This window comes from Aedes albopictus, chromosome 3 (genome assembly GCF_035046485.1).
Source record: "Aedes albopictus strain Foshan chromosome 3, AalbF5, whole genome shotgun sequence".
NCBI lineage: Eukaryota > Metazoa > Arthropoda > Insecta > Diptera > Culicidae > Aedes > Aedes albopictus.
Genome location: NC_085138.1, coordinates 292913609 through 292966240, shown reverse-complemented (window position 1 = coordinate 292966240; position 52632 = coordinate 292913609). Strand labels below are relative to the sequence as shown.

At 42.2% G+C, this 52632-nt stretch overlaps 1 protein-coding gene across 5 annotated transcripts; it reads right to left on the bottom strand.

Moving 5' to 3' along the window:
- Nucleotides 1-5976: 5976 nt before the first annotated feature.
- On the bottom strand, nucleotides 5977-45839 carry LOC109415945 (uncharacterized). Of its 5 annotated transcripts, none has more exons than XM_029856834.2 (10): nucleotides 45700-45839; nucleotides 19127-19308; nucleotides 18659-19029; nucleotides 9238-9643; nucleotides 8922-9098; nucleotides 8396-8572; nucleotides 8062-8232; nucleotides 7506-8000; nucleotides 7317-7450; nucleotides 5977-7255 (listed from the first exon to the last, which is right to left on the bottom strand). In XM_029856834.2, the coding sequence occupies exons 2-10, from the start codon at nucleotides 19200-19202 to the stop codon at nucleotides 6221-6223; spliced, it is 3042 nt and encodes a 1013-aa protein (XP_029712694.2). In that variant the 5' UTR covers nucleotides 19203-19308; nucleotides 45700-45839; the 3' UTR covers nucleotides 5977-6220. The 5 variants fall into 5 exon arrangements, with proteins under 5 accessions (XP_029712694.2, XP_019545449.3, XP_029712697.2 ...); XM_019689904.3 differs by having other exon boundaries at nucleotides 8062-8184; XM_029856837.2 differs by lacking the exon at nucleotides 8396-8572.
- Between the last annotated feature and the right edge of the window lie 6793 nt (nucleotides 45840-52632).

Here is a 52632-nt window from a genome sequence, read left to right as displayed (position 1 = left end):
TCTCACGTCGCCTTCGTTTGACAAAGATGAATGCTACGGTGCCCGTGAAAGACAGATCTGGTCAGCTATTGACGACCCGGCTGAACAGCTGAAACGCTGGTTCGGGCACTTTGGAAACAATTTTCAAGTCTCGCCGCGCCACCAACACCTCAGCATGATCTGCCAAGGTTTTTGACGCATTACCCGTGTCAACACCGAAGCTCCATCATTGCAGGAGATAGAAACAGCCATCCGTAGCATGAAATCGAACAGGGCCCTGGGGGTCGATCGCATATCAGCTGAGATGATCAAAGCTGACAACGTAGTATCCGCACAACTGCTGCAACATATGGGAAACCGCGGCATTTCTGTTCGACAAGGCGTCTTAATGGTACCCAAAAAAGGCGACTTGGCTGTTTGCGATAATTGGCGGGTCAACATGTTATTATGTTTCGTTCTCAAAGTTATCTGCAAAGTGTTCCTTAACCGGATACAAGAGATGCTTGACGCAACTCTCCGATGGCAGCAAGCAGGATTCCGTGCTGGACGATCCTGTGCGAACCATATAGGGTACTGCATTGTTTTGATGGAGGTGCGGCTCAAACAGCGTCTGTTCTGGCATCCAGCGGCTGAGTAAGAAACGCTGCACCACGCCCAGCTAGATCCAAGGTGGTAGCCCCATCAGCGTGGTCGTGGTTGGGACGTTAAACAGAACTGGCACGATGGCCCTCCAGCGAGACAGGAGTGTTGGCGTAGGCCCAATAAGCCACCCGTAAAAATCCCCATTGCGAATAACATAGGAGAAAATACGACTCGATACAATCGGCAAAGACCCACGCGACGAAATAAGGATTACGATTGGAAACTTGGAACATGGAATTGCAAGTCACTAGGTTTCGCAGGATGTGACAGGATAATCTACGACGAACTACATCCGCGCAACTTCGACATCGTGGCGTTGCAGGAACTTTGTTGGACTGGACAGAAAGTGTGGAAAAGCGGGCATCGAGCGGCTACCTTCTACCAAAGCTGTGGCACCACCAATGAACTGGGAACAAGATTTGTAGTGTTGAGCAAGATGCGACAACGTGTGATCGGGTGGTAGCCGATCAACGCAAGGATGTGCATGTTGAGAGTTAAGGGCCGTTTCTTCAACTACAGCATCATCAAGGTCCACTGCCCACACGAAGGGAGACCCGATGACGAGAAAGAAGCGTTCTACGCGCAGTTAGAGCAAACATACGATGGTTGCTCGCCGCGTGACGTGAAAATCGTTGTCGGTGACATGAACGCGCAGGTAGGAAGGGAGGAAAAGTACAGACCGGTAATCGGGCGAAACAGCCTGCACGCCGTATCGAATGATAACGGCCAGCGATGCGTAAACTTTGCAGCTTCCCGTGGTATGGTAGTCCGAAGCACCTTCTTCCTTTGCAAAGATATCCACAAAGCCACCTGGAGATCACCCGACCATCAAACAGAAAACCAAATCGACCACGTTCTAATCGACGGTAAATTCTTCTCAGATATAACCAATGTCCGCACATACCGCAGTGCGAATATTGATTCGGATCACTACTTAGTCGCTGTATGCATGCGCTCAAAACTTTTGACAGTTATCACCACGCGTCGAAGTCGAACGCCGCGACTCAACATCGAGCAACTTCGTAACGTAGTAGTGGCCCTACCACGTAGTTAGCAGTGGCCCTACCAACGGAAGAGTTGCTTGGCGCAGCTACACTTGAAGATAGCTGGAGGGACATCCGATCCGCCATAGGTAGTACCTCGGCTACAGCACTAGGCTTCGCGACTCCGAATCACAGAAACGACTGGTACGACGGCGAATGTGAACAGTTGAAAAACGAGAAGAATGCAACATGGGCGAGAATGCTGCAACACCGTACGAGAGCGAATGAGGCACGTTACAAACAGGCGCGGAACAGGCAGAACTCAGTCTTCCGGATGAAGAAGCGCCAGCAGGAAGAACGAGATCGCGAAGCGATGGAAGAGCTGTACCGCGCTACCCAACTAACAATCGCCAGCCGCAAACAAGCATGCATGCTGAATTGTTGCTTTATAATAGTAATTATAGCTGAACTAAAAATATGCTGTACATATTACTGTACAAATGCTTTTTCAATTGAAAAAGTAGCCAATGTTCAACTTTTCGTATTGGTATTAATAATGATAATTTAAAACACTTTTCAAGCGATTAATAAGATTTTTATTCGACTCGCAGTAATTCCTTTACAACATAGTTTAACAAGACTTTTTTCTGCTTCTTGTTAAGTTCGTGTAAAAATTAGGACATGTATCTGAATAATGTGTTTTTCACAAGTCAAATAAGCGCTTTCGTTTCATCATACTTCGACTCAGAGTACATGATGAAAAACACGTGTTTTTTTACCGAACAACAGCTGAATAATTCTGTTGTTCAGTCGTTAACCATAATGTTGTGCTAATTCACCACTGCTGTATAGAAGTCAGAGTCTGATCATTATAAAACCACGGGAAGTTTATGTTTTGATTTGAGCGCTGCAATTCATTATCTCTAGGATGGCGCAGATAGGAAGGCATGCGGCTGGCAATCGACGGGTCTCGAGTTCGATCCTGGATTTAGGTAAATTTATGTGTAGTTATTATTTCACAATATTTGTTCACAGCATTAAGCTCCAATCATAAACTCTCGTGGAAATTGAAAAATTTTGCATTTTTTTATTTTTAATCATTTTTGCTGAAGCTGAATAACAGCTTTACTATATATTTGTAAAACGATTTAACAACAAACATTTCAGTTGGTACACAACACTATGCTTTACAGTTTCTCCAAATTTGTGTGAACAAAACCCGAACAAAGGTTGTGCCTGAAAATTGTCCAAATGTTATTCAGCATCATGCTGAATCAATTCGTCGTAAAGGTGCTTGTAAAATGAGTGATTGTTAGTTGGGTAAGGACACACGAAAGTTCTACGAGAAGCTGAACCGCTCGCGCAGAGGCTTTGTGCCACATGCCGACATGTGCCGAGATAATCACGGGAATATTCTCACGAGCGAGCGTGAGGTGGTCGAGAGATGGCGGCAGCATTACGATGAGCACCTCAATGGCGACGTTGCAAGTACCGAAGGTGGCGTGGTAACAGATCTAGGAGTATGTGCACAGGACGAAAGACTTCCGGCCCCTGACCTTCAAGAGATTGAGGAGGAGGTTGGCCGGTTAAAAAACAACAAAGCCGCTGGCGCTGGAGCAGATCAACTACCAAGCGAGCTTCTAAAATACGGTGGAGAAGCACTGGTGAGAGCACTACACTGGGTCATTACCAAGATTTGGGAGGAGGAAGTATTACCGGAGGAATGGATGGAAGGTATCGTGTGTCCCATCTACAAAAAGGGCGACAAGTTGGATTGCGGGAACTACCGCGCGATCACACTACTGAGCGCTGCCTACAATATACTCTCTCAAATTTTATGCCGCCGTCTATCACCGATTGCAAGAGAGTTCGTGGGGCAATATCAGGCTGGATTTATGGGTGAACGCGCTACAACGGACCAGATGTTCGCCATCCGCCAGCGCCAGGTGTTGCAGAAATGCCGCGAATACAACGTGCCCACACATCACTTGTTCATCGATTTCAAATCAGCGTATGATACAATCGATCGAGAACAGCTATGGCAGATTATGCACGAATACGGATTCCCGGATAAACTGATACGGTTGATCAAGACGACGATGGATCGAGTGATGTGCGTAGTTCGAGTATCAGGGACACTCTCGAGTCCCTTCGAATCTCGCAGAGGGTTACGGCAAGGTGATGGTCTTTCGTGCTTGCTGTTCAACATTGCTTTGGAGGGTGTAATAAGGAGAGCAGAAATAAACACGAGTGGAACGATTTTCACGAAGTCAGCTCAGCTGCTTGGTTTCGCTGATGATATGGATATTATTGCTCGTAAATTTGAGACGATGGCGGAAACGTACATCCGACTAAAGAGTGAAGCCAGGCGAATCGGATTAGTCATTAATGTGTCGAAGACAAAGTACATGATGGCAAAGGGCTCCAGGGAGGAATCACCGCGCCCGCCACCCCGAATTCATATCGACGGTGATGAAATCAAGGCGGTTGAAGAATTCGTGTACTTGGGCTCACTGATGACCGACGACAACGACACCAGCAGAGAAATTCAGAGGCGCATTGTGGCAGGAAATCGTGCCTACTTTGGACTCCGCAGAACTCTACGATCGAATAAAGTTCGCCGTAACACGAAGTTAACCATCTACAAAATGTTGATTAGACCGGTCGTCCTCTATGGGCACGAAACATGGACCCTACGTGCAGAGGACCAACGCGCCCTTGGAGTTTTCGAACGGAAGGTGTTGCGTACCATCTACGGCGAAGTGCAGATGGAAGACGGGACTTGGAGAAGGCGAATGAACCACGAGCTGCATCAGCTGCTGGGAGAACCAACCATCGTCCATACCGCGAAAATCGGGAGGCTACGGTGGGCGGATCACGTCATCAGGATGGTTCTCGAGAGTCATCCGACCGGTACAAGAAGACGTGGAGCGCAGCGAGCTAGGTGGGTCGACCAAGTGGAGGACGATCTGCGGACCCTACGCAGAGTGCGGAACTGGAGACAAACAGCCATGGACCGAGTGGAATGGAGGCGGCTACTATGCACAGCAGAGGCCACCCCGGCCTTAGCCTGACCGGAAAGAAACAAAGATTGTTTTGATTTTGTATGGGATTTTGACGTTTCTTGACCTTGTTGTTTACAAAATTACTGTAAAAGTGAAAGAGAAGGAGAGAATTTCATGCAGTGCCCTATTGTCACACTCAATATCATTCTGGAGGTAATCAATGAATACCAAGAGTCTCTTTACCTGGTGTTCATTGATTACGAAAAAGCTTCGACCGTGAACCAAATCGTGGATTGCTGTGGCAGCCCATTACCATGGAGCACCTAAATGACTTCGATCTGGCTGACAACGTCGCTCTCCTAGCTCAATGGCACTTTGATATGCAGAGCTTGCTCGATGATCTTGCCAATCGCTCCTCAGCGGCAGGTCTTACAATCAACGTCAACAAGACCAAATCGTTGGATGTGAATACGGTCAACCCTTCCAGCTGGGCAATCAATGGAGAATGTTGAAAGCCTCCAATATCTTGGTAGCCAAATGCCGGCCGATGGCGGCACCAAGATCGACATAGGTGCATAGCTGCTTTTGCGGCTTTAAGAAATGTATGGAAAAACAATCAGATCAGTCGACGCACCAAAATCCGAATTTTCAACTCGAACGTGAAATCTGTGCTGCTATACGCCAGTGAAACCCGGTGTGTATCAGTGGAGAACACTAAACGGCTGCAAGACTTCATCAATAGATCCCTCCGATATATAATTCGTGCATGGTGGCCTCACAATTGGATCTCCAACTCGGAGCTCCATTGTCGATGTAATCAAAAACCGATAGTGACAGAAATTCGAGAGTGAAAGTGAGCCGACCCACACTCTACGCAGGGGCGAGAACGAAATCTGCAAACAAGAGTTCGATTTGAACCCAGCAGGACATCGCAGCAGAAGCAGACCCAGATGCTCATGATGGCGCAGCCTCAACAAGGAAATAAATGAAGTCGACAGAAATTTGACCTGGCCACTGGTCAAGGCGATATGGCTGTAAATCGCTCAGGATGGAGATCTTCCAATTCGGCCCTCTGCACCACCGTGGGTGCTCATGACTGAATGTAAGTACCCACTCCCACACGATCGCATATGATATTGAATGGGATGCAAAAGTGGAGGCGATATGCGTACACTTTACACGCGATTAAATTGAATCGCATATGGCCTCCACTTTAGCATCCTACTCAACATCAAATAAGACTTAAAGTTAGCTGGGTAGTAAGTAACTAGGGACCTCGTGAACTCTGATGAAGTGCTTCGCCTCTTGGCCATGGCAACTGGAATAGATGACATTTCTTCAATGATTAAAACTAGAAACAAAGATGCTAGAGTTCTACTCTTTTATTAACGCCAATCAACAAAGTCTTTATTCACATCTAAACATGTCTTGTGTATAAGTTAACAAAATGTTACAAATAAAACTTAAATCTCAAACACAACCGCTTTGCTTAAACTAGCGTCCCAACCTCCCGATTCGTTACCATCTCTCCCTTTCCGCTTTTCCGAAAGTTCGCAGAGATCCCCTATACAACATTTCATCTATCCGATAGTTATCCTACAGTCAGCCACATCAAACATCGGTTTCTCCTTTTCCAACCTTTACAACCTTCTCCTTTTCGCATGGCTTCAACGCCGGTATGTACTGCCCGACGTAGCTCAGGACCATCTCCCGATAGCGATACAGCACGATGCTAATGATTGTAATGGCAAACAGGCATCCAGCCAAAATCTCATAGTCATTTTCCAGATCATCGTAATGGTATTCAATACCGATCAAAGCCCCGAAGAACCGACCAAATCCAAAGTGTGCAATCACCGGCAAAGACTGGGCGATGGCGGTTACCTTTCGCGGGAGTACATCGCGGAAGTGCAGCACGAGGGTTACCCAGGTCAAACCGAGAGTGGCCGGAAGTAAGGCATCCTCGATGATATCCCAGTATTCCCAGTCAAAGATTGCCAGCAAAATGAAACGTAGCACCAACGCGAGGAAAGCCGCTACGAGGATCTTACAGGTGCCGAAGACTTCGATGATTCGCTGAGAGAAAATCAATGCCGGAATGGCGAGAAGATCACCGGCCAACAAAATGGTTCTGAAAACGGTTCTGAAGACGGGTTCCTCGGCTGAGGCGTCCTTAGGGATGTCCACCATGTGCGATTTGTCGATCGAGTCGATGATGCTCCACAGCGATCCCAGGCCAACGGTAATAAGGAAAGGTAGCCAACACTGTTTGGCATACTTGATGAATGCCGGAGCGGAAAAGAACTTCTGCGGAACAGTCTTGAACTTCCACCATTCCTCGGGAGGTGAAAGATCCATCTGAAGGGGACTGAGCAAAATAACGGCAGCAATCGTGTTCAGGATGATGAACCAGAAGTACGGTTGCTCATAATCGTCGTTGAAGAAGATGATCCAACCAATCGCTCCCCAAACCAACTGGCGTCCGAAATCGGCGATTCCCGTGGATGCGTCTCGGGTGGTAACGATGATAATGGTGTTGAACAAAGTGAGAGCTGACAATAAGAAAAAGTCCAGCAGGGAGCGGACCGACAAGTAGTAATAGTACGTCGAATCGCCACGATCATCGTCACCGTCATTGTCTTCATCCTAGAAATAAAAATGTCGAAAATTATGAGAATGTTTTAAACTGTAAAAGAGATCAACATACGCCGTCACATTCAGTTCCGTAGAGAAGACTTGTGTTGTGTGAATATGGGTCACCCAGAGCACATTCAATGACAGGCTTACAGCCCTGTTCTTGCTCTTTAACCCAGGCTTTATCAATGTGGCACTTAAATCCATCTAAAAACAATCTCATTAGAAGAAAGTTTCGATTTTAACTAAATTAAAGAACTACCTAAGGGATACAGGCACTCCTCAACATCATCCCGCTCGCTGTGTTCGTCAACGGATGCCTTAACTTGGATTTTCTTTCCACTATACGTATAACATTGCTCATCATCATCGTCATCGTCATCTTCGTCCGAGCTATCAACCGCAGGGTCATGGCAAATCTGCGGTGCGGCATATTTGGACGAATCTTCATCATTATCCAGAATTCCATCATTATCGTCATCATTGTCCACGGCATCCGGAATTCCATCGTTATCATCATCATGGTCGTCCGCATCTTTAACACCATCATTGTCATCATCATCATCTTGATCATTCGGAATACCATCACCGTCCAGATCATTAGCATTACGAGAGTTAGCATCCAAAATATCCGGAATGCCATCGTTATCATCGTCAACATCTTCAGCATCAGGAATACCATCATTATCATCATCCTGATCTTCCGTATCTGGGATGCCGTCATTGTCGTCATCATCGTCCTCGTCATTGGGGATACCTGAAAACGAGATGATGCTGGGCAACCAAACTATTTCCCTCAACCTTGTCAACTCCCATACCATCTCCATCAAGATCGTTGCTTATGGGCTGACCTTCCTTATCATCCGGAATACCATCGTTGTCATCATCGATATCCTCGTCATCCTTGATTCCATCATTATCATCATCGTCATCTTCTGCATCTGGAATTCCATCTCCGTCATCATCGTCGTCTTCTTCATTAGGAATACCTACACGTGCGGGAAGGGGTCGTGCACTGCGCATTACTTGCCAATTCTCATTTTGCCAATTGAGCCGTTTTGGGAAAGATTTGAATATTCTCCAAATTTGAACAACGATTGTTAGTAACAAGCTTCAACGGAAGTTAGTACGGATCGAATACCACTGACATACCATCTCCATCCAAATCATTAATCTTCGATTTCGAATCCTTATCTTTGAAGTCCGGAATACCGTCATTGTCATCGTCAGTATCTTGGACATCAGGAACACCATCGTTATCATCATCTAGATCTTCACTGTCCGGGATACCATCGTTATCATCGTCGTCATCCTTATCATTGGGGATTCCTGAAGGTTTAGTTACAACATATTCATTACCACAAACACATAGACTGAAATGAGGTTTAAAGACTCAAACAGAAATTAATGATCTATAAACAGATATTTACATTCACTAGGGATACGTATGCGTTAGTTTTAAAGTTCTAAAAATTTATGAGCATGATAACGGGTAGTCTGTAGTATCGCAATCAATCTAAGACCGAGCATTTTCACATTGCAATATGTGATCGTTTGTCTCAAGTGTCGTTGCAAATCGCTCGCAATCGTATGGAGGTGATCTTTTAAAGATGGCATTCCATGGCGCAAACACACGGCGAAACAGGGCTCAAGTCGCAGAAGCATCAACCTTACGTACCGTCGCCATCAAGATCATTGCCACGAGATTTTGAATCAGAATCCTCGCTATCCGCAACGCCATCATTATCATCATCTTCATCCTCAGCATCGACGATTCCATCGTTGTCATCGTCATCGTCTTGAGCATCCGGAATGCCGTCATTATCATCGTCGTCGTCCTGATCATTTGGAATTCCTAAAAATAAGCTTAACCAATTGCTGCCTAGTTCTACACAGTGTCATTAGCCACCCCGAACATGCACTATAGCCAATTCAAAGTCCACAAAGCACCTACTACAATATTCACAAAAATCCACTCTCACTAATAGACCTACCATCGCCATCCAAATCGTTCGCCAGCATCTTCGAGTCCGGATCTTTACTGTCCGGAACTCCATCGTTGTCATCGTCCATATCTTCCGCGTCCGGAATTCCATCATTGTCGTCGTCGTTATCCTGCGAGTCCGGGATTCCGTCATTATCGTCATCCGGATCCTGATCGTTAGGAATACCATCCCCGTCCAGATCATTGCTGTTCGGTGTACCACCATCGCCGCTTCCCTCGTCCGCACGAATTGTTTCCGATTCTTCCACCACATCGCCGGAATCGTCACCATCGTTGTCCTGATCCTGAACGGAAGCCAAGCGTCTGTCCAGCTCCAAGCGTTGATAGCAAGTGCTGTCGAATTGAACATCCTGCTGGCACTTGTAGGCACAGTTTTCCAAGCTCAGCAATCCAGCCTGCCGCAATAGACATTGGTAAATGTGTTACTTCAATCGGTAAGATGAAATCATTTAAAAGAAGTTTTGAGTGCTAAACCGAATAAGGGCGAAGACTCATAGATATGTACATCATACTTTATTTTAGATATTTGCGGCTCTTAGATTATAACTGTTTTCAGAAGTTCAATGCTAGCAACTCACAAATAATTTGAAAGCATTTGTAAAGAACTACACGATGACAGTGTGAGTATGACAGATATAGCCAAATCCAGAACCATAGAAATAGAACTTAAAATTAAAACTGAACAAAACTTTGCATTAAAGCTAAAATGCTGAAAGACAGCATTCATTTATTACGTAACGCCAAAATCGTCATGTTTTTGTAATTTTAAAATTTGTAAAAATTTTATATGGACTGTTACGGGAATCTCATATAACATGTGACAATTATGCGTAGAACGGCAGCTCAACACTCGGTCCCCTCCTTGAGCAAAACGGTGAGTCAATAAGGAGAACATCCAACATATCTCTGGTCCTCGCAAGTTCCAACCTCATGCTTCCACGGGATAACCTATGGCCAGGCCCGGATTAAGGATTGTGGGGGCCCGGGGCCCGAGCGAATGTGGAGGCCCCTCGGAGAGATGATCAATAATGTTTTTCTTTATTTTCGAACAGTATTTGAGCAATTATGAAAAATAAAGTTAATGTTAACAATCAAAAAAGGTTTTGTGGGGGCCCCTAAAATGTGGGAGCCCGGGTCTATAAAATCGAATTTTACATAAAATCGAAGTAAATTTTTTTAATTAATTTTTATTTTAATTTCAAACCAAAATGTTCCAAAACATAGAAAAATTGCATGAAAATTGAGTTTTCGATAAAAGGCTCGGAGTTTTGGCATATATTAGTAATTCTCGCTATATAACGAATAAACTACTATCTCGCTATTTTATTACCATCGAAATCTTTCGTCTTCAAAACTATGTATGGTTGATTCAAAAGCCAATATTTCGAGCAATGGACATACACAATTGCATAAATACGTTGTTTGCATAAATGTCACAAAAAATTTAAAAAGTTCAGAAATTCATTTCAATCCATTTGAAAATGTTTTCGAGGATTTATTTACCCTGGAATTTCTTTATGAATTGCTTCATAAATTCCTCCAGGGATCTCATCTGAAATTCCTCAAGCAGCTCTTTTGGAAATTTAGAGATTCGTGACAAACACCTGATAGAGCGTAGTTACTGGTTGTACTGTATTTGTTGAACGATCTTTCTGTATAAGTAGTGTTTGTTTGTGCTCGGTCGCCTTTTGTAGCAATTCTGAGGTGTTAAGTAAAGTTGAGTGAAGGCAAAATGTTCAACTTTATTACGACGATTTCTGAATAAAACTTCCCACATCAAATCATCATGTTACAGAATACTTCAGAAAATCTTCCATGTGTTCCTACAGAAGAGTCACAAAGAATTATTTAACGAAATTTTGCAAGAATTGCTCAACCGATTACATCAGGTTTTATCACAACTCATTTCAGAGATTGTTTGAGAATTTCGCTCAGGAATTACTTCATAAATTCCTCTAGTTATTTTTTCATAAGCTCATCTAGACATTTGTTTGGAGAATCTTTTAAAGGTTTCTTTAATTAATCTATAAAATATTTTTTAAAGAAGTTCTTCTAAAATATCTATTTTTGTTTGCGGAAACTTGTCCGAGTATTTGGCCAAAAAAATTCTTCACGGATTCTTTCAAAAAATCTTACATAGTTTCAATCGGAAATTTTCTTCAGAGATTTGTTAATTGCTATTGTTCTATAAATTTCACAAAGAATTCTTTCAAAGCATCTTTCATGATTTACTTCTGACATTCCTCCACTTTTTTCCCATAAAATTATCCATGAATTTGAGCAAAACTTACTGAAGAAATTCTTACAAAAATGCGTTCAGAGATTCCTTAAGGAATTTCTTTAGACATTTATTCAGAAACTTCTCCAGAGATTCCTTTAATGAAACTTTAACCGATGCCTTCAGAAACAATTTTTCAGAGAATGTTTCGAAACTTCCTCCAAAAATTTGAACTGTGTTTACTTTGCAAATTCTTCCAAAGATTTCACAAAAAGCAATTTCCAATTTCGCCATAAATTCCATTAGGGATTTCTCCAGAAGTTTCAGAAAGAGTTGTGTATGATTTTTTTTTTTTTGTAGAAATTCTTACAGGGATTTATTCGGAAACTCCTTGAAGCATTCCACAGTGGGGAAAAATTAGGCGTAAAACTCGAATAAATTTAATATCTCAGCTCGGAGTGGATGAATTGGAATAAATTTTTGACACATACTATAAAAATCTCTATTGTTTTAGATAAGGAAGGTGCCATTCGCCGCACGATGCTGTAAATCAGTGTATTGAGCTCGTTTTACCCCGCTCTCTTTCTTACACCTTTTTGAGCAAATCCTCATCTATTTCCGCCTGGCGTACAAAATGAATGCCTTATTTAACTCGTATTTGTGTAAAAACTTCCACAGTATCGGCAAATTGACATAGAATTGGTCCTGCTCATATAGTTTGCGTTCCACTGCGGGCGGAGATTCATGTGGAAATTTAAAGAAATAGGCGATGTTGGGGTTATTTGAAGATATTTCTATTTTATTTAAGCCAAACCAGCTCCATTCGATATTACGGAAGTTTTTACACAAACACAAGTCAAATAAATCATTTATTTTGCACTCCAGGATTTTGCCAAAATGGTGAAAAAGAGAGAACATGGGGTAAAACGGGCCCGATAAACAGATTTCTAGCATCGTGCGGCGAATGACACCCTCCTTATCTGAAACTGTAGAGATTTTTACAGTTTGTGTCAAAAAATCATTCGAATTCATCCACTCCGAGTAGAGATATTGAATTTATTCCCCTTTTATACCTATTTTTTCCCATTGTGCGTTGTCGCTCCCTGCTGTACTGACGTAGTCATTTCTCCCGCTGCCTTAATCCTCCATGTCTGTCGTTCCCGCACCATTTAGATGTTCGTGGTAGTGCTGCTTTCATCTTTCGATCATCTAACGTGCGTCCGTCAAGATGCTCCCGCCTTTATTCCTGCATATTTTCGTTGCCTTTGCGGGATGCGTTGAGCTTGTGGTAGAACTTCCGTGTTTCTTGTGAATTTCACAACAGTTCCATTTGTTCATGCTGTTTCCGCGTTATTTCATATCGTTCCATGTTCTGCCGAGTGCCGTACTGCAGCATGACTGCCCTCGCTGCGGTATGCTCTTCCAATATATGAGACTTTTTGTCTCACGTCGACGCTGAACCAGGTAACAAGTACACGAAAAAATTAAGTAGTTGAGATAAAAAAAATCTCACAATCACTACACCATGACTGTAATAATTGATTTCTTATAATCCATTTTGTCATAATTTGTTAATGATCATAAAATATAATCATTAACGAAAGAGAAAATCGATGATTCGTATTTGGTTAGTTTTGCAGTTCTAGACGCTAGTGATCTAGCGGATCACCATTAGATTTTCCAAAAACGATAATTAGTTCAGAGTGTCCATTCAAATACTAAACTCTTGGAACTATTTTTTTATTTCATTTGCCATTAGATTTGATTCATTATTCACATCTCTCCATAAGTTTCATCAAAGATTCTTCCAGAAGGATTCCACCAAGGATGCATAAAGGATTTTCCAGACAATTCTGTAGGGATTACTGCAGTAGTTTCCTCAGAGATTAGCCCAAGAGTTTCTTCGGAGATTCCTACAAGATTCCTCTTAACCCTTCAGCGCGCGCGCTGTTGTAAAAAGTACAACACTACCAAAAAACCTCGCTTTTCGTATACAGAGCGAGCGCGGTGCAGTTTCGGTTGCTTGATGGCGCGCGTCCTGGAAGGTTAAAATGCCTTAAAAGATTCCTTAAACTCCAATCAAGGATTTCTCCAGAAGTTCCTCTGGAAATCTTTTCAGAAGTTGCTTCAGTGATTCATCCAGAAGGATTCAGGGATGCCTCTAGAAGCTTCATATTGGATTTTTGTTTCAGAAGACCTCTTAGGAATTCTGACAGATGTTCCTTCAAGAATTCCTTCAGAGATTCCTTCAGAGATAATGTAAATTGGGGAAATGTTATATAATCTCTTCTGGGATCCCTTCTGAAATTCCTTCGGGGATTCCTCTTAGATTTTTCGGGATGCCACATGGAAAATTTAAAGAGAGATTCTTTCAGGAATTCTTTTAGACAGCGGTGCTTAGCGTTTTGCACATTTTTGCACAACATTTGATTAGAAATCATTTAAAACTGAAGAGATTGTTATAAATTTATGCCTAATCAAAAGCTTGGTGTTGTAGCTAACTAGTTCTGGAGAGAAACCTTAGTCATATTTACAAATATTCGAGATTTGCTCATTTGATTGAAAAATCTGGTGCGGCCCGCGGGTGGCACTCATTTTTACCGAAATTCTTCCAATTACGAAAAGTTACAAAACAAATTTCAGTTTAGTAATCTTTTACTATTAGCCTCGATACTGAGCTTCAGTGAATACAAATTTGCTTGTAATTAAAGTGGTTTTCGATAAGTTCTAAGCAATTTTATTGATGAAATGCGCAAAGTGCTGAGCACCAGTGTTCTAGAGATATCAGCAGGAGTTCCTTCAGGTATTCCTACAAAAGTTCTTCCAGGGATTAATCCTGGAGTTCCTTCGATGATGTTTGCAGTATAGTAGTTCTTTCAGAGATTGATTCAGAAGTTTCTTCAATTATCTCTCCAGGAGCTCCTTTAGGGACCAATATTTCCAGGTGGATTCACGGATGTTCCTTTCCAAGTGCTTCATAAGGGATTCTATAGAAGTTCTAAGAAGTTCCCTCAGTATCAGTTCAGTTGTTGCAAAAGGAGTTCCTTCGAGGATTTCCTTCAGTGATTTTTTTTCAGGAGGATTTAGATATGCCTCCTGGAGATCCACCAGGAATTCCGCCAGAATATCCTTTAGGAATTCCTACAGAAGTTCCTTTACAAATTAATCTAGTAGTTTCTCCATGGATTCCTACGGAAGTTCCTTCAGTAATTCCTGCTGGAGTTCCTATAGGCATACGCCGAGGAGTTACATTAAAGATTCCTTCGCGAGTTTCAAGGATTTGTGCAGATGTTTTTTTTTTCAGAGATTCCTCCGGAATTCCTTCAGGGATTCGCCTGCATTTCATTCAAGAGATCTCCCCAGGAGATCCTTACGAGATTCTTTCAGGAGGATCCAGAGATACTGTGTGGTATGTATCTGACAATGAGCATCTCTCAGTGTGTTAAGAGTCTTATCCCTCAATATGTCAACAGACAATTGATAACGCACGCACATTGCCCACCCGGGGTAACGCCTACGCTATCGAGTGACAGCTGCTGACGAGATCATAGCAAGCCGCGACTCTTCCTCTTTCTTTGGTCAGCGTCCGACCACGTCGGACGCACAGTGTAACAGGTCGCTGCGCTGAGCGATTCTCATAGAGAACCATCAGCTGAATTCCCACAATAGCTAGGGTAATTGTTCCCATCGTTGCGGTAGTACCTATTGTTGCGGTAATGGCAATTGAGCACTTTTTCGACTGAAATGTTACCAAAAGGTATTTTTAATAGATGTATGGTGCTTAAATTATGAGATTGCACCATTTGTTTGCTTAAGATTTGCCCAAAAACCTATTTTAAAAAAATATTTTCATAAATGTGTTTGCTGCTGTGTTCCTATTGTTGCGGTAGTGTTCCTAATGTTGCGGTATCCCATATGATTTCAATGGGATACCGCAACAATAGGAACAAAATACCGCAATATTAGGAACACATACCGCAACATTAGGAACACAATGATCTTTCAGATAAAAACGAATAAAATGCTCATAACAACATCAAAGTGGCAATATTTCGTTATTTTCCCGTAGATTAAGGATGGATTTTATTATTTTCAATTCAGTCCATGTAAAAAGTTTGCTTGGGGCGATACAATTGTGGTTTAAACATGAACCCAGCGCTTAACTCCTCCATGATCGGATCAATTACCCTATCCTGCCAGACTTTATTGCGTTTTTTTTTTTTTTGCAATAAATCTCAAATAAAGGTGAGAATCGCTCAGCCAGGGAAGTTTAACCAAAAGTGAATATATTTGGAAAGTGCAGTGTTGTGATGAAGCGGCAGGTATGAGTTTTCTTTTTTTGTTCAGTGATGTGCGAAGGAGTGACGTGTCATTTGCCGAATGGAGGTTTTGGATAGAAAAATATAAAAGACGCGTTCCGAGGACCGTCTGATTTTCTTTGTATGGCAGAAGACGTGTTTTGAAGACCGTCGGATTTGTGGTGTTTGATTTTCGGAATCGAAAGACGAGCCTCGAAGGCCGTCAAGAAATGGAAAATACGTGCCTCGAAGGCCGTCGAGAAATGCGAAAGAGGGACGCGCCTGGAAGGCCGTCGAGAAATGCAAAAAAAGGGACGCGCCTCGAAGGCCGTTTAGATATGGACGAGACGCGCCTCGAAGGCCGTAGAGGAAAGAAAAAGAAAGACGCGCCTCGAAGGCCGCCGAAAAAAAGGGACGCGCCTCGAAGGCCGTCTAGGAAGGGAAATGAGTGACGCGCCTCGAAGGCCGTCGAGGAATGCAAAAAGGGACGCGCCTGGAAGGCCGTCGAGAATTGAAAAGAAAAACGAGCCTCGAAGGCCGTCGACGAAAGGAAAAGAGTGATGCGCCTCGAAGGCCGCCGAGAAATGAAAAAAAGGATGCGCCTCGAAGGCCGTCTAGAAAAGAAAAAAATACGAATGGAATGGAGGAATGAAAATAAGATAATTGAAAACAAAGACGAGCCTCGGAGGTGCCGCAAAAAAAGGGGAAAAAGGAACGCGCCACGAAATCCAAAAAAAAGGTTCGAGGAAAGGGAGAGGAGAGGGGGACGTGCCTGGAAAGCTGTCGATTTGATAAATCAAAATAGAGAATGAGGGACACGTTTCGAAAAACGTCGTATTTTAATATGATAATTCTTGAAGAAACAACGAAGATCGTTATAATCAAATAAGAAATTGTTGGTTTGTGAATTAAAGAGGCAAAAGGACAAACATAATTGATTGGTAGATATATTCTTTAAATTGTAGACCATGGATCGTGCTCGATTCCCTAAACCGTGCGAGAGTACACTCTGACCATGTTCGAACTAAAAGTTTATTTTTATTTTTTGGGAATTAAATTCCTAAAGTACTTGTGTACGAAAGAAAATGAGCCAATAAGTCGTTTTTTGAAACCAAATTTGGACTGAACGGAACGGCGGTGACACCATTTTCCATCGCTCTGTTAGTAAGATGCGAGTAATTGAGTCCATACTATATTATGAGCTCGTAACTTAGTCATATGTTTGAATACTTAAAGTTTAGTAATGATTTAGTAATGTGTTGTATCGGGTAAGTCTTCGCTTGAATTAAACATCATGAAATTCAGCGACGCAATGCAAATTTCCAGTGAAAAAGGCAGTTAGGCCCTACATTTCTGGCGTTCGATTCCAATAGGTCGAATCTACATAGGAATTTCAGCAAACCTAGGAGCTATTCAAATCTAGCGCATGATTTATTAAATCCCTAGGTAAGAGATTTTTTTTTTCTTTTTTGTTGAGGGAAGAAGAGGAATGTGTGGTATGTATCTGACAATGAGCATCTCTCAGTGTGTTAAGAGTCTTATCCCTCAATATGTCAACAGACAATTGATAACGCACGCACATTGCCCACCCGGTGTAACGCCTACGCTATCGAGTGACAGCTGCTGACGAGATCATAGCAAACCGCGACTCTTCCTCTTTCTTTGGTCAGCGTCCGACCACGTCGGACGCACAGTGTAACAGGTCGCTGCGCTGAGCGATTCTCATAGAGAACCATCAGCTAAATTCCCACAGCTACCACTAGGATAATTGGGTTCAAAAATTAATCGAAATCCAAAATTTCATCATTTCAGGTGCCCGGGAACTATTTTTAAAAATCATTTAAAGTTTTTATGGGGTAATTTTTTTGTTCGGGGCGAACTGTCACTTTATCGATTGAACTGTCATTCAAGCCACGAAAATTAAAACTGTTTTGTTTATTTAGGCCGTTCGCAATGCTGTTTTATTTTGTATGGCGAGTTTTAAAAATTTAAAAACTCGCCATACAAAATAAAACAGCATTGCGAACGGCCTTCCATCAAAACAAATAAATCGGAACGCAATAAAATCACGTTATACTCAGAAAAATGAGCTCTTTCGATTAGGCTAAAGAAAAAGGCAATATTTAATTCATTAAACAACCCAATTCAGGGATTCCTCCAAGAGTTTCTTCAGGGATTCCTATAGAAGTTCATTAAGGGATTAATCCAGAAGATCCTTAGGGGATTCCTTTAGGTTTCTTGCTGTAGTTTTCTCCATGAGTTCCTTAGGGGACTCCTTTAGGTTTCTTTCTGTAGATTAGTTACTTTAGGTTCGTTCCTTTAAGGTTTTTTATGAAGCTCTGGATTGCTCCTGGAATTAAAGTACAAACTTATTAAGTTTTTAAAAGAATTCCTACAGGATTTCTTTCAGGGCATCTTCCAGGATTTCCTTCTGGAATTCCTCCAAAAATTCCTTCGGAGATTCCACCTGGAAATCCTTTGCCCTTTCTGTAAAGATTCCCCCTGAGAGTTTTTCACGGATTACTTCTGGAATATCTTCGGGAATTCCTCTTGAAAATCCTTCGAAGATACCGCCTAGAAATCCCTCGAGGGTTCCTCCTGGAATTCCTTCAGTGAATTTTCCTGGAATAATTTCGGGGATTCCACCTTGAATTCTTTCAAAGATTTCTCTTGAATTTTTTAGTGGAATCGTAAAAGTCGGCTGGAGAGAGTTTGATTGTTGCTACATTGGCATTGGTACAGATTTAAAGATAGCTACACCAATTGATATGGTTCTCAAGTTGAATGCTGATGGAACCAATAGTTATTGTCGTTTTATTTTGTATTTATTTTGTCGTATGCTTGATAAAAAGATCCAAATTTTAATCTTAATTTATATAAGTAGTTCTACTCACCTTATTGTAGTCCCAATCGTGGCACACACCTTCAGCCGTGCATTTCTCCTGCATCAGGTAAGCTCCCTTCTTGTTGCACATGAAGTTCACCCGGGGCGAGCACACGCCCGGAGGAGGATTCCGGCTGACACCGAACATCAGCAGCACGTAGAGTACGATCGATGCGATCAGACTTACCGCCGTCAGGATGCGAACCCGCTTGCCATAGGCAAACGCGCTGGACGTGGCCCATTTGTCCACCAGCACGGCGAACACCAACGGACCGAACAGGGCCGCAATCGGAATGATGACCGATATCGAGTAGATCTCGTTGAAGTCAAAGCCCTTGTGGGCCATATTGGACTGGAGGAAGGGATAGATGCATCCCAAACCTGCAATCAGACAGGGCGCGCGATGAGTGACAAATTTTATGATTTATTTTTGAAATTGCAACTTTCGGCTGGCCGATCTGCACACCCAAACACCCACCTCCATAGAATAGAAATAGAACACATTTTAGCGAGAGGCAGTGCTTGCTCTCGAACAGTGGCTTGCTGTCCTCCATCTTCCGGAGACGCCGGGGCCTGCTTCAAACTCCGCCTCCGCAGCCGAGTTGCCCTCCGCTATGGTAGAGCTCCGTTTTCCCGTTCGACTTGCGCCCAAATCTGTGTCTATAATGAATGGATGGGTAGAAGGGAAAGGCGTAAGTAAAGGTAGAACATGATAGAGTGCATTTGCCAGCTGCAGATTTGTGATGGACGGTGTCATGGATTTATTTATTCGGAAATTGAGCGCAGATTGTTACGGAGGAATGTTGAGCCAAGTGCAGAGCGTTTCAAATCAATTAAATTGATACGGTAGTTTGTCTTCAAATTCATCGAATGATCATTGAATTTCTAAGTTCTTTAAATTCATTTGAGCTTTCACACACCTTCATTTATGCTCACATCCCTTTTTCTTCTTCGCGTGCCATACTAGCTGAGGATAATACACTAACGACTTTTTACACGATTTTTTACCAAGGTTTTCTCGAAGTTACGCGGTATTTGCCAATGTTCGATTTCTCGAAATTACGCGAACATTTTTAAGCGAATTTTTTACTGGCACGCACTCATCTCGTAAAAACAGAATTCAGTCTAATCGACTTTCCAACTTAATGTTTTAAAACTACTTCAACAGTTTAAACTGAGAACGTTCTATATAAATCACCAACCCTACTGAAGACTGGCACTTCAACCGGCTATTGAGCAGTTATACCGGTAAGTCGGACCCCAATCAGGTGTCCCGGAAAGATGAGAAAGTTCGGCCTGAAAAGGCCGGTCCGTCCCGGATCGATGGGAACATGGGGGTATGCCCATTGATAAGGCCTCAGTCACCACAGGCTAGAGCGGGTCAGCGGTGTAGTTGCCGGGATATAGGACTACTTAACCCAATTCAAGGTGTCAAGCGACCCGTGCCAAGGAATCAGCGATCGAGGGGGTGTAAAAGCTGCTCGATCGTTAACAAAACACTTTGGGGTACCTGGGAACCCCCACAGTATGTTGTCTCTTACCGCGTTAATGCAGGGCTCTGGCGTGGCAGACTTTCTTTCCCGTGCTACTCGTGGGATTTAAAAATGAGTCAGATGGTCAGATCAAACTTGAAAATTTTTTGTATGGACAAAAGTCTACGAGGGGGAGGAGGGGGGGGGGGGTCTGAGATGACCAAATTTTGGTCTACGTGGTTTATGAACAGCCCCTTAGGTAAAATAATAAAAGTTCTAACATAAATCGTTCCAATCAAAACAAAAATATAGCAAGTTGAGATATAATTATAACAAGATTCTATCAAATTTTGTTAGACTTAACTTGCAAAATCATAACAAAATTATACCAAGTTCTGTTATATATTTCAAAACAAATTTGCTACAAGTTTTGTTATAAATCTCTTGGATCGAGTGATCAAAATAACAAAAATTAATACTCTTTTTCGCGACAACACAAAAAATCTTACAAATTTTGAAAATTTTGAAATAATTTTGTTACAAAAAATATAACAAAAATTGTAATAAACGTGAGGTCTCCAGTTAGCCTAGTGGTTAAGGCTATGGATCGCCAATCCGGAGACGGCGGGTTCGATTCCCGTTCCGGTCGGGAAAATTTTCTCGACTCCCTGGGCATAAAGTATCATTGTACTTGCCTCACTATATACAAATTCATGCAATGGCAGGCAAAGGAAGCCCTTCAATTAATAACTGTGGAAATGCTCAAAGAACACTAAGTTGAAGCGAGGCAGGCCAAGTCCCAGTGGGGACGTAGAGCCAGAAAGAAGAAGAAGAAGAATAAACGTGTTACGAAATTATGTTAGAGGCATTTGTTATATTATAATGCATAATATAACAAATGTTATGGGTCTCCAGTTAGCCTAGTGGTTAAGACTATGATTTGCAGATCCGGAGACGGCGGGTTTGATTCCCGTTCCAGTCGGAGAAATTTTCTCGACTCCCTGGGCATAGTGTATCATTGTGCTTGCCTCAGAATATACAAATTCATGCAATGGCAGGAAAAGAAAGCCCTTTAATTAATAACTGTGGAAGTGATCAAGTTAAGGGTGAAGCGAGGTAGACCAAGTCCCAGTGGGGACGTAGAGCCATAAATAAGAAGAAGATAACAAATGTTGTTATACATCTGTTTGAATAAATATAATAAATAAACTGAATCGCATAAAAGTAAAAATAAGCTCGTTAAAATGTGCATACTAACTCGCATAAGCTAGAACAGTTCACGTTGGCATATTGCGATGTTATACGTGATAACAATGCTCTTGGAGTACCAAAACACTACAAGAAAGTGAGCAGTCATCATTATGGTGACAAAACAAGTTCAAAAGTCATCATTTTAGTTTCGTTGAACCGATAATCAGCAATGGGTTGTGCTAGCAAGAGAGGGATAGTGATAACTGTGCAGAAAATCACGCTTCATCATTTTGAGCTCCAGATAGCCTGCCGAACCCGTACAATGCAGAGAAACCAGGTGCATTCCAACAAACACTGAGGTGAGTTAGAACACGCAGAAAAAACTATGTTAAAATCAAAAATATTTGAGGTAAATTCAAATAAATTGTCAATTTCTTCAGGCAACAAAAATAAAACTGTTTGGAGCAAATAGAACGTCACATTTGAAGCAAATGCAATCCATGTTTGAAACAAAAATGCATCTTCTGACATATAATGTTAGAAATAAATGAAAATATTTTTGTTTTTTTTTTTTTTTTTTTTGTGGCGGGTCGGCCCTACGGAAATATTTGTTTTCCCATTAAACTTCGCTGGAAACCCCATCTCCCATGTTGTACTTTCTTGTATACATCTATTAGATAACATATGCTCCCGAAAACAATGGGATTTCGAGGAGACTTTCGGTGAAACTTGCCTTTTTTGCAGGAGGAAATCTTGTTTGATGCTGCTGCTGCAACTTGTGAGTTTTGTTTATGTTCTCGACGGCGGAACGGAGGGCTCAATGGGTGTTGTCGAAATAAATGTGTAATTGAGTTAGTTTTAAAAATTAAAATTTTAGATTTAAACCTTTTATCAGTTTACCGAATAAACATGAATATTTTTGTTTCAAACGAACAAAATTTATCTCCGTGAAGGTCATGACAATTAGCCAGTTTGTATCATAAGTAGTGTTTAGTGTTAAGGCTCAAATAACCATCATTCAGTCATCAGCAATCATCAATTATTCAAAAGCAGTTTTCTTCCTAGAAATCCAAAATCCGTCAATGAAAATTATTTCACTGTTATCCTGATGCTGAGTAGAGTATAGTGATAAATTTTCATTGAAATTAATTGTGATTTCAGCGAAAAAACTGCTTTTGATTTTCTGGTATAGGATGATGGTTTGTTTCCTCTTAAGTGTGAAGTGTGCTTCGATAATTCAAAGGTTATTAGTTCGATAATGCGGTGACAAGATTTTTTTTTTCGAATATTATAAAGTCGCATACGATGCTATACTACGTTGCAATAGTGTACGCATCGCATAAGATATCGCTTCAAGTCATATAGCGTTATTATTTATCCGTCAATGCACGTATAGCGCCTCCACTTTTGTACGCATAATGCACTTTTACTGCATCTTATGCAATGTAACTTTACCGCATAAAAGTACGTATAACATAAACATAAACTTCATTATACGTCTAGTTATACGTGCAAGTACGAGTGGGTCTTAAGCGGGTTTTGGGGGCATTTCAAGAAATCTCATAGCATGTTAGGCTGATTTCAAAGGCGTTGCGGAGGCTTTTATGAGGGTTTCGGAGGGTCTGAGGTGCGTTACATGGAGTCCGAGGGGGTTTTAGGGTGATTTTGGAGGCATTTCAGGAAGTTTCGGACCATTTTTTGCGGGATTTCAAAGACATTACGGAGTCGTTTTCGGGGATTTCGGAGGGTCTCATGTGCGTTACATGGGTCTGAGAGGCTTTAAGGGTGATGTTGGAGGCATTTCAGGAAGTTTCAGAGGATTTTCAGAGCTCCCATCAAATATGTCGCCCCTGAAATGCTCGTTGACTTAAAGGTGTTTGAAATGCCTCTGAAACCATTTTGGACGCCTCCAGAAACCTTCTGACACGTACCTGAAATCCCATTGAAACGCCCCTGTAATGCTACCAAACGTCCCTCAAATCTCTAGGAAGACCATTAAAATGTTCCTGGAACCCCCTGAAATTCTCTAAATCGACTCTGAAATGCCTTGAAACGCCCCTCAAACCCTTTGTAATGCCCTATAAAGGCTATTCTCTGAATCGCCTCTTGAAACGATCCTGAAATTCCCTCAATACATTTGAAATGTCCTGAATTCCCCGTAATTCCATTAAAACGCCAACAAAACTTGACAGAACCGCCCTTAAAAAGCTTCCTGGTAGCGTTGCTGTCGTGGCGTCGGTCTACTTTGTTGGCTCCGAGCCCGCGGTTGGGAAGAGGTCCTCGCCGGCAAGGTCGAGGCAGGTGGAAGCCCCATGTCGGCACGTCCTGCTGTATGCTGGCTGATAGGGCCTTACTTGCACAGTATCAAACGTACTCCTACGGGCGAGATGATCCTGGAGCTGAAGCGCGATAAGGAACGCAAGGGCGCCTCCTACAAAAGTTTGGCGAAAGAGGTCCTTGGCGAAGGGTTAGAGGTGAGGGCTGTTACACAAGAGGCGACTCTGAATGTGAAAACCCTAGACGAGGTCACCGAAGTGGTGGAGCTCGTCACGGCAGCAGTGCGACGTGCAGGTGACCACCGCAGGCGTTACGCTACGGAAAGGGCCTCAAGGAAACAGGTAGCTTTGGTTCAGCTACCTGTGGCGGACGATTAAGGTAGGCTGGTGCATATGTCACCTAACATTACACGAGCCACCGGAGGTTTGTGTAAGGTGTCTGGAACAAGAACACAAGTCATGAGAATGCAAAGACCCTGTCAGGAACAAACTGTGTAGGAGATGCAGCACTGAAAGCCATAAGGCAAAAGGCTGCATAAGCCCACCCATTTGTCAGATTTATACCGGGAAATCCGTGAATAACAGGGTGGTCCAGGGTGCCCGGCCTTCAAGAACGCCGCGGTGAACAAATCACAGTGCAGGTAACGCAGCTGAGCCTGAACCTCTGTGACGCAGCAACTGCTTTGTCAGGCGGCTTCTGAGATGACCAAAATTTGGTCTACGTGGTTTATGAACAGCCCCCTATTACCTTTTATGGAGGCTTCGTGATCGCCCAAGTATACGGGATCTTCTTCTGTTACAACTACAGTAATTGTTATGCGCCTCCGCGGTGGCCGATCGAGTAGTTCACGTAGATGCTGGACTGTATGACGACCGTGCTGACAGAGCGAAGGCCGGTGGTAATTGCAGATGACTTCGATGCCTGGGCCGTAGAATGGGGAAGCCGTTTCACGAACCAGCGGGGTCAGATCCTGCTAGAGACACTGGCCATACTAGATGTCGACCTGGCTAATGTCGGTACCAAGAGTACCTTTAGTCGGAACGGTGCTGAGTCGATTATAGACGTTACTTTTTGTAGACGGTAGCTACACTCACAGTGATCACCTGACGCTTTGCTACAGTATCGACTACAACAACAACAGGCAGCGGGTAGAGGAGGCGCTACTAGGCCAAGGTTAAGCACTCGAAGATGGAAGACATCATAATTCGACGAAGGAGTATTTTGGGAAGCGCTCCGCCGTGACCGAAACCTACTTGGTTTAGACGACGACGAGCTGGTAGCGATGCTCTCGCGTGTGTGCGATACGACCATGCCTAGGCAAGGTTGTGTTCGCCGCTGCAAAAGACGCACTGAGAACTGAGATAAGGGCAAGCAAAAAAGTCTGCTTCGAGAGTCTTTGCCAGAGTGCCAGTGCGAATGTAATGGCTCCTACAGAGCAATCTCTAGAGATGTTGGAGGGAATCATCGGGGGGCTTTTTCCGCGTCATGATTCTAGTCTTTGGCTTCCATTTGTAGGACAGCCGGGAACTGGGCTGGCGATGGGGAGAGGGTCACTGATGTGGAACTTGCGGGGATAGCAAAGTTCCTTAGCGTAGGTAAGGCTCCAGGTCCGAACGGAGTTCCGAACCTGGCCTTCATGTAGCTATTGTAGAAGCTCCAGGGATGTTCTGGTCTGCTATGCAGAAATCCTTGCACGAGGGAGTTTTCCCAGAGGTTTGGAAGCGACAGAGCCTGGTACTATTGTCAAAGGCGAGGAAATCACCCAGAGACCCGTCGGCTATAGACCAATGCTTTATCGACAGAGCGGTGAAGGTGCTCGAGAAGATCATCCTCAACAGGCTGTTGAGGCACACCGAGGGTTTAAATGGGCTCTCAAGTAGCCAGTACGGCTTCCGGAAGAGGAGGTCGACCGTAGACGCTATCCTGTCGGTTACAAAAACCGCCGAGATAGCGATCCAGTGTAAGAGGAGGGAGATTCGCTACTGTGCAGTAGTGACTCTGGATGTAAGGAACGCGTTCAATAGTACTAGTTGGGCGGCTATTGCCGATACGCTCCAGTGCCTGGGGATACCCGGATAATTGTACAAGATCTTCGGAAATTACTTCCAGAATCGAGTACTAGTTGACGACGCAAAGGAAGGTCGGAAATGCTTTCGCATAACCTCACGAGTCCCGCAAGGTTGTATCCTGGGTCCAGTGTAATGGAATGTCATACATATACGACGAGGTGTTGAAGATAAAGTTTCTGATGGGAGTGGCAATTGTCGGCTTAACTGACGACGTTACACTGGAAGTCTACGGTAAATCGATCGAAGAAGTGGAATTGACTGAAGTCCGCTCGACCGCAGCTGTTCACATCGTCTTGGAGCTGGAGCTGGTGGCGCGAGAACTCGCAGAATGGCTAGTTCAGACGCTATACAAGAGGAGGTCCGTGGGTTCGGCTAAACACGCAGGTCATACTGGTGTCCTGCGATAAACTCGACTCCTATAGTGAATGAGTGGCCGACATAGTTGCTGTCATGGCGTCAGTCTTCTGGGATGAATCCGAGCCCGCGGATGCAAACGGGTCCCCTGTGAGGGCCGGGGTAGATGCAAGATCATTCTGTGTGCTAGCTGATAGGGCCTTAGCTTTCAGGAGGTCATATCGCGGAGCATTTCTTGGTGCTTGCAAAGCAGTTGTAAGCAGGCGTGGTGGTCGACGTTCACAGGTCAACGGGAGTGGTAAGGTCACCCGAGAAGCTGGCAAAGCGCCAGAACGCTACGTTGGTGTACTCCCCAAAGAGCGTATCTTCGTTGTTCGTTGCTGCATGGTTGGCTTTAACCTTGAGGGTGCGATATGCACTAGCCCCTCTCCGAAGCAATGCCTTCTTGGTGATTCCAGGAGAGACGTAGGATCTGGCGGTAATGGCAATGTGCTTAGTGGATTAGCATATTTTGTTGCATCTTATGCAACTTTTAATTATAGCACTGCAGTCTTAACGAATTGAAACGAAAGTTTTAGATTTCTTTTTAGACTCGCATTAGAGTCTTCTTCAGGAGATAATTCTGGCTATTCGTTTTTCGTTTGGGGTGACATGGAACTGTCGTTGTCTGAGCTATTGAATATTGGATATTGAGAAAATTCGCTATGTTTAACTTAATATCGAGTTAAACGTAGCGATTTTTGTCAATTTAACTTAATGAGCAATTGATTTCTTTGCACTACACATCTGGTAGAGGTACCGGTTGGTTTAAAGATGGAGCCTCATTCGTAGTTCGAGCATCTTATAGCATCATCGCAGTGATGCAACGCATTGGTGTGATCTTATTAAGTCATTGAAGCAATCTTATGACGTTATTGGTGTAATTGTTGAAATTGTCAATAACTGTCACTGAAAAAAGCAAAAAAAAAGGATCTGGGACCATTTAGGCAGGGGGGCCTATTATGAGGACTTTGCGCTCTAGCTCAGTCAATTTTGCCTCAATTGGGTTTTTAAATTTCGAAAAATGTATCGATTTTTCATTTTCATACGCCACGTGAGCCACCATGATTTTTTTCAGATTTTTAGAACTTTATTTAGGTACTTAAAATCAATTTCAAAGAGATTTTTTGAAATCACCTTTTGACAGCTTGGCAACTGTTTGACAGCTCCGCCCAGTATAAACTGCGACGAGGGGTGATTCGATAAATCGCTCCCATACAAACTTCAAATTGATTTTTAAATAGATTCCCGGACACCAAAATTCATAAAAATTTGGATTTCGACTCAGTTTAACATGCAGATTAAGAATATCGAATTACCTCAACACCGTTAAAGAAGCCAATTGGATTTTTAAATTTTGAAACATATACTTTTTGATTTTATACGAAAGAGCACCTTTTTCTGATCCACTATGATTTTTTTTCAGATTTTTTAAACTTTATTTTTATATCAAAAATCAATTTCAAAGAGATTTTTTGAAATAATCTTTTGACAGCTGAGGAACTGCTTGACAGCTCCGCCCAGTACAAAATGCGACAAGGGGTGATTCGACAAATTGCTCCCATACAAACTTCAAATTGATTTTTAAATAGATTCCCGTGCACCAAAATTCATGAAAATTTGGATTTTGGCTCAGATTGACATGCAGATTCAGAATATGGAGTTGGAATACCGCTAAAGAAGCCAACTGAATTTTTTTGTACGTAGTGAGATGTATACAATATCTAGTCACGTACAAAATTTCAAACAAATTGGTACACTGGCCCCCCTGCTCAAATGGTTTAGCACCCTATAGGGCACTGCATGAAATTCTCTCGTTCTCTTTCACTCTTACAGAAATTTTGTAAACAACAAGGCCAAGAAACTTCAAAATCCCATATAAAATCATAACAATGCAGTACCCTATAATAGGCACTGTAGCAAATGAAGACTAGGGGATGAGAGTGTTGACGAAAACACCGCGCCACCGCCGCTAGAAAAAAAAAACCCTAATTAATCCACCTAGCGGTGATGGTGCCTTTTTCATGCCTTCAAAAACCCATTTCAACAAAACTCAAGTGACATGTTGATGAATATCGCACTTTCATACGTTTAACAAGAATCCATTTCATGGCACCAAAAATCATATCGATCATCTGGATTTTGATGTTTGAGCCTCAAAATCTTAAGAAAAAGCCGCTATCTTGAATTTTGAGCAGCCATTTTGGATTTAAGTTCGCCATCTTGGATATTCTGGTCGTTATTTTTAGACTCCGGGCAGGACATCTTCCACATATCTTCTATACATCGAATTTGCATGATTTTAGGGTCTAAACCTCCGTTTACCAGTCGCGATCTTGAATTTGGAGTCACCATCTTTGATATTCTGGTCGCCATTTTTTAACTCCCGCCATATTCTCCATACCAAATATAAACATATTACACTCCATTAAATAGACGAAAACTTGAATTTGGAGCCGCTATCTTGGATATTCTGGTGGTCAGTTTTGGAGTTCAGACATCTTCTCTATGCCAAAAACATACATATTGCATGGTTTAGAGCCTAAACGCCTTTGAACAGCCGCCATCTTGGATTTGGAGCCACCATTTTGAATTTGGAGTCGCTATCTCGGATTTTAGACCGCCATATTGGATATTCTGGTCGCCATTTTTGGAGTCCAGGTTTCTTCCTCATTCCAAATACACCCATATTGCATGGCTTTAGAGCCTAAATCTATATTAAACAGCCGCCATTTTAAATTTTGAACCTTCATCTTGAATATTATGCTGCCACTTTCAATTTTGGGCCGATATCATGGAATTTCTGGTCTGTAATGTTGATTTCCGCACAAAATTCGTCAACCATGCTAAAGTTTACAAAAATCACCGCAGTTTGATGTGTCGCATGTCCGGTGCTGGTCTGGATCACTGCACAATGGTCCACGAACCAGATTTACAAGGAAAGATGCATTCAGCGCCTTCAAATGTTTTTCTAGATTAATATGGTCTTCTACAAAGTTGTTCCTAAACATAAGCCCCTCTTTTCAATATACATGAAAATTAGGGTGGTCCATATTTTCAAATAAATTGGGAACCAAACTTTTTTATTTGCAAAAATAACTATATATATTCTTCGGGATAGTTGTAGATCTATCAATTTTGAGCAACTTTGCTGAGGACACTTTTTATGTAGCTTTAAAATTGACCGATCTAGAGGTATATTTCTTCTTTTTTGTTTCAAATTTCTCGTCAAAGTCGCCTAAGAACCACTTTTAGAGCTTCCCAAAACGCGTATTTTGGTTCGCTGAGAATATTGCTACGTCATTCCGTTCAAAAGATATTGATGATTTTCTAGAAAAAAATACGCACTTTTGAAGTATTTTTCCCTTGAGTTACAAAAATAACACCCCTCTAACTTTTTGATATGTTTTATAACAGCATTTCTTCTTTTGAATGCGGGCAAAAGATATTTTTTATGTTTGCCCCAAACCATCATAAACCCTTTTTAAAAAACTATGTTTTTTTAGAAAAACGCCTGTAACTTTTGAACTAAAAGAGATAACGACCATCTCAGCGCACGACGCGTCCTCAAATTCTCTACAAGTGTTTCTTAGGCGACTTGGATGAAAAATCGAAACTGAAAAAGTTAATGCCAGAAAACCGGTTTTTTTCTTGAACCACCCTTAGCTTATTCAGAAAAATACCTCTAGATCGGTTATGTAAGCTACATAAAAAGTGTCCTCAGCAAAGTTGCTCAAAATTGATAGATCTACAACTTTCCCAAAAAATGTATACAGTTATTCTTGTAAATAAAAAAGTTTGATTACCGATTTCTTTAGAAATATGGACCACCCCAATTTTCATGCACATTTTAAAGAGGGCCTTATTATTAGGGACAACTTTGTAGAAGACCATATTTGCCTAAAAGCTCATTTGAAGGCGTTGAATGCATCTTTCCTCGTAAATCTGTTTCGTGGACCACTGTGTACTGAAATGGCCATATTTCCGGAACGCCTTGACCGATCTGGACCTTTTTTTACAGCAAATAATGCGGTAAAATTCCGATTCGATTCGAGCTATAATCCGAAAAATCGGCCAATGAGATGTGCCTTAAAAGTGAGTGAACTTTTTTTTGCACACAGACATACATACATACACCCATACAGACATCATCTCAAATCGTCGAACTGAGTTGATTGGTATATGTTACTTGACCCTCGGAGCCTTCTATCAGAAAATCGTTTTTTGAGTGAACATATAGCCTTTCAGTACACTTTGGTGTACAAGAAAGGCAAAAATGCAAACACGCAGCAAGAATTTGCACAAAATTAATAAAACTGCAATTCCGCGGAATTTTTCGCAAAATTTCGTTTCGTTTCGAAAAATACCGAGTGAATTCGTATTTCGTATCGATCTCACGAAACATTTTTGAATCTCGTTTCGTTTCGTACCGCCTCGCATAAAAAAATATATATATCGTTTCGTTTCGTATCGCTTTGAAAAAAAACTCATACCGCATACCCTTACTAAATTTGATAATATTTGTTTTACATAATACAGTAAAAAATGGAATAACTTAAACCGTAAATCTGTTAATCATATTACTTATGAGCTTGGTATGTTTAAACAATTGTCCAAAGAAGTCAAGGATATTTCTATCACCAAAAGTGTTTGGACTTACCAGAAAACGAATCCTTCACCATCAACATGGTCTATTGGTCTTGATAACAAACCGCGTGTTTAACGCTAAGGCCATAAGTGCATATAGCAGGGATGCCAGATGTGAAGGCATGTCTTCAATTTGAAGACATTTGAACTTCTGTGAAGACATTTTTTTATCTGTATTAACGAGATTTTTAGCGCTAGGCTAGTTCATCTCGGGACCCACGCTTTACTTTCCTTACGAAGGAAGAACTCACATTTTGCGAGTTTGTCGGGAGTGGGGTTCGATCCCAGGCCCTCGTCGTGATAGGCAAGTGTTCTAACCATCACACCAGGTCCGCTCCACACATTTATTTTTGTGAAGACATATTGAAGATATTTCAAATTACGTGACTTTTGAAGACATTTGAAAGCTAAAAAATAATATTTATATTGTTGATCCAACCCAATAATTCAATTCTTGGAACGATTTCAGATTAAATGCGTTTCAATTTTTATTGATAAACTTACAGATTCGTAGTTTTTCGGTCTTTATATTGGTAGAAATTTGGAGCAGTTTTTGGTTAAAATACGATTCAAATATATCGAACACAATTTTGGGAATTTTAGGATATATCCTGATTTATTGAAAACATTTTTAAATCAAGAATTATATAAAGAAAGCATTTTTTTAGGAAACAACCAACACATTCCATGAATGCTTCAAGATATCTTCCAGAACAAAACAAATATTTGTAAATATTATTTTTAATTTCATTCAAAAGTCATCAAAGATTCTGGAAGACGTTATTTCTAGAATTTCTTTAGTGTCTCCTCGAGGAATTCATCTGGGTATTCTCCCCTAGTTTTTTTTAAACCTACAAAAGCAGAGGTACTTTCTTCGTCGTTTGAATTTCAAACAGAGCTACGTCCAGAATTTCCCGCAGATTTTTCCGAAGATTTGACCAAGAGAGCTTGTTAAGACTTCTCCATGGGAATTCATGGGAATCTCTCCAGAAGTTCCACAGGAATTCCTTCAGAATTTCATAAGGAATTCCTCTTGAAATTAATTCAAGAGTTTTTCTGGAATTATTCCCGGTGTTCCCAGAAATTCCACCAGAAGCTCCTCTCAAATTCCACCTGGAATTTTTCATGAGATCTTCGGGAATTCCTTGGAAATTCCTCTAGAAGATCCTCAGGAATTCTTCGGGAGTTCCTTGGAAATTCTTCTAGAAGATCCTCAGGAATTCCTCCAAAAGTTCCTAGAAAATTCCTCTAAGAGTTCCGAATTCCTCCAGGAATTCCTCAAGAACTACAGGAGTTCATCAGGAATCGATAATTTTTCCAGAAGTTTCTCGGGAATTCCTCCTGAAGTTCCTCGGGAATTGCTCCAGAAGTTATTTTGGAATTCCTCTAGGAGTTCCTCGGGTATACTTCCTGGAGTTCCTTGGAAATTTCTACAAGAGATTCTCTTATATACATCTAGGAGTTCCTCGCAAAGTCCTCCTGGAGTTGTCAAAAATTCAGTAGTTCCTCTGAAATTCCTCCATGTATTCTCCAGAAGCTCCTCAAGAATTTATCCAGAAGTTCCTCATGAATTCCTCAAGAAGTTCCTCGTGAATTTCTCCTTGGAGGAATTCCCGAGAAAGTCCTGCAGGAACTCCCAAGGAACCTTGAGGAATCTCCGAGGATCTCAAGGTGGTCGGGGATCTCCTGGAAGAATTTCCAAGATACTTTTGGAAGAGTTCCCGTAAAACTCCTGGAAGAATTTCCGAAGAATTTGTGAAAGCATTCCCAAGGATCTCCTGGAGAATTCCAGAGATACTTCTGGAGGAATTCCCGATAATCTTCTAGAGGAATTCCCGAAGAACTCATAGAGAAATTTCCGAGAACCTCCTGTACGAATTCCCGAATATCTTCTGGAGAAATACCCTAAGAACTCTTTGAGGAATTCTCTAGGAACTACAGGATGACTTCTCGAGGATCTTCTGGAGGGATTTCCGGATTATTGCTGGAGGAGTTTTTGGTAGACTTTGAAGTAAATTTCATTGAAATTTTGGATGGAATTTCCGGATAATTTATGTGGTTAATTAAAAAAATCATTGGGATATACTATAGGAAATCCTGAAGGCATTCTACCACAATTACTGCAGGAATTCTTCGGTTGCTTCTAAGGGAATTCCCATGGCATTCGTAGGGAATCTATGGAAGGATTCCCGGGAAATTCCTGGAGAAATTCTCGGGGACTCGTGGATAAATTTCCATGAAACTCCTAAAGGAATTTCCTGCGAACTTTAAGATATTCTCTCGGAAATGTCTGTAGGAAATTGCCTAGAAACTCCTGCAAGAATTTCTAGAGAACTGATGGAGGAATTCCCGGGGATCTCTTAGAGGTATTCCCAAGGATCTCCTGGAGGAATTCTCCAGGAACTCCAGAAGGAGTTCTCAAGGATATCCTGAAGGAATTACCGAAGAACTTCTGGAGAAATATCCGAGGAACTCCTGGAGGAATTCTCGAGGAGTTTCTGAACGTATTCCCGAAGAAGTCCTGCAGGAATTTCCAAAGAACTGCTAGAAGAATTCCTGTGAATCTCTTGTAGGTATTCCTCAGGATCTCTGGGAAGAATTCTTAAGAAATCCCGAGATACACCTGGAGAAGTTCCTGTAGAACTCCTGGAAGCATTCCCGAAGAACTCCTGGAAGCATTCCCGAGGATCTCCTGGAGAAATTCTCGAGAAACTTCTGGAGGAATTTCCTAGACCTTCAGAGACGAACCAGCCAAGGGCTGAAAGTCTCTCAAATAAAGATAAATCAGTCAATCAAATCCTAGAACTTCCTGTAGGAATTCCCGAGGAACTCATGGAGGCATTTCTATGGAACTCCAGGATGAATTTCCGAAGATCTTCGGAAGGAATTTCCGATTTGTTTTTGTGGAACTCTTGAAAGTAAACCCAAGGATTCCATCTTCTTGAGGAATTTCGGGAAAACCCGGGAAATATTCGAGGGAAATCCTGAGAGAACCATGCATAATTGCTGGGGGACTTCTTGAAGAACTCTCTTGAAGTAACTTTCATGGAACTTCTGGGGGATTCCATAATTTATGGATAATTTATGGAGTTATTTCCTGTCAAATCATGGAGAATGTCTGGGTAACTCTGGAGAACTTCTACAACAAATGCTGCAGCAACTCTTCAGAAGCTTGTTAAACTTCAAGAAATTCTCGGAGAAACTTCAGTAGAAATTCTCGGAGACTCCAGGACAAATTTACCCATAAACTTTGAAAGAAATTCTCATGGTGCTGTTGGAAGAATGTCTGAAGAGCACTTAGACTAATTCTTGGGAAACTTCACGAAGACTTCCCGGTGAACTGAGTTAACTTTTGGAAAGATCCACGAGGAATCACAAAAAAACTGGATGAATCCCAGAAGAAACTATATTAAGGGATTCCAGACTCCTGGAGGAATTACAAAAGAAAGTCTTAGATGAATACCACAAACAACCCCTTGAAGAAACTAAAAGAAACTTCTTGTGGAATCCATACAGGTATTTCCATCGAAATTTGCCTAAAATCAGAATATCTGAAATCTCCTTACATTTTCTTGAGAATCTGTTAATAAATTTACATATCGACATAAATCAACATTTTCTGTAAGTTTACGCGCAACGTTATTGTTTTTTTAGTTCATTATCATAAACAGTGAACTTCATCATGTCGGCGTAGTGTGAAAGCCTTTCTTGACATAGGATGCCATTACCAACTTGATTACCAAAGTCATCACGCTATATCACTTGATTTGATATAGAGCGCAGTGAAAACATTGCATAAATTTTGATTTTAAGCATTAATTTTATAACAAAGCCACAATATAGAGTGTGAAGACATGTGAAGACATTTTAGCGTGCCTTGGGAAGACATTTGAAAATTTCACCTGGCATTCCTGGCCTATAGTTTCATACTAGCCCAAGCATATGTTTAATAATTTTCAAACATACTGAAAGTGTCAAAAAGTTAAACAGTGAATTTTCAAATACCTGCCATTCACTGTTGGCTATGACTTCGTGAAAAAGTGTCACTGGAAAAAGTCAAACTACTGACATGTGCTCCTCGTCGGGCCAAAATGTATCCAAAAACCATCACTCTACAGCAAATGACTCGCTATTCTTTTTTCAGCCGGTTCACTGGTGTTTACAACGCTCGCTATCATCGTCAGAGGTGAAAGGAAAATGTACTACAAGCTCAAAAGTGGAAATTCTCATTATAAATAGACCGGTTAAATTGAGACGCTTATAGATAGTATCCGTAGATCCGTATCTTCTTCACAGACAATTCTTTTGAGTGTTGGGTTGGTGTGTAGCAGACAGTAGCGAACGAGAATCATGTTTTCTTTTCGAGGTTCTATGTTTTCCGAGCCGACGACAAGGTTGAACCAAATATTCGGATTCTTGCACTTGGCATCAAAAATAATCCACAAGTTTTTTTACATGCATAAACTGGCGTTCACTGCTTTCGTCTCCATTGCACTAAGGGCCAGAATCGCAATCTAGCGGAACAAAATTAATTACTCCTAAACGAAGCATTTCCGGCACATGGTGTCTTCGACAAAGTTGCTTGCCATCAGCTGGGGCATCTATTGCTAAGAACGTAGTAGTTCGCAAATCGTCCGCATAGGTGGCGCCACTATCTAACTTCTTTGTTTTACGTCCTAGAGCCTTGGCGTCTTCGGCAAAGTTGTTCATTTTGGCAAAATAAACAACTCTTTCTCAGATGTCAAAATTCCACAGCCTACTGTTTTCGAGTTATTTTAAAAATAAAATACATTCAATGAAAATACAGTTTTTAAGCTTATTTTGACATTTTTACTAGAAACTATGTGAGTTTAATTTTTTTCCGAATGTAAATATGTCAAACCAAACACATTCTTTGGAAATATATTCAATATTATCATTAAAAATTTAAAATAAAAATATAAATTCGAAAAAATAGTGTGAATTTCAAGCCTTAATATCTCACAAAGCGCAAAAAATCGCAACTTCAAATTTTCAGCAAATACGAGGCAATACTAGGTGAACATACTGTCAAAAATTAGGAGAGGTATTTTTTGGTGTTTTTGAGATAAAAATGTTGCCAAAATGAACAACTTTGCCGAAGACGCCAAGACTCTAGGACGTAAAACAAAGAAGTTAGATGGTGGCGCCACCTATGCGGACGAGTTGCGAACTACTACGTTCTTATCAATAGATGCCCCAGCTGATATCAAGCAACTTTGTCGAAGACACCATGTGTCGGAAATGCTTCGTTTTGGAGTAATTAATTTTGTTCCGCTAGATTGCGATTCTGGCCCTTAGTGCATTGTCGTGTCAATTGCCAGGCGACTACAAGGAATTATTGTCCTCCATTTACACGAAACGTGTGTTCCTTTTTTGTGCAATTTTGTAAACATCCAGGTCACTAGGAAATTTATGCACTTTTACTTGTCTACATTGTTGCAAGTGCAAGCGTTTCATCTCGGCAAACTAATTCTGACTACATATTATGGCTTCATTCACCTGCTTAGTGGGATGCAGCACCACCCACCATCTCTGCCAGTACCAATGAAGAAGATTTCAGCAGCTCAATAAATATTGCCAACAGCACTGATTCAGCTTTTAAATTTATCAATACCCGGCGTACAATGAGCGACGATCATCGTCACTTTTGAAACCGGCGGCGAGACTACCAACCTCCTATAAGTAAACCCGCTCAAAATGCAAAGCAACAAGTGGAGCAAATCGGTGCTGTGGGTAAAGGATATACCTATACATATATCTGCGCTTGTTTGGTTTAACGCAATCGTGGCTATGAATGGGTTTACGTATTTGAGTGTCTAGTAGCTCTTATTTGACGTCCATTCTGGGCCTGCACCGAACCGCGTGAACTAGAAAATCCGACACGCGCCACCTTAGCTGCGAATCTAGCTCTTCTCTTTGAGTTGGAATGTAATCGGCGATTGCATTTTAGGCTAGGCCAAAGACCATAGGTATGGATTAACTATATACACATAGGTAGGTGTACTTCGATTTAGTGAACGTTTACGATTTGAAATCGTCCTAACGTCCTGTTACGGTCAGGTGACCGTAGGACCATACAAATGCACATTTTCGATATTCTTATGCTATACAAAGTCTATCAGATATCAGTAGTTCGACTACAAAGGCACGTTCTCCTCCAATGTTGCAAAGTTTTGACGTCCATGTACACAACAAAAACAGACGTCTGAGAGAAAATTTAGGTAGTGCGGAACTGGAACCAATTCCGATGCCAATGAAAGTGATGGGACTATTATGAGACGACCAAACCTTAAACCACAGACAAACAGACGTATCACTTGGGCTTCGTGGCCGTGCGGCTAGAGGCGTCAGTCATCTAGGCGTTTCGTAAGCCTCGGGGTGTGAGTTCGATTCTCGCTCAAGTCGGGGAAAACTTTTCGTGAAACGGAAAATTCTCCACTGGTTGTTATGTGTGTTGTCCGTTGTCATATGTTAGTGCTTCTTCAGTCGGTACAACCACTTGTTTAAGACGGGGTAGTGTCTTCCCAAGTAACAATTCCATTGCTGATTGGTTTTGATTGATTTTTATTAAGGTTTTATCACAGCAATAGTTAAAACTCACAGTTTCATGACTGCTTTTATGAAAACCATTGATAAAATGTTTTATAGTATACTTGAAGATATCCATAAAGCCAGATTTTTAGAGTAAACAAAACTTTCCGATATGTAAACCTTCTGGCAATCATTATTACCACAATAAAACTGTTAAAACTCTCAACAGATGGCGATCCGTTCGATTTGTAACGACATCTGTTGATGGATAAGCAGAACCCAAGTAACACACTTGTCACCGAAGAGTCACGGCGGCGCAGGTTTTTGTTACGCAGAAGTCTCTGTGACTTACTTCTAGCAAGTAAGCATTTATTTGTTAGAAATAAGTCACAGTGACTTCTACGCAACAAAAACCTGCGCCGCCGTGACTCTTCGGTGACAAGTGTGTTACTTGGGAAACTACGACACTGCTAGGTTTATTGCGGTCATCATAAAAGTAAACTTGCTTTCGTTTTATTTTCGCTGATTATGGTCGTCGCCATATTGAAGAATTAGCTTACGTGAATGGAAAATAGTTAATTTTGCTTAAATAAGTATTGAATTGATAGTTTGCCACCATTTTCATAACATGCTCGCATAAATAAACTTTATCAGCTGAGTTTTCTTGTGATTCAAGATAGTTTTACTAAATTCACAAATTGATTTATTTCATTCCAAGATGATAATATTCACTATTTTCGAAGCGCATTAATTTTATGATTCTGTAACCCCAATGTTCACGATATACTATATATATAAAAATGAGTTTGAAGTTCCTTTGAGGCAACAAAACTCAAGAACGGGTGGACCGATCGGCATGACTCTTGCATGGTTCGATTCGTATTTGTGGTGGCTGTGTTTATATGTACAAAAAGTTACAAAAATCCACTAGAAAAGTAAAAAAAATGATAAAGTACGGATTTTTCATGAACTGGGAAGAAAATCAACACGATCTAAAATGAAACCAATCTAGAGTACGCTGCTATTTTGAGTTCAACAGTTGTCAAACCTCCACAAGACGGCAAGACAAAGTTTGCCGGGCCAGCTAGTTCACGATAAATTCGAATGCGCATAAGCCTACCAGCACAATAACTACTTAAATATAACTTTGAAATAATCGCTTTCTATTTACGAATGATGTATCCTCCTGAACTTTACGTGCCATCGAAGAAGCTTCTCTGCAGAAAAAAAAAACAACAACAATCGAGAATGGGAAATTTTTCAACTAGGTTTTTAAACGGTTTTATTGCTACTCTTAATGCGGTTTGCAAAACCTCTCCGAGAGTGGTCCACTTAGCCGGAAGATGCTCTTAAAGAGGTTATCAAGAGGTTTTGATGTATAAATCAGTTTTATTGCGAGTTTTATAAAATTGGTCATGAAGATCTCTTATAAAGTCGAACAAAACTTAAAATGTTACTTGGGATTTTTAACAAATTCGATTAAAATCATCGTCACAAAAGCATAATCGCCCTATGCCAATTACGCTGTGTTTCGCAAACCTACTGAGTAGATGGCGGTAGTAAGCAAACGTCAAACAGGAGCAAAAACGATGCAAGCGGCATAAGCGAGAGATTTGCAAACTGCAGAATATTTGAATAGTCCGTAAAAATTGGAAACGACGGAAAATGGGTACAATGAACTGTTCGCATTACCACCTAGCCCACCCAGCATTACCACCTATCCCCTAGACTACAAGTATGCATTACTTCGAAGATGGGTTAGTGCAGTTCGCACTCTCAATGTTAGATAATTAGTCTTGCAAATACGGGCTCCGCGACTCACTCTTTCAGCAGGACCAGCTTTTCAGTTTACCTCATCAATTTCTTTGTCATCGGAAGACGGGCACACCTGCTTGCATCTAACCTGCACTGCATACTTGCATCTAACGTGCACATCTTTCTCATGAGTGAGAAAAAAGGAAATACTACAGACGAGCTTGATGGTCTAGTGGCTAACGCATTAGATTTGAATACTTTTTTATCTGTATTAACGAGATTTTTAGCCCTGGGCTAGTTCATCTCGGGATCTACGCTTTACTTCCGAAGGAAGAACTCACATTTTGCGAGTTTGACGGGAGTAGGATTCGATCCTAGGTCACGTGCTTTAACCATCACACCAGATCCGCTCCAGATTTGTATACTGAAGGTCCTGGGTTTAACCACTAGCCCGCCCCTTTTCTCATACTTGGTACCCTTTCTATCTTCTTTTTATCCAGGGTTGAAAACAGCCACTTGTACTCAGATGCCTGTAAACAAAAAAACAGTGCATGGAGGACTTTAACCTTGCAGTTTTATCTAAAAGTTCGGCGAATAGATTAAGCCCCTTATCCGACAAACCTTCAGATAAAACTACAAAGTTAAACTCCTCCAAACACTGTATTTCGATTGCAGACATCTGAGCTGAGAGAATAGCAAATGAGTGTATCTGAGTGCAAGTGAGTATTTTCATCCCTGTTTCTATATAATTCCTGTCTCTTCTCTACATATTCATATATTCATAGCTATCGTCATCATATCAAGACTATAAGTATTCTCTATCCATGGATCGCATCATCGACCAAGATCTGCCGTCCTTGGAGAAGAAGACCCTATCAGAAACGAACAAAATGGTTGTAGAAACGCAGAGTGATCTCGGTCTCTAGTAGCAACAACCATCACACTCTGACATTCCTTACCCTTCCCAACTGATTGTAAGGACCTGACTAGCGCCGTTATTGATCAAAAATGTTTGAGCTGCTTAAATTGCACTGTGAGAATAAGTGGAGTTTCCTGTGGTATCGTACATAGATCGAGTAGGCCTGGATATATGTGAAGAAGTGTAATCAGTTTGAGAGTCAGGTACGGAAGCGAATGGGTTAATATACGGATTGTGTGTATCTTTTGATTTCATAGCTTTGATATCATGCATATCTGTTACGTCAGATTGCGAAGATGTAACGAGATATTTCAAGCAAAGAAAAAGATTTTCAATGATATGTAGTTGCAATGCACCACAGACAAACAGACGTAACACCTAGAACAATGTTCGTGAAAATCCATCGTCCAGTTCTTACTATCATCACCTGGTGGAAATGTCTCACGAAACACTGCGTTATGCAACAACGTCAATCGAACGCGCTAGTGTGAAACGTTAAACGCAAAACAAAACGATGCGCGCCAGGGGAGTAAGTATTGGAAAATGGGGAGAGAGCCGAAGAACGAACTACTTCGCTTGACGGTTGAAACGAAAAAGAAAGATTTTATTCAAAAAGTCATGGCCTACTGCTATTAACATGTTGGGTTAGGGGTATGCTCGATATGTCGCGTGATTTCTTGCAGGTCCCTAACATAAAAGTATTTAGTGTCGATATGTTTGGATCGTTTTTCAATTCTATCATAACAAACTAACTTTATACAACTTTATTATTATTATTATTTAGTGTCGATATGTTTGGATCGTTTTTCAATTCTATCACTACAAACTAACTCTTTCCCGTTGTCCGTACGTAGCACTTTTAATTGCTTACCAGTCTGTCTTTCAGCTGAGCGCCGGAAATCTTCGAAGGCCTTGAACACGCTTTCCGCCAACTTTCCGCCGACTTCTCGGCTAGGAAATACACGCTGATTCTCCGCGACTTGTCATCGATGAAGGTGAGATAATACCGGCTACCACCCAACGAGTCCGTCTCCATGGGTCCACAGATGTCGGAGTGTACCAGTTCCAAAAGCTCCGTCGGTCTTGAACCGACATTGCTGAAAGGCAAACGAGAAAGCTTACCTAACGCGCAAATCTTGCAGTTCTCATCCTTCTTGGCTACGTCGCTGAATTCGAGGCTCGACACCAGGCTGCCCCTCAGGCGCTGCAGACTGTTGAAATTGATGTGACCCATCCTTCTGTGCCACAGATCAGCGGTGACCACCGGCGCGCATGCCAGTACTTTCGTAGACGGGAGTTGGTCCAGTTTGAATAGACCATTCGTTCTACTTCCGGTAGCAATGATGTCTCTCTCTCTTCTTGGCTCTCTCATTGGGACAAAGCCTGCTTCTCAGCTTAGTGTTCTATGAGCACTTCCACAGTTATTAACTGAGAGCTTCCTCTGCCAATGACCATTTTGCATGCGTATATCGTGTGGCAGGCACGAACATACTCTATGCCCAAGGAAGTCAAGGAAATTTCCTTTACGAAAAGATCCTGGACCGACCGGGAATCGAACCCGTCACCCTCAGCATGGTCATGCTGAATACCCGTGCGTTTACCGCCTCAGCTATATGGGCCCCAATGCAATGATGTGTCCCTCTGGATTTTTCACTGTGACACCGTCGGTGGTGAACGTGACGGTGTGCCCTCGTTGCACGATTTGATTCACGGATAGCAGGTTTGCCGACAGCTCCGGAATCACGTGGACTTCGTGCACCTCGATCGGAGGGTCTTCTGGACAGCATTCAGGTCTCAGCTTCATGCTTCCCTTCGCAACAACTTCCATCGAACCTCGGTTGGCAGCGACCACCGTGCCACCATGCCGCCGGACGTTTTCCAGCGAACTTTCCGTTCTTGAGAAATTGTTCGATGCACCAGAATCGAAGTACCAGTTACTATCATCTTCGGAAATCGCAGAAAGAACCGTGCACCACGCGTTGGCGTTCCTGGGATCCTTCTGAGGACATTCTCGGGCAATGTGGCCGTATTTCTGGCACCGTCGGCACTTGGGTCCCTTACCTTGAGGCGCTGGGTCGGCTTGCTTCGGTTTTCGGCCGTGGTGCTTGTTGCTTGAAAACGCAGCACCCGCCGCTGACGACGACGACACACGAACTTCTTGCAGCAACTTCGTTTTGACGATGTCTCCGGTAATTGCTGTTCCGGAATTCTCCAGACCCATTATCATCGGCCGATACTCTTCTGGCAGGCCCGCCAGTAGGAGAGTGCCGATCCATTCCTCGCTGATGTCGAAGCCGATGCCACGCAACTGGCGGGCGGTTGCTACGATCGTGTTGACGTACGTTTTCATGGACCCGTTGGTTGCTAGGGACGCCGTAATCAATTTTCGCAGCAAACCAGCTTTTCGCGTGAATCCCGTGTCTTCAAACGCCGATTTCAGCTTGGACCACGCTTCCTTGGCTGTTTTCGCTTCACGCACGTGGACGTAGTTGACTGGGTCAAGCAGCAGAATAATTTTCCCCCGTTGAACTGTGCATCCCATGGTACATCCGCTGAGCAGTAGCACCATCACCAACCTGCTGTGAACTTCCTGTTGCGTTCATCGTTCGGACAAATTTCGCGATTTACTTTTCGAGAAAAAAAAATGGTCAAAACTCTGGCCCATAGCCTATTGGAAAATGGGGAGAGAGCCGAAGAACGAACTACTTCGCTTGACGGTTGAAACGAAAAAGAAAGATTTTAGTCCTGTTCAACGACGCAGGTTGAGCTTGCTCGAAGTTGCTGCATCTTGCTCTTACCCATTTGTTATCAAACAGGGAAGAGCGGGATGCAGCAACTTCGAGCAAGTTCAACCTACGTCGTTGAACAGGACTTTTATTCACTGCATAGTACAATTCAAAAAGTCATGGCCTACTGCTATTAACATGTTGGGTTAGGGGTATGCTCGATATGTCGCACTCTAACAGTAAGCTGACTGTCAACTGGGAACAAATTGCGCCCACCAAGCGCCCACCGTCTATTCCATTTTAGTACCAGTATGCGGACGTAACACACTTAGAAAAAATCACCGACTTTGGTAATATTTTACCGAAATTTCAACCGTTAAGTTTTTTTTACCGGAAAAACTCGGTGACGTTTACCGAACTTCGTTAAAATTTGACAGATAAACGATAACACTTTACCGAAATTTGGTATTTTTTACAGAGTTTTGGTAAAAAACATTACCGAACGCTCAGCAGTTGAACTGCCGTGATGTAACATGTTTGTCACTGAGATACCTTGGTATCGACTGAACTCAAGACCATCTATTATTAATGAATAGAGATCCTGAGTTACAGTATGTGGCTCCCTCATTCTGGCGAGACTAGCTTTATGAAGCCAACCACGTCCTTAGGAGATAAGATCCATATGTCAGCAGGCCATAAAAAGGGCTTGCTGAGAACTTTGAACCTACGTTGGGTGAGTGCACTGCAATAGCAGAGGATGTGTTCTAATGCTTCCCTCTCCTCGTCACAGAAACGGCAATTTGAGGTTTGGATTGCTCCGATCTTTTGTAGATGGTATCTACAGGGGCAGTGTCCAGTTATTAGACCGGTGTAGATGTTGATATCCCTTCTGTTGAGACCTAATAGACGAGTGCACCACCCGCTGAAAGTTCACTCGGGCAGCGAATTTTGACACCACAGCGGGGTCGACTCTCAACAACTTCTAGCCAGCTGAAAATTTGTTTAATTCATTTCATTTAGTTTTCGTGATGAAGTTGCAGAAATATGGGCTAGGGCATTAACTACATGCATAAGCATCAGTTTAAAAGAAAATTCATGTAAGAAATCGAAGAAAAAAATTATTTGCGCATTTTGGTTATGCATCTCTGAGTAGAAGTGGCTGAGAGTCGACCCCGCTGTGGTGTCAAAATTTTTCAGGCTCGATGAACTCAATGTTCATCGGTGCACTCGTCTATAGTTGTTTGTTGGGTTTTCTTGGGGTTTATCGTTACGAGCCTTCTGGATTGGCTCGTATGGGGAAGTGCATTTCAGTTTGATGTGATTTGACTGACCATATATTTGTTCAGTTCCATTTTTAAAGAGCAGTCTGAGATCCCGCAGAAGGGCTCAGGGCCAATGAACCTTTCATTAGATCAATTCCTAGCTAGCTCATCAGCAATCTCGTTTCCCTCTAGACCCGTATGTCCTAGGATCCAATATAGGTAGACTCGATTGCGTATGGATAAGTTCTTCAAAGCCAGAATGCATTCCCACACTAGCTTTGAGTTACAAGTGTAGTTATTAAGCGACTTAAGTGCCGCTTTGCTGTCAGAGAAAATACATATTTTTGCAAACCTATACTTTCTCCTCAGGCATAATAACACGCGTTCTAATATTGCATATATTTCCGCCTGAAATACTGTGGGCCACTGTCCTAAGTGGACAGAGATTTTTGTTCTAGGGCCATAGATTCCGGAGCCTGTCAGATTATTCATTTTCGAACCATCTGTGAAGAAATTTATAGAGCCTGTTGGAACGCTGGGTTCACCTCCTTCCCACTCCTGGCGGGAAGGAATGAACACATCGTAAGGTAAGTCATAATTGACTACCGTTTCCATCCAGTCACTACAAATTCCTATTCCGTAAGGTCTCCCGACAGTAGTGTTTTTGTTCTCTTTAACCTTAGAGCACTTTTTTCCGCTTCCAGCTTTATGAATTGATCTAACCAGGACAGGTGAAGCATTGCATCTAGGGCCAAACCGCTTATTGAAGATTATTCTGATTAAACGTCGCGATCACCAAGACAATCTTCGATTATTTCATTCCCAATTGCATGAAACATTTCAAATACCAGAAAATCATGGCTTACGCAGCCGTTTAAACTGTTTAGTGAGTCCCCTTACTGTGTTAACCTGAGAGGCGCCTACTATTGATGATCGGAAAATCAGTCATAGCTACCGTATACTTGTGTGCAAAACGCAGTAATACTCATTATGAATCGCACAATCAGCTGCTTCAACGCCACCGTTGCCGCCGCTACAGTTCAGCGGTTTTTCAGCACCGAAAAGCGTCGTTTTCGCTTTTGCGCGATTCTTCTGTCTTCTCCCGTCATCTGCTCTGAACTTGGCTCAACCACCAAACACAACACAACCACCACTCAGCAGCATCTTCAAGAAGGAGGTTGCGGTCCTGCGGCGGGGCAGTGAGATACCACGATCACCAACGCTGTTACGATGTCACCACGAATCGAAACTTCTTTCACTCGTGAAAAATGGAGGGACATTTTGTTCTTTGGTTTTTAATTTTATCACCCTCGCTAATTTCAAATTAAAACCCGCTGACTGCTTGCCGATTTTCACTGCGTTTTTTTTTTTGCTTGCTTCGATTTTCATGCTACATCTGCCTACACTTTGCGCGCTTCGCTGGCGGAGTCGATGTCAAGAAAAAGTGCGCATTTTTTTTTCACCGTAATTTTTTCACCCGAATTGCCTGCGAGTGAATTCCTGGTCCCCATTTCGAAGATTTACGTAATTTTCCGGTCTCGCTAAAATTGTCACAGAATCACAACCTTCACAACTGCCTGGGGGTAGTTTTTCGTTACGGTTTCCGGTGATTTTCCACGCTGTATTCGAGAACTTGAATTATTCCTCATTTGGCCAAAATGTACAGTGTTTTATCCCTCTTCAACGCATGCCTTGCGGCACTTATCTTTCTATCTCACTTTATCCATCCCACCCACCACCTTCCGCGGAAACTAAATTTGGATCGCATCACACCAACCGTATACTTACTTCCGAACGCGATGGGAAATCTCACTGAACTGAACTGACGGTGGATGTGGATGTCAGTTGCTCTCGCCGCTGAGCCGCCGATTTACCAACGATCATCTCAGGGTGGGTATGTAGCACTCAAGATGTATAGCTAGAAAGAAGTACCAGGCGCATGCGTTTCCGGATGCGAGCGGCAGCAAAAGGTGGTGCACGTGGCGCAATGGCCCGTCAATGGAGGAGAATGGTTGTTCTTGGTTTCATTGATTGGATTTCATTATGTGAGGGAGCAGCATATTGAACTTATTTTTTAACCTAGATGGAGAAGAACAAAACTAGTAGTTGTGATAATCATTAATTTGCTACTTTTTGGTAGTCAGAATCTAATGGATAAAGGACAAACTTTTGGCAACAAAATCTGATTGCAACTTACCTGAATTGACGGAACTTTTAAATATCCAAGCTGGGCTGCGAAATGCTGAGCCGAGAACTTGGAAGAAGCGTTAAGTATAACCTGGGTTCTCATAAGAACTATTTAATTCTCCCCCAGATCGAAATGACAGCGACTGACTACGGGGATGGCGTATACTTACATTTCCGGTAATGCAGCCTGCCCATTGTTGCGCATTTTGTACTTCCAACTTCAATTAGATCGAGGAGCTACGCCTCGAGCATTTTGCATTACTTACTTCCTTTCAGTCCTGGGCACCCACGGTGGTGCAGAGGGCCGAATTCAAAGATTTCCATCCTGGGCGATTGCCAGCCATCGCCTTGACCAGTGGCCAGGTCAAATTTCTGTCGACTTGCTTGATTTCGTTGTTGATGCTGCGTCGCCATGAGCCTCTGGGTCTGCCTCTGCTGCGATGTCCTGCTGGGTTCCAGTCTAATGGGTAGTACGCAGATCGCAAGAAATTTCTTGGCCTATCTCGATGCGTGGAAAATTCAGGCAAGGAATCGCTCAAGAAATAATAAAGCGTTGTTTTATTCCGGATCCTAGTACGAAGCTGAATTTCTATCGCTATCGACTTTTGATGACATCGACGATGGAGCTCGATGTTGGAGATCCAATTGTGAGGCCACCATGCACGAATTATATACCGCAGGCATCTATTGATGAAGTTCTGCAGCCGTTGCGTGTTCTCCGCTGATACACACCAGGTTTCACTGGCGTATAGCAGCACAGATTTAATGTTCGAGTTAAAAATTCGGATTTTGGTGCGTCGACCTATCTGGATATTTTTCCATACATTTCTCAAACTCGCAAAAGCAGCCCTAGCCTTCTTGATCCGTGTACCTATGTCGATCATGGTACCGCCCTCGGCCACCATTTGGCTACCAAGATATTGGAAGCTTTCAACATTCTCCACTGATTGCCTACCGTAAAGCTGGAAGGGATGACCGTGTTTACATCCAACGGTTTGGTCTTGTTGACGTTGATGCAAAGATTTTTAATATATTTGGTTGATGGAAAGACCTGCTGCTGAGGAGCGATTGGCAATATCATCGAGCTTGCTCTGCGTATCAGAGCGCCGTTGAGCTAAGAGAGTAACGTCATCAGCCAATTCAAAGTCATTTAGGTGCTCCATGGTTATGGGCTGCCACAGCAATCCACGATTTGGTTCACGGTCAATCGCACCTACCAGGATCTCGTCGATTAGGATGAGGAACAGTAGCGGTGATACAGTAAAACCTCCATGAGTCGATATTGAAGGGACCATCGACTCAAGGAAATATCGAGTAGTGGAACAAACTTTCTTTGGGAAGCTTTTTGAGGGGACCATCATAGTAACCCAGAAATTATTATTCAGTATGGAAAAAATTACCTCCATGAGTCGATATCGAGTCAAGGAACATCGACTCGTGGAGGTTCGACTGTAGTATACATCCTTGCCTCACTCTAGCAACGACCCGGATGGGATCAGACAAAATACTATTGTACAGTACTCTGCACGAAAATGCCCTGTACTGTGCTTCAATAAGGCTGATGATTTTCGCAGGGAGACCCTTGGCCTGAGGGCTTCCCACATGTTTTCGTGATTGAGACGGTCGAAAGCTTTTTCGTAATCAATGAACACCAGGTAGAGAGACTCTTGGAATTCATTGAAGTGCTCCAGAATAATACGGAGCGTGACAATATGGTCCACACAGGATCGTCCGGCACGGAATCCTGCTTGCTACCGTCGGAGAGTTACGTCAATCTTCTGCTGTATCCGGTTAAGGATCACTTTGCAGAGGACTTTGAGAACGACACACAGTAAAGGGTGAGTCGATAATTATTGTGCCATTTTCAAACTAACGCAACTTTTTTCCTAGTTCACCAAAATCAACCAAATTTTGCACAGTTTCTCCTTATAGTCTATTGTTTACATATAATGAATTAGCGTTAGCGTTAGCGTTAGCGTTAGCGTAGTTACGGTATACTTCGTAGATTGGATACTAACAACATTCATGTACCTTTTGCTAATCTTGCTCGGATTGCTTTTCGGAACAAAGCTGGGGAGTTAACTTCGCTCCAATCTTATGCAAGAATACCAAAAGCACAAATGTCATTATTCCCGGCCACGCCCATCTTTACCGTAACTTGGGATAGGGGAAGGAAATGTTGATGTAGCACTTATATAAGAGGCCTCCGACTCAGTGACACTCCCATAAGTACTACGGAGTGGCTGGTTGGGAGATGTATTATGTAGGTCAAGGATTCGCCTGAAAAGCTGACGATGGATCCACGGCATTGGTTGTTTAGTTGGTTAAAATTTATTCTTTTGAAAGCCGGCAATCAAAAGAGATTTTTTTTATTTATTGTTTAAATAATTATGTTTCTGCTCAGTAAGAGGCCCAAGCAGAACCGATCCCTCCAGGGTCATCGGAACATTACAATAAATGTTAGAAACACGTGAAAAAAAAATGGCGATCCGAGAAAAAAAACTCAATTTAAATAATTTAATTTTAATTTAATTTAATTTAATTTAATTTAATTTAAAAAAAACATCTCAATTTATTTTAAAAAAATACGTAAAACGAGTTGAAAAAAATAAAATATTGTATAAATAAGTATGTTTCGGCTAAGTGTGAGGCACAAGCAGAACCGATTAAAACGCAAGGAAAAACAAAATTGGTGACTCTAAAAAAAAATAACAAAATAAAAAAAAAATAAACAAAAAATCACGTTACACAACAACAAAGAACATCTCAATTTATTTAAAAAAAAAAAAAATAAAACAAGATCGCGTAAAACGAGTAAAAAACCATGATTGGCAATCCGAAAAAAAAGAAGGATGTTTCGCATCCCGACTGCAGGGTTGCCCGCTTGTACATCTGAAATAGAAAATAGTATTAAATGGTGATAGTAACAATGAAAAACATAATACAAAAAAAAAGTAGAACAAATTATGATCTTGGAATTTTCCTGCATTTAAATTAACAAAGTTAAAAATTACAAGATCAGAACTTGGTGTGGTAGATCTTACACCGTAACGCACCATTAGGCCGGAACAAATCTCATTTTCTTCTTTTGTCACTTTGCTCGTTGACTCGTGAAGGGGGTGGACAATAAATAATAAATGTATTTGCTGAAAAGTTACCCAAACAATTAGGCAAAATTGTAAAACTCATCGGATTTGTTAAGAAATTTTCTCGACAACTGTAACTTCGGTCCAATTTTTTTAAATTTTTGTATAATTTCTTTGTGTCCCCCCTCAAAATTTCGAATTCCGACCAAAATTTTCCGAGGGGGGGTGACATTAGAGAAAATCGAAATTTGTGTCAGCCTTATAAGGTGATCTACCCACGTTACGGGGCATTGTTTACATATAATGAATTGAGCAGTTATTAGTGAGATTCCGGTCGATATAGAATACATTTAGTAAACAGTTCTAAAAAAGATGTTGTACAATCACATGCTAAAATCAAAAATCATGGTTTCGCGCCTTGGAACAATTAATGATTATACATTATTGGATCATCTTAATGTTCGTCAATAGGTTTCAGGAACGGTTGTCAGTGAAACATAAGCTTGGAGCTGGGTGAAAACCAGACACGATGCGCATAAACAAACCAGAGAGCTTTAAATATTTGTTTCAAGCGGAGCCTGAACATGTCCACATGGAGGACGTTAATTGAAAATGTCGTGAATTTCACTAAAACGCATCCTAAATTTGAACCTATACCAAAAAGTTGAAATACATACATATACTAAAGTACTGTAAAAATTTGGTTTCATTTCGTTAACTGTAGACAATTTGCGAATCAGTTGAAGGTAGGGTGGCACAATAATTAACGACTCACCCTTTAACATGATGCCCCGCCAATTATCGCATTCAGTCAGGTCACCCTTTTTGGGTACCTTTACTAAGACGCCTTGCATCCAGTTGGCCGGAAATGTCGCGGTTTCCCATATGTTGCAGAATAATTGATGCAGTAGTTGTGCGGATACTACGGGATCAGCTTTGAGCATCTCAGCTGATATGCGATCGACCCCTGGGGCCCTGTTCGATTTCATGCTACGGATGGCTGTTTCTATCTCCTGCATTGATGGTGCTTCGGTGTTGACACGGGTAATGCGTCGAACCCTTGGTGGATCATGCTGAGGTGTTGATGACTTGACTTGTCTGACACTTGAAAAAAGTTTCCAAAGTGCTCGAACCAGCGCTTCAACTGGTCAGCCGGGTCGGTCAGTAACTGTTCAGACGTGTCTTTCACGGGCATCGCAGCATTTATCTTAGTCCCACTAAGGCGACGTGAAACATCGTAGAGGATACGGATGTCGTCGGTGTTTGCGACTTTCTCGCCTTCGCTGGCTAGGGAGTCTGCCCACGCTCTTTTGTCCCGTCTACTTGAGCGTTTCACTTCCTTCTCGAGAGCCGAGTAGCGCTGACGGGCTACGGCTGTGGCTCCTCGTGTTTTCGCGGCTTTGGCGTTCCTTCGCTCCTCTATCTTCCTCTATGAACCACTGCTTTCTTCGGGTGCGCATCTCACCCAAATTATTCTCACCGGTGGCGATGAAGGCGTTCTTGATGGCGCTCCATTGATCTTCTACGCATTCACCTGCTGGAATACCCTCAGCACGGTTCTCTAGCTTCTCGACGAAGGACCGTTTCACCGCAGTGTCTTCCAGTCGGCGTGTGTTGAACCGGCGACCAATTTTCTCCTCCTGTCGATCGATCCTAGCAATGCGCAGTCGGATCTCGCCGGTCGGACGCAATGTCGGCGCTACGTTTGTTCCGCACATCAAGAAGGCTCCGTCTCCATTTTCGGCTTATGCAGATGTGGTCGATTTGATTTTCCGTGACGCCATCACGGGAAACCCATGTCAATTTGTGTACTGGTCGATGAGGAAAGAGAGATCCCCCAATCACCACGTCATTGTTGCCACAAAACTCTGCAAACAGCTCTGCGTTTTCGCTCATATCTCCAAGACCATGGCGTCCTGACCTGACGGGCTCATAGTCCGAGTTGTCGGAACCAACCTTCGCGTTGAAGTCGCCCATGAGGATCTTGATATCACCTTTCGGAATCTTGTCCACGACAGCATTCAGTTGACTGTAAAAGTTCTATTTATCTTGCAATTCGGCAGCATCGGTTGGCGCGTAACATTGGATCATGGTATGGTTTCGAACCCGTGTTCTGAATCTGGCTACAATTATTCTCCTATCAATAGGTTCTCACTTCATGAGCGCTGCGTGGGCGCTGAGCAGGAAACCAAACTCCACGGTGTCGAGCAGCGTGTTCATCTCGTAGGCCATAATATCCACTTATCCGCGAGCGGTAATGGCGGCGGCGGGCACAAATAACCGATTCGAATTTTGGTGTTTCTTGGGGATCGCAATCGGTTGGCGCCACCAAACGGTGGGTGAAGGGGTGAGGAGGAGAATGAAACTGTTTTGACTTTCCCCCAAAAAACGTCAAAATCCGAACCGGTTGGATATGCCCGCCGCCGCCATAACCGCTCGCGGATAAGTGGATAGAAGAATTGCACCCGACGTTAATCTGTGTTCTTCAAAATTCGGCCAACGGACTTCGCTCAGTCCTAGGATCTTAACTAGGATCTTAAGCTTCATGCGGCATGCCTAATTGGCTAGTTGTGCCAGTTTACCCTGCTGGGCTAGGGGTAATACATTCCAAGTTCTAATTCTTGTCCGTTGTTTCGCGCTAAAAGTCGTTGCCGTTGAATCAGTTCGTAATGTTTCGTTTTCGGTTTCTGTAACGTTTTTTTGGGTTTCGGAAACAGTTGATTGTTGTTGGGTTTCCAGTTAGCCTAGTAATTAAGACTATGGATCGCCAATCCAGAGATGGCGGATTCGATTCCCGTTCCGGTCCGGAAAATTTTCTCGACTATGCCCAGGATACAGGGCCGGATTTACAAATGTGGGGGCCCGGGGCCACAGTGTTGTGGGGGCCCTCTTTTTAGAGGATATTTTTTTTCATTGTAGAAAAATCCAGAAAATTTGGAAAATTCTTCCAAAAAATAGGGCTGTTATTGAAGAAATTAGGCCGATACAAATATTTATTTCACTTTTTGTCCCACCACTGTTTGGCTGGTCGAGGGGGGGGGGAATAATAAAGTAATTAATTTGATCAATATTTAAAACTCATCGGATTTGTTAAAGAATTTTTGGCAGGACTCGATATTTTGATAAATATTTTCCAAACTGCCCCCTCAAAATGCAATATACTGGCAAAAATTTTCGAAGGGGGGAGGGACAAAAAGTCAAAATCTTGTATCCGCCTTAATCTAGCTGGTAAAGATTTTCTCATGTTTTTTCGTTAAAATAACTTGTGCAATTCACAAGAGTGATCAATTCAAACCTTAAAAATCTTAACAACTTTCCGGAAAAGTTTGAAATTTTATTAAGACAGATATCTACTTCTTTCTACTTTGAAGCACAAAATTTCACACACATCTTGAGAGTAGAAGTACTTGTGATAAAAATTAAATCAAGATGTTTTAAGCACTACTTT

Bases quoted from the DNA above. Each gene is read 5' to 3' on its own strand.
- LOC109415945 (XM_029856834.2), bottom strand. From the start codon at position 19,202: ATGGAGGACAGCAAGCCACTGTTCGAGAGCAAGCACTGCCTCTCGCTA. The intron at 9,099-9,237 runs GTAGGTCTATTA...GCTTATTTTTAG, and splicing joins GAACGATTTGGATGGCGATG to GAATTCCAAATGATCAGGAC. The intron at 8,233-8,395 runs GTATGTCAGTGG...CCGCACGTGTAG, and splicing joins TAATGATTTGGATGGAGATG to GTATTCCTAATGAAGAAGAC.